Below are 72,089 nucleotides of genomic sequence, written 5' to 3'. Positions count from 1 at the left end.
ACTGGTCAGAAACCGGTGAAAGACAATTCTTTGGACCGGACATGATCCAGGAAGCAGAAGAGCAAGTTCGCATCATTCGTGAGAATTTGAAAACAGCCCGGTCTCGTCAAAAGAGCCAGTATGACCGTCGTCATAAGGAAGTGGCTTATGAAGTTGGCGACAAGGCTTACCTTCGGGTTACTCCTCTAAAGGGTACCCATCGATTCGGTATCAAGGGCAAGTTGGCTCCTCGTTACATTGGTCCTTTTCGCATTCTCGCTAAACGAGGAGAGGTTGCCTACCGGTTGGAACTACCCCCACATCTTTCTCGAGTCCATGATGTCTTCCACGTCTCTCAACTCACGCGTTGCTTCTCGGATCCCATCCGCGGAGTGGACCACGAAACGCTTGATCTCCAAGATAACCTCACATATTGAGAGTACCCTGTTCGCATCCTTGATCAAGCAGAGCGTGTTACCCGACGTCAGAACATCAAGTTTCTCAAGGTTCAGTGGTCTCATCATTCCGAGAGAGAAGCTACTTGGGAGCGAGAAGATCGTCTTCGACTGGAGTACCCCACCTTCTTTCCATCGACTCCTGAATGTCGGGACGAGATTCTTTCAAGTGGGGGCGAGTTGTCACATCCCTAGTTCTGGTATGACCTAGACTAGCTAGTCATGTGTGCATCATGTCTAAATTTCATTTAAATTTGAATTGGGGATCTGTGAAACCCTCAGAATCATTTCTGGAAATGACCCAGATAAAAATTGCTCCAAAAGGGTCCAAGAAAATGTTCATGTTGCTCTCTGAAAATATTGGACAGAGATAAAAATCAAACCAATATTTTCAGGAGCTCATAAATATCTATTTTGGGCATTTGGAATTAAAGGAGTAATTATTTGCTTTGGATATATATTGTTATATATATAGAATATTGTCCAAAAATTATGCTAGTTGATGAGGAGCTCTGGAATAATACCACTAGCTCCTGCAAAAATTGGCATAAGAAAATAAAATGATTTAGTATTCTACTAAATCAGAACAAATGTCAGAAAATTAGAAAACAGAAATAAAAGAGAGAGAGAAGGACTACCTGGCCCACCTACCTGTGGCCGGCCCAGCTAGCCCCCCCTGTCGTCTTCCTCCCTGGACAGAAGGACGAGCGCGTGCCTGCCGCACGCTGGCCACGCGCCGGCCACCTCCTGCTTGCCACTCTCCCTCGACGCCCTGGCCTTCTCTGGTGACGCCACGCAGTCGCTTGGACCCCTCTCACTCTCCCTGTGCTCCTCCCCCCTCTGTTTCTTTCTCCTGCGAACGCCCGAGCGCGCCGTCGCCACCGACGAGCACCACCGCGCCCAAAGCCACTGCCTCGCCTCGTAGATATGCTCCGAAGCTTCGCCTCGACCCCCTCTTCCTCCCCACCGAGTCACGCCCCACCAAACGCCCCGAAGCGTCGCCCCCGACCTCGTCTCCGCCGTTCGGCCGCCGAGATCGCCGGCGACTTCCCGTGTTCATCAGCTCCTCCCCGACCTCGCCGACCCGCTCGTCGTGACCGTGGTGAGCTGCTGGCCGTTTCCCCCCTCTCCGTTCTCTTCCTCGCATGCCGTAGCGACCGCACCAAGCTCGACCGCACCCGCCGCCATTTGCGCCCGCCGCCGACGCGGCCCCGGCAACCAAACAGCCCGGGCATCGTGTCCAACATGCTCGCCGCCTCGTGTAGTTGCTGTAGGTCCCATGAACGCGTTGCCACGGCCACTGCAGCCCCGTAGCCACAAACACCCGAACGCCGGCGCCGCCCCGAGCTCGTTTCCGGCGAGCTCCGTCCGTCTCCGCTGCTGCCGCATGCCGCTCTGGATGCGGGCGAGCCCCAGCTCCCCGCGCGTGCCCTCCTCTGCTCGATTGGGCGCCGGAGGAGCGATTCCGAGCCCTCCCGCCGCGTCTGCTGCCACCGGCGGCTAAACGCCGGTGATTTAGCCCCGGTTGACCAGGGATTTGACCCCCCTGGGTCATTGACATGTGGGCCCCGGCCCCACTGACATTTTGGTTAGGTTTAACTTAAGGCTAGTTAACTATATTATTTAGCTGAGTCGATGACATATGGGTCCCACTGTCAGGTTTGACTCTGGTTAGGCGTCGTTGACCAGCTGACGTCACAGTGACGCAGTGCTGACGCAATAACTCATTATCTGGAATTAAGTTTATTCAGGAAATTCCAGAAAATAGTATAAACTTCTAAAAATCATATAAAATCAACCGTAGCTCAGAATGAAATAATTTATATATGAAAAATTATCAGAAAAAATGCAATCTATCCATCTGTACTAGTTTCATGCATGACAAACCAACTTATACCTACTGTATAAGTGAAAACATATAAATGGCATATATAAGGACTTAAATTAGAGTTGCATTTGAACCTTTGGTTCAAATGGATCTCTTCCAAGTTGAATGCTAAATGCATTGGCTCAAAATACATCACATATTCATGCCATATTCATGCATCATATTGCTGCATATGATGGTGTTTTTGACTGTCGACACCGTTCCCTCTCGATAGGTCCTGCTCCGGAGAGTGTTCCAGAGTACCTGTCTAAGGAGCAGTGCCACCCTGTTGATCTACCAGGCAAGCAAACCCCCTTTGTTCATTCCGATACAAACCTACTCTCTCGCTCCTGCTCTCTTTTACTGCATTAGGACAACAACGATTCAACTGCTACTTTATGCTGCGGTAGTTGAACCCATTCCTCTGCATGACCTGTCATTGCCACAGTAAATAGTTGAAACCCACTAGCATGTGTAGGAGTTGATTGAGCCATGTTGTGATGCTTCCATGCCATGCCTACTATTGCTTAGAGTTGTGTCAGGTCTGGTTCATTGGGAATGAATTGGAGTGTTACGATATGCTCTGGTGCTGAGAGTCAAGTGCGTGAACACGATTTGGTAAAGGTAGCGGTGAGAGGCCATGTAGGAGTACATGGTGGGTTGTCTCACTGGAACCGTCCTTAAGCACTGAGTTCTGTGTATGTTGTCCAATGACTAGCTACTACCACACATTGGAATGCTTAAGTGCCCCTCTCGACTTATTAACCAACTTGATCTCCGTCCAGGAGCTGCAATTAGTTTCTGGCGTTTGTAGGTAGTGTTAGTAGTCTACCAAGTGGCACCCGGCCAGGTGGGCTTGGGACAGACTAGGCACAAGTGGCACGGTGTACCAAGCGTAGATCCATCCGGCGAGGTGGGCTTGGGAACCCTGCGCACATCGTTTGGGGCCGTGAGCGACACCCCAGCCGGATCTCCTTGCGGATGGAACCCGAATAGGCGATAAACCTGGACTAGAGCCTTGTGTGGTTTGTCAGGTCGTGGCCGACACCCTCGCCAGGCTTCCGCTTGAAGGTTGCCGAGGTACATGACATGTACATGGCGGTAAGTGGCGAGAGCGTGTGTGACGCAGTACACCCCTGCAGGGTTATCATGATCTATTCGAATAGCCGTGTCCTCGGTTATGGACTTCTTGGATGCTTACGTGGTACATAGATAACTTGAAGTGGATACTCTAAAATGCTCAAGATAAGTGTGAGTGCTATGGATGGCTTCTCGTAGTGAGACGGGAATGAATCCATAGTGGTGTATTGAGGTGGTGATTAGTGGACTCGTGTGCGCCTTCTTACCTCAAAGAAGTTTCTCGTAGTCGTAGAACAGGATAGCCACTGAGTCAAAGCTGGCTTGCTGCAACTAAACCCACACTACCTTCTTGATAAAAATGCATGTAAGATAGGATCTGATGTAAGTCTTGCTGAGTACCTTTGTACTCATGTTGCTTTGTTTATGTTTTTGCAGCGGAGACTTCGGTCCTACTAGTAGTTCCGCTTGGACTTCGACGAGTAGCTTGTACCTCAGCTACGATCTTGCACCCTTGGGAGGGTCTTGTAGATAGTCAGGCTTCTCAGCCTTTTTCTTTTGTAGTTGTCTGTACTCAGACATGTAATGCTTCCGTTGCTTGTATGCTCTGAATGATGGGTCATGTGACCCCTGTTTGTACTTAATGCTATGTGGCTCTTCTGGGCCTTAAATCTATATGAGTTCGCGTTATGTTCTGATGCCATGTTGTACAGCACATACTTGCATGTTATGCGTACGTGTAACGTGTATTGCTATGTGTGGGATCCGACAATCTAGTTGTTTATCCTTGGCAGCCTCTCTTATGGGGAAATGTAGTCCAGTGCCTCCTTGAGCCATAGTAGTCCGCTACAACCCGGTTCACCGGAGTCCTGCTAGCCCAGCACTACTGCTCTGGACACTTGACTGGCCGGCATGTGTTTCACATCGTTCCGGTGTCTATCCCTTCAGGGAAATGTCACGCGGTGACATCCGGAGTCCTGCCTAGCCTGCTACAGCCCGGGTTCCCGGAGTCCTGTTAGCCCAGTGCTACAGCCCGGATTCACACGCTGCTGACCGACACGTTCGATGTTGATTCATGTATGCCTGTCCCCATACGTTAGTGCCGCATTGGGTTCATGACTAGCCATGTCGGCCCGGGTTCTCTGTCATATGGATGCTAGCGACATTGTCATATACATGAGCCAAAAGGCGCAAACGGTCCCGGGCCATGGTAAGGCGACACCCGTGGGAGTACCGTGCGTGAGGCCGCAAAGTGATATGAGGTGTTACAGGCTAGATCGGTGTGACTTAGAATCGGGGTCCCGACAACCAGCCACCACCGCCCCCACCGCCCGCGGCTGAGCGTCGCCTCCCGCCCCGAAACAACTCCCCACCGCCGGTCCGCCGCCGCCCCGGCCAGCCCTCTAGCCCCCGCCCCCCCCCCCCGCGCGCCGAGCTTTTTCTCCGATGATCCCCACGCCACCGCCCCACCACCACGCCCCCACCGCCGGTGACCACCGGCCCCACCCTGAACCCTAAGATAGATAGTGGGGTACCTCTCCAGAGAGCCCCCTCCTCGTTGCGGGTGGTTCTTCCTTAACTCCGGCGAGCCCCCCCTGAAAATCCACTGACCCAAAAGTCGATTCAGTCGACTGAAGTGTAGCTAAACCAGAGCAGCGCAGCAGCACGAGCGAGGGGGAGAGCAGCAGTAGCAGCGCGAGCGAGGGAGCGAGAGCCAGATCGGCAGTAGCAGATCTGGCTGGTATGGACGCCGCCGCTGAAGGGGCCTCACACTGGGGGAGAGCTGCCATGGAGATGTCGCCCATGGTGCCGACTTCGAGGTAGCCGCGCCATGGGGGTGTGGGATGGAGCACGTCGGCGCCGGGAGGTCGAGTTAAGGAGATGGTGCGATGCGATGCGTGTACAACCTCTTTGGTAGCGCCGAGTAGGCCTCGGCTTCGTCCGAGGAGTCGGTGAGGATGTTGTGGTTCTGGTGGAGTAGGTTAAAGCGGCGCTGTGGGGATGGAGCAGCCGCGATAGACGAGGCAATCGTCGGAGCAGCTCCTTGGAGGTGGAGGACGGGGCGGCTGAACCGGCGGGATGACGAGATGGACGACGGATCCTCATCTGGGGAGGTGGATGAGGGACGTCGAGCTGTTGCGGTGGACGATGTCGTCAGGGAAGAGGCTCCAACTGGGCAGTAGTGAGGTGGCGGGCAGAGGAGGGTGGGGTTTCGCGGCTGGAGCAGAGAGGTTATGGCGGCCTGGGATTTTGAATGGAGAAGATGAGGCGATGGGAGGGGGAACCATGACTTAGGGGCGCGCTTGTCCAAAATGTAGGGTGTGTTACAAAAGGACCCCCACTGATTTGAACTAGCGGACCTTTCGGCTCAGGGTTAGAAGGGGAATTTCGCATGTCGGGATTTGGCAGCTGGAGGGAGTTTTCGCGCGCATTGTAATTTCGGGATAGCAAGGCGCGGGTTGTGAAGGCGCAAGTTTTGGGAGCACGATATCTGAATTTTTGGGATATAACAAGGCGCAGGTTGAATTTTAGGGACAAGCCTAACGTTAATATTGTACTTGTATGTACCAAATAATTCGCACTTCCCTCAATGAAAAAAACGAAAAAATAAAACTATCCACACCACACAAAGAGAGAGTCTTGTCCCATTTTATATACAAGTGTTATTCAAAGCTATGAATCCATGTTATGTCCAATTAAATTTTTTCGCTGGCTGTATAATGCATGTAGCCTACTCATACCAACATTTCAGTGCATTCCAAATGTGTATACTACCGCTGCAATTCGAACTAAATTTGAATTTGTTTCTCTATTTGAATAAGAATCTACAATCATGATTGTTGCCAACTTCAACCATCATTCGTGTATTACCTTAACAACACACCACATGATTACTAGAGATAGATATGAACTATGTGTAGTATATGAACTGGATTTCAATTTTTTGAATACACTTGATGTTGATTCCAAATAATTGTACATTTGATGCTCTAACTAGATATTCATAATCTAAACCATGTTCCATACGTACACCGTGTTTATCGCACAAAGTATAGTGCCCCGCCCCCTACATCATGACAAGTATTTAGCCCTGAGCTGCAAAAGCCACACATTATACCAAATTATAATCAATGTTCTATATATTATGTGTAGTACTAGCAAGATGCTCATGCGTTGCACGGAACATCAAGATGATCGAGGGGAGGCCTTATTTGGAAATGTGGAGAGGGGTGTGGGTCTCTTTTTTCAAAATTGCCATAGTTTCCTTCCTATCCGTCAGATATAAATCGGATGGCCTATATTGCAGGATGGCAGGCACACCATCATCAACAACTCTGTTTTTTATAAGAGTAGAGATAAAATATATTATATGTAGTATAACATGTTCATAACCACACCATGTATCACCGTCATATATATTCACGCATGCGTCGGTTTAAAACACTATGAAAAATTCTTCAAATATCTGAATTCACTTTTTATAATGAATTATGATCTCTATTCGTCTTTTACACCCACACAATCCTCTTATCTTTGTAGCTAGCACTAAGTTTCTCTCATGCATGCACACGCCCGCATCCCTCTCACCCTCCCTCAGCATTCTCTAGCTCCATCGCACAAATTCTCTTTTCACTTTAGATCGTTCAACCACGGTGTGTGTAGGCCCCCAGCTCCTTCTTTACGGCACACATCGATCGATATGCGTCTCTAGCCAGGTGTGCCTACCACAAACACAAGCTTTCCCTCTTGTCTTCTCACCGTCCATTCCTCACTCCCACCCCTCTTTTCATCGATCTCGTACTCGCACACTCCTTCCCCCTCGATATAGCATGCCTCTCGCACCACCTCCTAGCTGCATCACTCTCTCTATCTCCTTGTCTCAGGGCCTTATTTGCTTCTAACACATACATGCATGTATACCGATCGATATCCCTACATATACCTAGGTCGAATTTAACTATTTTCCCCTACCCATCGATCGACGTACCTCACAAGTTATGTCTCTCCTTTCTCCGACAAAGGACGGTTGATCTTCCTATGTAGTTACGTCTGCTTACCACAGCCATATCGTCCACCTCAGCATTCATGCATGCCTCTTGACCTGTCTCTCACACGCACGTGCACAGACAGGCAGGCATCCCCTCTCTTATTGACATTGTAGGCATGCCCTCCGTTTGTCTAGCAGGCCTCTCCCACCATTTTTTAGAAGCAACTCCACCACCAACCCCTCCGACACTCTAGCTCTGTCTCTCTCCCAACCTTATTCCACTCCAACACATATGCATGGATGTGATCAATCTCCCTTAATACATAAGGTAGGTCTCTCTCCTCCTCCACACATATACCAGCCATTGTACCTCTATAGTTAATTAGGTCTCCCCCCACCCCCACCACACACCGATAGTCGAGCGCTGTAGGTAGGTACCCATGCTATAGAGACAAACTGCACCTATCCCCTCTCACGTTCTAGTAGGCCAACCACCCTATATCTTTGACGTGGGCACACACAAATTTGATGGCATTCTTTATCGATCACGCACACACACACAACATACCTCTCTTCGATTCTATGGATACCTCACGCCGATGATACCTCCACTCTCTTCTCGTGGATCACCCCCTCTATATATATGATATATCCAGGCCTCTATTTCACACACATTGCATATGTTACATTTTTTGATTCAAATATCATCGACACATATTCCCTGTCTATCTCTCACGCCCCCCCCCAAAACACTCACGAACCCACACACTATATCTCTCTATGTTTGTATCTCTCTCACACAACCCCACGTAGGTGGTGTACGTACACGAAGAGAATAGGTGCACGTACTAATGCTTCATTCCCAGCTACACCCGCGCGGGTACACGGTGGAGCTCATTTCTGTACGAAATGGCGGCCCACCTGCTAATTTGAGCGCGTGTAGCGGTTGTTTACCTATGGAGGTCGTGTACCACGCGTGCACGAAACAAAGTTCGACTTGATGTGCTGGCGCGTTATTTTTAAATAAAGTTATATCAGTCAATGGCATGTACACAGAATATAAAACAATTTTTAGGGAGAAAAAGGTAGTCCGCTCCACTATATAAAATGGAGCCTGCCTGCCGGGGTTTGTCTCTCTTCAGAGTGTCTCACACAAGGTGGCGGTGTCCTCTCTCTCTCACCATTGGTCACTGATCCGGCCGCATGCCATCCGCCGGCGGAAAGGGAGGATGTGCTTCGTTTCTCCGTTCGACGACGTCGAGGCAGCACATCCCGATCTACGGTACCCGCCGTTCTCTCTGACCAAACTCCGGCGCGGTAGGGCCTATGCCACTTGCTTGCTGCCGCAGTATGAACAGATCCCGCCTGCTGCCGCTCTCCTAGATACATCCCGACGACCCCCACGTATCCCCTCTGGCCTTGCTCCACTGCCCATCTTCCGACGTCGCTGCATGTGGGAAATCTTGCATGTGGATCTTCCATAGTTCTTTGCCCAAAACGTAGCTCGTCTGGCGTACTTTCCATATTGCAATCTCGTCCTCACTCTATTTTAGACAAACACAACCATGTTGTTATCTTCCCTTAGGACAAGTAATATGCTTCTTTTTTTCGCGGTATGTGTCATCAACTGTTATTGGCCAGTACAAGTACTATACTTCTTCTTTTCGTCGCATGTGTCATCAACTGTTATTGGCTAGTAATTGTATCCTTTCTACCTCTTCTTTGCAAACAAGGCTATCCATTTCACCTCGTTGCTATTGCGATCTTTTGGTGAACTGCACAAATCACTTTTTTTCTTAAGAGTGTTTTGTGCAGTTGTACTAAAATGTCACACGGGCAACGTCTCTACATTTCAGTGCGACTGCACAAAGGAGATTGGTTTTTCTCTATCCTCCTCATCCAACTCCGAGCCTAATCTTCTCCAACTATTTGCTTAATCTTCTCCAACTAGTTAGTCTTAAGAGAGACTGCAAAGGTGACCGGCTTCTATTTGTGTGTTTATTGTTTCATCAAGAGTCCTCTATTATTGTAATCACACTTAATATCTTTGGAACAGGGACGCTCAGCTCTATTTTAGTGGAACTGCACAAAATGATCAGACTGTTGCATGCTCATGACAGCTAATTTTTTCCCAACATGCCTTGTTGATTTAGACAGAGCTGGGGGCAAATTGCTGCCAATGAAAGCATGGGTCAATTTTAATTTAACACCTTCTCACAACTTTGTCTTCAGTTGTGATGTAAATATTAGCTCTGATATGCTAATCATTGAGATGCGTTAGCAAGGAAGTTAGTTTTTTATTTTTCCGAAAGAGCATGGACGGCAAGACAAACGAAACAAAAGCTGAAAGCTTAGAGCATTGTACAGTTTCATGTCACTGGAAAATTATTATTTGTATAGTATGTCAATTATGTAAACAAATGTTGGAAGCTTGATAGCATTGCCAAAAGCCTCTTCAGTATCCAGGTCCTTGTGCCATGCACAAAATTATACTCCCTCTGTTCCTAAATATTTATCTTTTTACAAATTTAAAATGGACATATTTTAGAGTGTAGATTCACTCATTTTGCTTCATATGTAGTCACTTGTTGAAATCTCTAGAAAGAGAAATACTCCGTAGTATATTTAAGAACGGAGGGAGTAGTGCACAACCGAAAGGGAGACTCAGCCCGGTCGTTGCGCCGCACTAATAGTGAGTAATGAGCAGTCAAATCATAAGCCCCACCTTTCCCACTGTAAGTTGCTCGGAAGAAGCAACCATCAATATGCTCTTCTTTGAATCCGCTCATACTACTCCCTCAGTCACCGTTTATAGAGCGCGCTTAAAAAAAACAATCTCCGGGACTAAGGCGACTAGCGACCGGCCTGAAAAATAGCATTGGTAGTTATAACACGGCGTCTATTACTAGAGGAAATAATGCGTACACACATGCATGCAGTGCTTCCACCCCGGGTACACACATGCATGCACTTACTCCACTCCGCGTACACACCTAGTACATCGAGAGAAAATTGTGGACTTGATTGCGATGACCATGCCCTAATTAATTGAGCATTAAACCACACGCGTCTAAAGTCTTTCTGGTGGTGGAAATGCATGGAGAGAAATGCATGAGAATGAAGCGTGCCCTGTAAACTATGATGGAGGGAGGAGTAGTATGAAGGTGCAAAACCAAGTACGCGTATGACCAGTCGGTCAACGCACTTACTCTTGGCATATCACTGACATGTGGGACCAGAGTGTGCGCAAACCGATCTCAATTCACGGCAAAATGGCCAACCCGCTGTTCGTTGAGAGAGACGAGGAGCGAGAACACACAGACGGGCTTGCACGGAGGCCAAGATGTATTCGAGCATGGTTGATCGATATCATCATTACATGTTCGATTTTTTTAATACTACTATTGTACTATCGTTTTCCGCACTTCTCCCGAATAAATGTGTACTTTATCAGAGATTAAAATAAAATAAGAGTACAGACGTTCCACCATGCGGTTCTAGTAGTAGTACTACTCGTAGTACTAAACCTTACGCTTGGCTCTTCGCCTCTTCGTGAAGTCGAACAATGATGGTACTGCAGTGTATGCCTCTGGCAATCTGACACCGAATGAACGGCTGCATGTCCACCGCCTGGGCGAGGGTAGGTTGCATTAGTCAAAAGCTTCTCCTTGTCCTGCAAGCCACCAGGCTTGAGGTAGACGGAGTGGGCGTAAGCGAGCTTCACCTTGTCCTGCAAGCTTCTCCTCGTTCTGCGAGTTGACGGGACACACCAAAAAGTAGTGCTAGTCCATACTCCCCCATTTCTGGTTAATATGGCTTAATCTTTTTTGCAGGTAAATGAGAGAGCTTTATTCATATATAAGCATTCTTAGGACGATCAGCCAAGAGACATGTCACTAGGAAGCAAGGTACCCCGCAAAAAAAGAAGAAGCAAGCGAGTTTTTCATCAAGCCAGCTCTCGGTCACATTTAAAGTGAAGCAAGCACAGTTCGCACAAAGATGCGTCGCAAGGTTTGCTGACCTGTTTACATGTTGAATAACAAAAAAAGAGGAAATATTACCGAGCACTCCTATTTGTAGCAGGATATGAGCCAGAATTAAGCGAGAATTGTGGCGAGTGTTCCATGCAATCAACTTCCATTATCACATGCGAGAACCCTCAAAGAGAACCAAATGTGTTGAAGATTGCTTTGTCACATTTTAAAATAAAATAAGAGTGCAGACGCTCCTCCATTTAGCACCTAGTAGTAGTATATACTACCTCTATAGTAGTATTACTAGTACTAGTAAACTTTGCGCTTGCCTGTTCGCCTCTTCGGGAAGTCGAACAATAATGGTACTAGTACAGTGTATGCTTCTAGCAATCTGACACTGAATTAACTGTTGCACGTCCACCGCCTGAGCGAGGGTGAGCTTGCATTAGTCAAAAGTTTCTCCTTGTCCTGCGAGCCACCGTGTGCAAGCTTCTCCCGTCCTGCAAGCTTCTCCTCATTCGGCAAGTTGATGGGACACAACAAAGTCATGCTAGTCCATACTGCTTCCTTTCCGTTTAATATGGCTTAATTTCAAACGAGATAAATACACTGTCTGTCACTGTATATTTGTAAAAATATGGTTAGTGGACTTCATAATACGCTCATTGTGCTCAATATATACATTTTTCGGTGTTTATACAGCCACTAGCTCACTCTGGCTGAGTATGTGTGTGCATGCACATGTAGGTTGAGCACTTGAGCGTGACCGTGTGTGTTCCTCGTGTGCTCGGACATGCATGCATTAGGGCGTCATGCGCGTTTTTGCGTCCATGTGTACGTGTGACTGTTGCATGTGTCGGATTGCGGGTTCCGGCAAAACCCTTGAGGTTCGAACTCTGGGGTGCGCATGAAGATCTCTCTCCCCCTAGCTCACGCTCTCAACACGATCTCAAAGATCATCTCGCCGAACCCGATGAACAAGGGACACAAGAGTTTATACTGGTTCGGGCCACCGATGTGGTGTAATACCCTACTCCAGTGTGGTGTGGTGGATTGCCTTGTAGGCTGGGGATGAACAAGTACAAGGGAAGAACTACCTCCTGAGGAGAGGTGTTTGTCGGATTTCGGGTTCCGGCAAAACCCTTGAGGTTCGAACATTGGGGTGCGCACGAAGATCTCTCCTCTCCCACGCTCTCACACTCCACGATCTCACAGACTAGCTCGCCGAACCCAAAGAACACGAGGACACAAGATTTATACTGGTTCGGGCCACCGTTGTGGTGTAATACTCTACTCCAGTGTGGTGTGGTGGATTGCCTCTCGGCTATAGGATGAACAGTACAAGGGGAAGAACAACCTCCTGAGGTGAGGTGTTCTTGTGCTTGGTGGGTGTTAGGATGAACTGAATGAGTTCGAGACCCGTCCCCTCCTACTATGGTGGCTAGCCCTATTAATAGAGGCCCTGGTCCTCTTCCCAAATATTGAGCGGGAAGGGATGCCACAAAGGCCAAGTTTGAAGGGGGGCAGTTAGTACAGCTTATCCTGAGAAAAGTAGTCTTCGCCTGCCAAAGGCTCTGGTGGTGACGCCGTCTTGGGCTCCACCGTGACCTCCGTTTGCCGTCCTGCTGGTCTTGGTTTCGTTGCACCGATATGGAAACCTTTGCTTGATGCCTCGGTACTCCTCGCCTACGCTTTCCTCCTTACCACCAAAGAGGAAGCGAGGACACTATGCGCGCTGGCGCCCGCCTGGTCTCGATCGTCATGGCTTGCGTCATTGGAACCTCTCGAGGTTTGCCTTGCCTTGATCTCTCCGCCCCTCGCGAGCCAGTCTAGTGAGGCCGCTCCCGAGGAGGTCTTGTGTCTTCCACCACGCGAGGCTTGGCCCCTCGCGAGGGTCTTGAGTACTTGCTAGTGAAGATGGGCCGTACGAGCGCGCTTGCAGAGCCACGCCGTGGGCCGCAGGCAGGCAAATCTGGGGACCGCCGTTCCCAGGACGCCGACAGTAGCCCCCGGGCCCAAGGCGTGCTCGGACTTGGCTTCGAGGCGAAGCCAAAGGGCAAGTGCAGAGCGCCGCGGGCCCCAATAGCCTGTGGCCTTGGTCGACATGTGGCGGTTGATTGGACGTGGGCGTCTCTGCTTCCCCACGCTGCCTCCGCAACTGCCCGACTTGACGAGTCCCTGCTGCATGCAAGGAAAAACCATCATTACCTGTGGTCGTGGGGGGTGTTGGTTGGCCTTCTACTGCTATAAATGGGGAGGGGGGCGGAGCCCCAGTTTCCCATCTCTTCCCATTCCGCTCGCTTCTCCCCCTCTCCTCCATTGCCAGTAGTGACACCAATGGAGCCCATCCGAAGGTTTTCCGATGCGGAGAAAGGAAAGACTCCCCGCGATGAGCCAGGGCCGCTTCCGCCGAAGAAGAGGCCGGTCCAGTGTCATGACATGGTGGTGATGCAGGAGGTGACAAGGCCTTAGTGCGAGCGACCTCCTCCTGGGTATCCATTACCCCTGTACACCCAAGGTGAAGGCTCAGGAGGAAGAGGCGGCGAGCGGCGCCGCGCGCGCCGCGGCCATGGTCGCCACACCGCGGTGGCACGCGTCGCCGCCCCCGGAGTCCACGCCGCGAACTCTTCGCGCGAACTCGTGCTGTGGGCGGCGATGCCTCCGCGCACTTGGATCCGCTTCCCTTCCTTCTTTTCTGCCGAGATGCCGCCGAGGGGGCCCCTCGAGCTTTGGCTGCAGCACGCCGACTGCGACGCGCCGGCGACTGGAGCGGAAGCTGAAGCCGTCCCCTCGGGCGAGATCTTCAAGACCCAAGGCTGGGGTGAGGTCGCTCGAGTGTGCCGTGTGGAAGGCGCCCCCGCGATCCACTTCGAGTACGACGGCGCCTCCACGCTGTCCTTCAAGGTCTTCGATGCGGAAGGCCGCCGCCTGGAGTGCTGCTCCGGAAGGGGCCGTCAGGACGGCGTCGCAGCAGGGGTAGGGCCTGTTGTCCGCGTCGCCCGCGGCTCCTCTGGAGGCAGCAGCGACGCTTGGGAGTCCAGCGATTCTCCCGAGCTCAACGAGACTCCGGAGACGAGCGACGACAGCTACGTGCCCCCAAGCTCTCGCCGCGCCCGGAGCAAGGCTGCAGCGTCCGGCTGTCGCCGCTGCTGATCTGGATGAGGGTGGCGCCAGCCTCCTGTGGCCCACTGTTGATGATGGCATCGGCCACTAGGGCGCGTATAGATAGGGCTCCTAGAAGTTCTTTCCTTTTGTTCCTTGCGAGGAACCAAGAAATACCCCGCGGGGGCGTGTAAAGGGTCCGCAATGTCCTTTGTTGATATTATCCTTATTATGAAATTGTGCGTGTGCGTGTCCCGTTCCGGCTCGGTTTCCCCTTTCCAACCTCGCGACGGCTTGGTGCTCTACGCTGACTGGTCCCGGTCCCCAGGCAGGCTTCAGTCGTTGCTGGTATGCCTAGTCGCGATGCCGTGGTCAAGGCCAGGAGGTGAGCGGCCTGAGGTCCAGTAGGAGCCCCTGAGACGCGATGGGAGGTCCCCTTTAGCGCGCAAGTGACCGCTGAGAGGTAGGAAAGGGAGATTATGTTGCCGTAGCGGGGCAACACCAATGAGAACTCTATGCCGTAGTGATTGGTTGACCCGAGCATGAAACTTATCTTGGCAGTCTAGGGTCGGTCCTTCGCGAGGCGCCAGACTCGTGCGCAGGCGGTCGTAGCATAGCCAGGTCAGGCCCGTACGAGTCTCCTCCTCCTCCCCACACTCTCCTTCATGCTCTACGTCCTCAGGTCCCGGCCCTCGAGCGAGCTCAGCCGCCGCTGGTATGCCAGGTCGTGATGCCGTGGTCAAGGCCAGGGGGTGAGGGAGGGAGAGCCAGTAAGAGCTCCTGAGTCGCGATGCTCAGAAGCCCCCATTTTAATGCGCAAGCGAATCACATGGGAGGAGAGGGAGCCCGTGGTACCGCCCGCTGTTATCCTCGGGAGGTTCCTGCAAGTCAACGCGAGGAGGGGCACAGATTGGCATTATAACTGCCGGCCGGCCACTGGTCGCTCCGTGAGAGAGTGAAGGCACTAAGGGCCTGGTGAGGTGACGTGCGCGGGGCATGCCGCGGGCCAGAACTCGACTGCTCAGATTTGTCGACGTTGTAGGGACGGACCCATGCACAAGCGCCGTGCCAGTGTGAGCGGCTGCCGTGGTTGGTGACAGTCAAGCAGGCGGTAATTGCAGATAGATCAAGCATGAGAAGCAAACTGGCTCAAATAAATGCATGAACGATTCATGCCACTGGGTAGGACTCGAGCGACTTGGGGATGATGCAGCCCGTGGGGCGCCCCCAGCAAGGTAAGCTGAAGATATAAAGGGATACATGCCACAGGGAAGCACCCACGCGGCCTGGGAATGATGCAGCCCGAGGGGCGCTCCCAGCTAAAAGAACTTGAAAGATGTCACCTGGTTCCATCGTGGAAGGGGTGTTGGGGCAGTTGAAGATGCGTGGTGTAGGAGTTGCTCCTCATGAGCCACTGGGATCCTGAGCCTCGGGAGGCCCTGGGGGTCCAGGTGGTTCCTTGAGGACCGTCTCCATCTCCGCCAGGACTGCGTGGTGGCTGGCCTCCTGAGCCGCCAAGATGCTCCGCAGGCCGCGCTGGAAGGCGTACGCCATGCTCGGCAGGCCAAAGGTCATGCGAACATAGCTCTGAGGTGGGCCCTCGCAGCGTCCCATGCGCGAAGGCTAGAAGAGCTCCTGAGATGCGGCCCAGCTGAGCCCTGGGACGTCAATGCAGATGCGCAGCCCGGCATCCTCGCCTGTATGGGGAGCTGCGCCCGGTGAGCAGCGATCGCCGCGCATGGCCCTTGCGTCCTGCAGTTCCTGAGTGGTCTTGGTAATGAACTCATGAGCGTTGGGCGCTCCTCGTCCGGTGTCCTCCGGAGGGAAACGTGCTGCAAAGCACGCCTCCATGTGGTGCCCGAGCGCCTCCCTCGTGAAGTTGGCAAGGTCTAAGGCCCTCCAGAAGAGAGCCCCCGAGCCCTGCCAGAGGAGGGCGCCGGGTGCGCCTTCCTATGTGAGGGAGGGAGGCGCCCCAGGCGCGGGCGCTGATCCTGACGAGGTACCACTCGTGGTGCCGCTCTCCCGAGGTCCGGGACGGAGTAGCTGCTTCTTCTTCTTCTTGGGGACGACCTCAGGAGGGTACAGAGCTGCATTTTTGTCTAGGTCTTCGATTGACGCAGCTTGGAAGGCGCGCTCGAGGGAGCACACCGCATCTCTTTCCTCACAGGGGACTGTGATGATCCCGCCGCTTCATGGCATCTTGAGGACGTTGTAGTCGTGGTGCGTCACTGCCATGAACTTGGCCAGGGCCGGGCACCCGAGGATGGCATTGTATGGCAGACGGATGTGAGCGACGTCGAAGTCGATGAGCTTGGTGCGGTAGTTGTTGCGTTCTCCGAAGGTGACGGGAAGGCGGACCTGCCGTAACGGTGTGGTGGAGCCGTCAGTCATTCCTGAGAAGGGCTTGGTAGGCTGAAGCTGATCGTATGGCACTTGAAGGCTGTCGAACGTCTTGATGGACGGGACGTTGAGCCCTGCGCCACCGTCGATGAGGGTCTTGGTGACTTGTACATTGCTGATGACGGGTGAACAAAGCATCGGGAGAGCGCCAGCGGTTGCCGCGCACTTGAGCTGATCTACCGAACTGAAGGTGATGGCGCACTTGGACCACCTGAGAGGGCGCGTGGCCTTGAGCCTGGGGAGGACTGCGTTCACCTCGCGAGCAAACTGCTTGAAGATGCGTTGAGAGGCTGGGGCTTGAGCTCCACCCAGGATGCGGGCGATCGCACGTGGCTCTTGGAAGCCCCCAACCCCCTCATCTTGATGGTGGTCGTTGTTCCTTCTCGGTGGTGGCGGCAGAGGAGGAAGACCGGCGTTGCCTTGAGGGCAGTCCTCGCGAGGCTGATCCCTCCAGGCGCCCTCGCGAGGCTGGTCCTGCCGACGGTCCTCGCTAGGCCGGTCACGCCACTCCTGGCGCGGGCCACATTCGTCCCAGCATCCTCCGCCATGTCCTCCTCCTCGGCCATAGCCTCGGTCGTTGCGCTCGGGGCGTCGACCGAAGCGTACGTCGCAAATGGCCCTAAGCTCTTGGCAGTCGTTGGTGTTGTGGTTGTGCACATTGTGGAAGGCGCAGAACGGTCGACTGCTCTTGGATGACTCAGGCTGGTCCCTGTCGCGCTTTGTGTCCCACTCCGCCATGAGCACGGCGATTCCCTTCCGCTTCATGTCCTTGACCTTGGCTTTCTTCTCCTCCGGGTTAGCAGCCGGGAGCTCGAGGAGGGAAATGCGTCCCTCCTCAGCTCTTGCGCACTTGGTCGCCAGGTTGAACAGCTCCAGAGACGTGCGCAGCTCCTCATGGATGGCGAGTTCCTCATTCATCTTGATGTCGCGGATGCCATCAGAAAATGCTGAGATGATGGCCTCGTCTGTCACCTTGGGGATCTTGAGGCGAACGTTGTTGAAGCGCTGGATGTACTTCTGGAGGGTCTCTCCTGGCTGCTGCTTGACGCGGCGCAGGTCACCCGCGGCCGGGGGGCGGTCGCGAGTGCCCTGGAAGTTGGCGATGAAGCGGTCGCGCATCTCATCCCAGGAGGAGATCGAGCCCGGAGGCAGGTTTAGGAGCTACGAACGAGCGCCGTCCTTTAGCGCCATGGGGAACTAGTTCGCCATGACTTTCTCGTCGCCATTAGCCGCCTCGATGCTCAGCTCGTAGAGCTACAAGAACTCTGCGGGGTCAGGGGTGCCGTCGTAGCGAGGAGGCAGATCCGGCTTGAACTTGCCAAGCCAGGCGACGCTACGCAGCTCAGGGGTGAAGGCGCAGCAGCCTGCCATGGTCACCGGGCCCGGCGTGGAGGTGGAGCTTGATCTTCGTGCCTGCGTGCCGCCATGGCAAGTGGTGCAAGGCCCTGCCACGACAAGCGATCCTGACGTGGCGGTGCGGGGAGCGGTGGAGCGTTCTCTTGCGGTCGAGGAACATCTTGATAGCTTCTTTCTTCGCGCGCGGGTTCTTGGCGTGGCGGGTCACGCCGCGGGGCTGCGTGCCTTGGCGCCAGGGCGCCGTCTTGGTGCACAGGTAGTGGAGGCGCTCCATGAGCCACGTCACCTGTAGCTGGCGGAGGGCGAGGCGGCGAGAGGGACGATGCAGGGGAGCCCCCTGCGGCGCTGACGAGCTCGGCGATGCAGTCCAACCAGTCCTCGTAGAGGTCGTCGACGGGGCGGTAGCGCGGGAGCTCGCGTGCCATGAGCAGCGCGGCATGCGCGTCCGTGGGAGCGCGACGAGCGTGGGACAACAACCCGGCCAGGGTCAGCGATGGAGTGGCGGTGCGGCCGTCCCGCCGTACCGAGGGGTGCAGCGAGGATGCTAGCTGCTCGTTCCCCGCCGGGCCGGTGGCGGCGTTGGCGGCAGGCGACGGGGAGCGACGGGGTGGCCCGCCGACAGGAGCCATCTGAGCAACGCGGGCGGCGAGGGCGGCCCGACGCTCAGCGCGAGCTCGGCGAGCGTCTGCCATGGAGATGACGGAACGCGGATCAACGGAAGGAGAGCTTCGGTGCACCCCTACCTGCCGCGCCAAATGTCGGATTTCGGGTTCCGGCAAAACGCTTGAGGTTCGAACACTGGGGTGCGCACGAAGATCTCTCCTCTCCCACGCTCTCACACTCCACGATCTCACGAACTAGCTCGCTGAACCCAAAGAACACGAGGACACAAGATTTATACTGGTTCGGGCCACCATTGTGGTGTAATACCCTACTCAAGTGTGGTGTGGTGAATTGCCTCTCGGGCAGAGGATGAACAGTACAAGGGGAAGAACAACCTCCTGAGGTGAGGTGTTCTTGTGCTTGGTGGGTGTGAGGATGAACTGAATGAGTTCGAGACCCGTCCCCTCCTACTATGGTGGCTAGCCCTATTTATAGAGGCCCTGGTCCTCTTCCCAAATATTGAGCGGGAAGGGATGCCACAACGGCCAAGTTTGAAGGGGGATAGTTAGTACAGCTTATCCTGACAAAAGTAGTCTTCGCCTGCCAAAGGCTCTGGTGGTGACGCCGTCTTGGGCTCCACGGTGGCCTTTGTTTGCCGTCCTGCTGGTCTTGGTCTCGTTGCACCGATATGGAAACCTTTGCTTGACACCTCGGTACTCCTCGCCTGTGCTTGCCTCCTTAGCACCAAAGAGGAAGCGAGGATACTGTGCGCGCTAGCGCCCGCCTGGTCTCGATCGTCATGGCTTGCGTCATTGGAACCTCGCGAGGTTTGCCTTGCCTTGATCTCTCCGCCCCTCGCGAGCCATCCTAATGAGGCCGCTCCCTAGGAGGTCTTGTGTCGTCCGCCTCGCGAGGCTTGGCCACTCGCGAGGGTCTTGAGTGCTTGCTGGTGAAGATGGGTCGTACGGGCCCGCTCGCAGAGCCACGCTATGGGCCGCAGGCACGCAAGTCTGGGGACCCCCGTTCCTAGAACGCCGACATTGTTCTTGAGCTCGGTGAGCTTGTGTGTGTGTGGATGGAATGGATCTGATCCCGGATCAGTTGGGGCCGAATCAGTTGCCTCCTACGGTGGTGGCTAGTCGTATTTATAGAGGCCTGGGTCCTCTTCCCAAATATCAGGCGGAAAGGGAGCCTACAACAACCAATTTGAAGGGGGACATCTAGTAAAAGCTATCCTGACAAAAGGTCGTCTTCGCCTGCCAAAGGCTCTGGTGGTGACGCCGTCGTGGGCTCCGTGATGACCTCCGTCCTGCTGGTCTTGGTCTCGTTGCACCGATATGGAAACCTTTGCCTGATGCCTCGAGACTCCTCGCCTGCGCCTGCTCCTTTAGCACCGAAGAGGAAACCAGTACTCTGTGCCCGCTGGCGCCCGCCTGGCCTTGGTCGTCATGGCTCACATCACGAGAACCTCACGAGGTGCCCCTCGCCTTGATCTCTCCGCTCCTCGCGAGCCAGCCTAGTGAGGCTGCCCCTGAGGAGGTCTTGTGTCGCCCGCCTCGCGAGGCTTGGCCCCTCGCGAGGGTCTTGAGTGTTTGCTGGTGAAAGTGGGCCGTACCAGGCCGCTTGTGGAGCCACGCCATGGGCCGCATCCAGCAAGTCTGGGGACCCCCATTCCCAAAACGCCGACAGTAGCCCCGGGGGCCAAGGCGCGCTCGGACTTGGCTTCGAGGCGAAGCCAAGGGGCAAGTGCGGAGCGCCGCGGGCCCCAACCGCCTGCGGCCTTGGTTGACGCGTGGCGACTGGCGGGACGTGGGCGTCTCCGCTTCCCCACGCTGCCTCGGCAACTGCCCGACTTGACGAGTCCCTGGTGCATGCAAAAAAGCCATCATTACCTGCGATCATGGGGGTCGACGGTTGGCCTCCTCCTGCTATAAAAGGGGAGGGGGACGGAGCCCCCGTCGCCCATCTCTTCCTCCGTTCCGCTTGCTTCTTCTTCCTTGCTCATTGTTTCACTCCTAGCAACGACACCCATGGCACCAACGAAGAGGTTCTCGGTCACGGAGAAAGGGAAGGCTCGACAAGAGGGGCCCGGCTCTCCTCCGCCCAAGAGGGGGCACGGTCGCCCTTGTAAGCACGCCGCGACCCCTGCTGTGGTTCCTCATGGGCGAGGACGAGTCTCTTCGGGGTCCGGTGCCGCTCCGGGCACCCGAGGCGGCGTTTCTCCTCCTGGTGGAAGCCGCTTGGGGCATGGCGGTCCCGTCGACGAGGGGAGGCGCAACGTGGTTGCTAGGCCTCCCCGGCAACGCTTCCACTCAGTGGAGGTGCTGCTGGAGTTTGTTGTGTGGTCGGAGAACCCGATCAGCACCTGGCTCCAGCTTTCGCGCTCCTTCGCCGGTGAGCTGGCGACCACGGGTCCCGACGGCCTCTGGCTGCAGGCGGACGGCTGCTGCAGCAAGGCCTCGTGGGTCGCGGTGGAGAACTCCGTCGCGGGCAACGTAGCCGTGGCCCACGGCTGGCAGATGTTTGCCCGCGCTCGCAGCCTGAGCAGGCGGTGCACCCTCCACTTCAACTACGACGGCGCCGTGACCCTGCTCGTGAGGGTGTTCGGGGAAGACGGCCGCCGCACCGGGTGCTGCCCTGAAGACAGTGACGGCAACAAAGTGCTCGGCCTTGGCGACGGCCGCAACGAGGACGAGGGCGGGCTCGCCCTCGGTGATGGCCGCGGCTCGTCCATCAGCGGTGGTTCTTCCTCCGGCCAAAGCTCCAGCAGCGACTATGACCAGCCGTCCTGTCGCCGGGCTCGCTTCGAGGGCGGTTGCGGGTCGTCCCGTCGTCGTGCCCCAGTGAAGCACGAGGAGGGCTCCGGCTGAGTTTGGGGAAGCGTTGGGAGCTGATTCTCGGGAGTAGTCGCGGGTGTAGGGGCCGCTTTTGCCTGTTTTTTCTTTCTTTTCTTCCTGCATCTCAAGAAACAAGTATGGGGACCCGCAGGGGCGTATGATGAACCGTAACACTTTTTCTGCCTTATGCGGTGTTTATCGCTTCTGAGTTGTGTTGTGGTATCAGTGCTTTACGTAGGCATGTAATGATAACATAGCTTGATGCGTCTGGAGCAGTTTCCACCTCGTGAGGCGCGCAACACCCAGCACCTGACGAGACCTCCCTACTACGGACTTGGGAGGCATCGAGATACTGCAAAAATTTATTAAGAAACCCTTATTTTACGGACTTGGTATCAGTGCTCAGGACCCCCCGCGTGGCCGGTCATGGCCTGGCACACCACGTCGCGGTACCCGTGGGGCACGAACTTAAAAAGGGGGTGCACCGGTCACGAGCTCGAACGAGGGTGCCTCGTGAAGACCAAGGAAAGCACTTACGCGCGCACCTGTCCAGCCCCCTCGCGAGGCGTGCGAGGGAGAGTGTCGGGCAAAATAGAGAGCCGAGGGAAGAGACAGAGAGAAAAGGGGATCGAACCAAGCCAGCGAGAAACACCAGAATTCAAAATTTCCTTTAAAGAGAGGCAAGCCAACTACGGAAAGCAATTAACAGCCGCGTCGGACACCTAGTCTAGTCTTCTTACCAGCGCGGAGCTAAGTGCTGCCACTAGGATGTGGGAGGGAGCCCCCGAGGCCCGAGGGCGGCACTCCAGAGACTCCGGGGCGTGTACAGCCCTACTCATTATTACGTGAGAGTGTAATGAGCAGAGACCTTCACAGGCACTGGGCCTTGCTTCATGGGTAGAACTTCAGGAGGTGCTGGATGTTCCAGACATTTTGGATAGGGATCCTGTCCTGCGTCTCCAGGCACGTGGCGCCAGGCCTGGAGATGCGGGCGATCCTAAATGGGCCCTCCCACATGGGCGAGAGCTTGTGCAGCCCTTTCCTAGAGAGCACCAGCCTCAGGATGAGATCACCCACCTCGAGTGTCCTAGAGCGGACGCTGCGACAGTGGTACCGTCACACTGCCTGCTGGTATCTTACCGCTCGGAGCGAGGCTTCACGGCAGTGTTCCTCCCCCAGCACAAGGTCCATCCCCCGCATGGCGTCCTACTGCATCTTGTCAAACACCAGGACCCGCGCGGGGCGATGCCTGACCTCGTGAGGGAGAACCGCTTCTGCTCTATAGACGAGGAAGAACAGGGTCTCGCCTGGTGGCTTGGTGGCGGTGGTGCGGATGGACCACAACACGGACTGGAGCTCGTCGTGCCAGCCCCTGCCGCGGGCCTCGAGCTTCTTCTTGAAGGTCCTGATCTTGAGGCCCCTCAGGACCTCCGCGTTGGCGCGTTTGGGTTGGCCATTGCTCCTGGGGTGTGCCACCGAAGCATAGCAGATCTGCATTCCAAGGTTAGCACAATATGTCTTGAAGAGATTGCTAGTGAACTGCAAGCCGTTGTCGGTGATGATGCGGTTAGGGACCCCGAACCGGCTCACGAGGCCCTTGATGAACTTAACTGCCGACCCTGCTGGGATGGTGCGGACAGCTTCCACCTCGGCCCATTTGGTGAACTTGTCGATGGCGACGTAGAGGTAGCGGTAGCCCCCAGGCGCTCGCGGGAACAGACCCAGGATGTCCAGCCCCCAGACCGCGAATGTCCACGAGAGTGGGATAGTCTGGAGGCCCTGGGCTGGCTGGTGAATCTGCTTGGCATGGAATTGGCAGGCCTCGTAGGACCTCACCAGCTCGGTCGCGTCGTTGAGTGTCGTGGGCCAGTAGAACCTGCTGTGGAATGCCTTGCCGACCAGGATATGTGACGACGAGTGGTGCCCGCAGTCTCCGCCGTGTATGTCAGCTAGCAACTCGTTCCCCTACTCCCTGGAGATACATCGCAAGGAAACATCATTTGGTCATTTTCTGTATAGCTCACCATCCTGGATGCAGTATGGCGTAGCCTGCCGGGCCACGCGCTCCGCGTCCTCCTCTTTCTCCAGCAGCGTCCCTCATGTCAGGTACGCCTTGAACTCCTCTGTCCAGCACCCCTCCCGAGGCTCGAGCGCCAGGAGCAGGCGTGCTCCTGTGGTCGGGCAACAAGCGGGGGCTCCCGAGGCTGGTGGTTGGGGGAGCTCCTCCCGAGGTGACGCCAGCCCCGTAGATGGGGGTGCTACTGATGGATTGAAAAGCCGCTCTTCGAAGACGCCGGGCTCCTGGGGCAGGTGCTTCGATGCCCTTCTGGCGATGTCGTTGGCTTCCTTGTTCGTACCGCGAGGCACATGTTGTAGCTCCAGTCCAAAGAACTGCTTCTCCATCTCGCGCACCTCCGCGAGATACGCCTCCATGTGCTGGTCCTTCGGCTCGTACACCTTGTTGGAGAAGTTGACGAGGAGCTCTAAATCGCCCTTGATGGTGAGACGTTTTACCCCCAAGGCCATGGCGGCCTTGAGGCCAGCAATCAACCCCTCGTACTCTGCAATGTTTTTGGAGACCTTCTCGCCCTGCTGGAAGCAGAGCTGCACAGCGTAGTAGAGCTTGTCTTGGGTGGGAGAGATGAGCACGGCTCCAGCCCCCGCGCCTTGGCGTGCGAAGGCGCCGTCGAAGTACACGACCCAACCATCTGGTGCTTCACTTCCTGGCGAGAGAGATAGGCTCCTGCTATCTTCAGGTTCCGGGACGTCGGTCCATTCGGCCACAAAGTCGGCTAGGGCGGCACCCTTGATGACTCTGGTTGTGCTGAACTCGAGCTGAAATGCCTGAAGTTTGATGTTCCACTCGGCGACCCTTCCCGCGGCATTAGGGCTCTAGAGCACCCTCTCCAGTGGGTAAGCTAAGACGACTTTGATTGGGTGGCCTTGGAAGTAATAGCGCAGCTTGCGTGAGGCCACCAGGAGCGTGAGCAGAAGCTTCTGTGGCATGGGATATCGTGCCCTCACATCCCCCAGTACCGTGCTGACGAAGTACACTGGGTGCTGGACGAGGGCGGGAGTGTCGATGGAGCCTGCGTCTGCCAGAGGTTGGGGCATCTCCTGAGGTGATGGGTCCTCAGGAGCCTGGTCATCCATTCGGGCCTCTACAGGCCCGAGAACGCCGCCTTGCTGGGCCTGATCATTCGTTGGCGTTGTTGCAGCCTTTGCGGTATCCTCTTGGTGCTGTATCGCCCTGGCTGGAGGTGTGACACGGCGCGGCAGACTCTTGGCCTGGCGCTCTTCCCGGACCGCCACTAGCGCCGCGCTGGTGGAGTAGGGAGTGGCGGCAAGGTAAAGCACCAGGGGCTTGAGGGGACGAGGTGCCACCATCACTGGAGGGCTGGTCAGGTATGTCTTGAGGTCTTGAAACGCCAGGTCGGCCTCCGGGGTCCACTCGAACGGGCCCTTCTTCTTCATCAGCTTGAAGAATGGCAGGGCGCACTCCCCCAGTTTGGAGATGAAGCGCCCTAGCGAGGTCATGCAGCCCGGAAGCTTCTGCATTTCCTTGAGAGTTTGTGGTGGGCTCATGTCTTCTATCACCTTGACCTTCTCCGGGTTAGCCTCGATACCCCTGTGGGACACAAGGAAGCCTAGCAGCTTGCCGAAGGGAACACCAAACATGCACCTCTCTGGGTTAAGCCGCATGTCCACCTGGCGTAGGCTTGCGAAGGTCTCCTCCAGGTCCTGAATCAGAGTTCTCGCCTCCCGAGATTTTACTATGATGTCGTCGACGTAGGCTTCAGCGTTTCTCCCGAGCTGCTGACCCAAGCGATGTGCATCAGCCGTTGGAATGTCGCTCCCGCATTGCGCAGCCCGAACGGCATGCAAGTGTAGCAGTACACCCCGCACGGGGTCAGGAAAGCCGTATTCTCCACATCCTCCACCACCTTCTTGATCTGGTGGTAGCCCGAGAACGCGTCCAGGAAACACAGCAGGTCGCACTCAGTGGTGGAGTCGACAATCTGGTCGATGCGCGGAAGCGGGAACAGATCTTGGGGACATGCCTTGTTGAGGTTGGTGAAGTCGACACACATGCGCTCCTTCCCGCCCTTCTTTGGCACGACGACGGGGTTCGCCAGCCACTCCGGGTATCGGACCTCGCGAATGACAGCTGCTGCCTCCAGCTTGAGGGTTTCCTGGACGATGAAGGACTGCTTCTCCGTGGACTGTTGCCGCGCCTTCTGCTTCACAGGGCACACATTGGGCCACACACTTAAGTGATGCTCGGCCACCCCCTCAGGACCCCTACCAGCTGCTTGGGTTCCCAGGCGAATACCTCCTTGTTCGCGCGCAAGAACTTCACTAATGCCTCCTCTTGATCTGGGTCAAGGTTGGCGCCTATGGTGAAGGTGGCTCCTGAGGGTCCACCTTCCTCAACCGGCACTTGCTTCGTTTCAACCCGATCTTGAGTGAACAACTGCTTCTTCTTTGCTGGCGCGGCCTCCTTAGCTCCGGGGGTGGCCTCGTCGGCCGGGCGTGGCGGCGGCCTTGAAGGCAAGCTTGAGCACCGTCAAAGTCTCCTTGGTGTCCCCCGCCACGGTTAGGGCGCCGGTGCTCCCAGGCATCTTCATAAGGTTGTAGGCTAGATGGGTTGCCACCATAAACTGAGCTAGGGCCGGGTACCCAAGGATGGCATTGTATGGGAGGCTGATGCAGGCGATGTCGAAGTCGACCAGCTCGGTGCAGTAGTAGTCGTGAGTGCCGAAGGTCACAGGAAGGCGGATCTGCCATAGGGGGCTTGTGGAGCCGCTGCCGACTCCGGAGAAGGGCCTAGTGGGGCGGAGCCGTTCATGCGGCACGTGGAGCAAGCCGAAAGCTTCCACGGAGAGCATGTTAAGGCTGGCCCCGCCGTTCACGAGGGTCTTGGTGACGACTATGTTGTAGATGGTGGGCATGCAAAGCATTGGGAGCACGGCCGAGCTGGCAGTGGTGACGGGGTGATCCTCTGAGTCAAAGGTGAGGTCAGCCTTGCGCGCCGCCATCCTGGAGGAGCTCCTTGCTGCACAGAGGCGGCGCCAATCTGGCGAAAGAACTGCTTGGTGTGACGGTCCGAGGGTGGTGCTTGCAAGCCGCCGACGAGGGCCACGACGGCGACAGGCACCGGTGCCGCGAAGCGCACGACAAAAAGGCCGAGCGGCTCCTTCCAAGAGGCCACAGAGGATCCTGGGAGGGTGAGCAGCCAGGCGCGTGGTGCGCCAGCGAGGGCCATGGGAAACCAGTTGGCCATGACCTTGTCGTCGCCTCCAGCTTCCAGGACGGCCTCCTCGTACACTAGCAGGAAGGCCGACGGATCCGCCGCGCCATCGTAGCGCGGCGGCATCTCCGGCTTAAACTTGGGCGGTCACTGCACCACCCACAAGGCGGGGGTAAAAGCTCTGAACCCCCTGGCGCCGTCGTGGGCATCCGTTGACCCAGTCGGAGGAGCAGCGCCGGCCATGGAGACAGGACTGGGAGGCGGTGTCAGCGGAGAGGCGAACTTCGGCGCACCCCTACCTGGCGCGCCAAATGTCGGATTGTGGGTTCCGGCAAAACCCTTGAGGTTCGAACTCTGGGGTGCGCACAAAGATATCTCTCCCCCTAGCTCACACTCTCACCACGATCTCAAAGCTCAGCTCGCCGAACCCGATGAACAAGGGACACAAGAGTTTATACTGGTTCGGGCCACCGATGTGGTGTAATACCCTACTCAAGTGTGGTGGATTGCCTTGTAGGCTGGGGATGAATAAGTACAAGGGGAGAACTACCTCCTGAGGAAAGGTGTTCTTGAGCTCAGTGAGCTTGTGTGTGTGGATCGAATGGACCTGATCCCGGATCAGTTGGGGCTGAATCAGTTGCCTCCTGCGGTGGTGGCTAGTCCTATTTATAGAGGCCCGGGTCCTCTTCCCAAATATCAGGCGGGAAGGGATCCCACAACGGCTAATTTGAAGGGGGACAGCTAGTACGAGCTATCCTGACAAAAGGTGGTCTTCGCCTGCCAAAGGCTCTGGTGGTGACGCTGTCGTGGGCTCCATGATAACCTGTGTCCTGCCGTCCTGCTGGTCTTGGTCTCGTTTCACCGATATGGAAACCTTTGCCTGATGCCTCGGGACTCCTCGACTGCGCCTGCTCCTTTATCACCGAAGAGGAAACCAGTACTCTGCGCCCGCTGGCGCCCGCCTGGCCTTGGTCGTCATGGCTCACGTCACAGGAACCTCACGAGGTGCCCCTCTCCTTGATCTCTCCGCTACTCGCGAGCCAGCCTAGTGAGGCTGCCCCTGAGGAGGTCTTGTGTCGCCCGCCTCGCGAGGCTTGGCATCTCGCGAGGGTCTTGAGTGTTTGCTGGTGAAGATGGGCCATACCAGGCCGCTAGTGGAGCCACACCATGGGCCGCAGGCAGGCAAGTCTGGGGATCCCCGTGCCCAGAACACCGACAGCATGCATGCACGAGGTTGTAGTCCCTCACATTCACATGTTCATAAGTTAATGCTTTGTCAAAAATGTTGCATGCAAGGTTTAATCATTCGTTGTTCAGGCATGTGATACGTCTCCAACGTATCTATAATTTTTGATTGTTCCATGCTATTATATTATCTGTTTTGGATGTTTAATGGGATTTAATATGCTCTTTTATATTATTTTTGGGACTAACCTATTAACCGGAGGCCCAGTGCCAGTTTCTGTTTTTTTGCCTATTTTAGTGTTTCGCAGAAAAGGAATATCAAACGGAATCCAAACGGAATGAAACCTTCGCGATGATCTTTCTTGGACCGAAAGCAAACCAGAAGACTTGGAGTTGAAGTCTGGAATGCCACGAGGCGGCCACGAGGCAGGAGGGCGCGCCCAGGGGGTAGGCGCGCCCCCACCCTCATGGGCCCCTCGTAGCTCCACCGACGTACTTCTTTCGCCTATATATACTCTTATACCCTAAAAACATCAGGGGAGCCCCGAAACCACTTTTCCACCTCCGCAACCTTCTGTACACGTGAGATCCCATCTTGGGGCCTTTTCCAGCATCCGCCTGAGGGGAAATCAATCACAGAGGGCTTCTACATCAACACCATAGCCTCTTCGATGAAGCGTGAGTAGTTTACCACAGACCTTTGGGTCCATAGTCATTAGCTAGATGGCTTCTTCCCTCTCTTTGATTCTCAATACAAAGTACTTGGAGATCTATTCGATGTAATACTCTTTTGCGGTGTGCTTGCCAAGATCCGATGAATTGTGGATTTATGAACTTGATTATCTATGAATATTATTTGGTTCTTCTCTGAATTCTTATATGCATGATTTGATATCTTTGCAAGTCTCTTTGAATTATCGGTTTAGTTTGGCCTACTAGATTGATCTTTCTTGCAATGGGAGAAGTGCTTAGCTTTGGGTTCAATCTTGCGGTGTCCTTTCCCTGTGATAGTAGGGGCAGCAAGGCACGTATTGTATTGTTGACATCGAGGATAAAAAGATGGGGTTTATATCATATTGTTTGAGTTTATCCCTCTACATCATGTCATCTTGCCTAATGCGTTACTCTGTTCTTATGAACTTAATACTCTAGATGCATGCTGGATAGCGGTCGATGTGTGGAGTAATAGTAGTAGATGCAGAATCGTTTTGGTCTACTTGACATGGACGTGATGCCTATATTCATGATCATTGCCTTAGATAACTTCATAACTATGCGCACTTCTATCAATTGCTCGGCAGTAATTTGTTCACCCACCACAATACATGCTATCTTGAGAGAAGCCACTAGTGAAACCTATGGCCCCCGGGTCTCTTTCTTATTATATTGCATCTCCTTTATTTGCATCGCATCTCGTTTACTATTTTGCAATCTTTACTTTCCAATCTATACAACAAAAATACCAAAAATATTTACTTTACTATCTTTATTAGATCTCACTTTTGCGAGTGGCCGTGAAGGGATTGACAACCCCTTTATCCTGTTGGTTGCACGGTTCTTGAATGTTTGTGCAGGTACTAGGTGACTTGTGCGTTGTCTCCTACTGGATTGATACCTTGGTTCTCAAAAACTGAGGGAAATACTTACGCTACTTTGCTGCATCACCCTTTCCTCTTTAAGGGAAAACCAACGCATGCTCAAGAGGTAGCAAGAAGGATTTCTGGCACCATCGCCGGGGAGATCTACGCCAAGTCAAGACATACCAAGTACCCATCATAAACTCTTCTCCCTCGCATTACAATTTTTGCCATTCGGATCTTGTTTTCCTCTACCCCACTTCTAAAATGATTTTCGGAAACCTTTGCCTTTTCTTCGCCCTTTTCCGTTCGTCTCTTTTCACTTGCTTCTTGTGTGCTTGTGTGTTGGATTGGTTGTTGGTCACGATGGCTCAAGATAATACTAAATTGTGTGACTTTTCCAATACCAACAATAATGATTTTATTAGCACTCCGATTGCTCCTACTACTGATGTTGAATCTTGTGAAATTAATATCGCTTTGTTGAATCTTGTTATGAAAGATCAATTTTCTGGCCTTCCTAGTGAAGATGCCGCAACCCATCTAAACAACTTTGTTGATTTGTGTGATATGCAAAAGAAGAAAGATGTGGATAATGATATTGTTAAATTGAAGCTATTTCTGTTTTCGCTTAGAGATCGTGCTAAAACTTGGTTCTCTTCTTTGCCTAAAAATAGTATTGATTCATGGAATAAGTGCAAACATGCTTTTATCTCTAAGTATTTTCCTCCCGCTAAGATAACCTCTCTTAGAAATTTTGAGCAACTTGATCATGAGCATGTTGCACAAGCTTGGGAGAGAATGAAATTAATGATACGTAATTGCCCTACACATGTTTGAATTTGTGGATGATTATAATTTTTTTATGCCGGATTAAATTTTGCTTCTAGAAATCTTTTAGATTCGGCCGCGGGAGGCACTTTTATGGAAATCAATTTGGGAGAAGCTACTAAACTCCTAGACAATATTATGGTTAATTATTCGCAATGGCAGACCGAAAGATCGACTAGTAAAAAAGTTCATGCTATTGAGGAGATTAATGTTTTGAGTGGAAAGATGGATGAACTTATGAAATTGTTTGCTAATAAAAGAGTTTCTTCTGATCTTAATGATATGCCTTTGTCCACTTTGATTGAGAATAATAATGAATCTATGGATGTGAATTTTGTTGGTAGGAACAACTTTGGTAACAACGCGTATAGAGGAAACTTTAATTCTAGGCCATTCCCTAGTAATTCCTCTAATAATTATGGTAATTCCTACAACAACTCTTATGGAAATTTCAATAAGATTCCCTCTGATTTTGATACTAGTGTTAAAGAATTTAGTAATTGACAAAATAATTTTAATGCTTTGCTTGAAGAAAAATTGCCTAAGATTGATGAGTTGGCTAGGAACGTGGATAGAATTTCTCTTGATGTTGATTCTTTGAAACTCAGATCTATTCCACCTAAGCATGACATCAATGAGTCTCTCAAATCCATGAGAATTTCCATTTATGAGTGAAAAGATAGAACTGCTAGGATGCGTGCTAAAAATGATTGCTTTGTGAAAGTGTGTTCTTCTAGTTTTCATGATAATAATGATGAAGATCTAAAAGTGATTGATGTGTCTCCTATTAAATCTTTGTTTTCCAATATCAATTTTGATAAGGATGGGACTAGAGATGAGTCAACTTTAGTTAAAAGGCATCCCAATGATTCAGAGTTTTTATATCTTGATGAAAAAATTGATAAAAGTGGGATTGAAGAGGTCAAAACTTTACATAGCAATAAACCCACTATTTTGGATTTCAAGGAATTTAATTATGATAATTGCTCTTTGATAGATTGTATTTCCTTGTTGCCATCCGTGTTAAATTCTCCTCATGCTTACAATCAAAATAAAGCTTTTACTAAACATATCGTTAATGCTTTAATGCAATCCCATGAAGAAAAGCTTGAGCTAGAAGTTTCTATCCCAAGAAAAATTTATGATGAGTGGGAACCTACTATTAAAATTAATATTAAAGATTATGAATGCTATGCTTTATGTGATTTGGGTGCTAGTGTTTCCACGATCCCAAAAACTTTGTGTGATGTGCTAGGTTTCCGTGAATTTGATGATTGTTCTTTAAATTTGCATCTTGCGGATTCCACCATTAAGAAACCTATGGGATGGATTAATGATGTCTTATTTTTGCAAATAGGAATTATGTGCCCGTAGATTTCATTGTTCTTGATATAGATTGCAATCCTACATGTCCTATTATTCTTGGTAGACCTTTCCTTAGAACGATTTGTGCAATTATTGACATGAAAGAAGGAAATATTAGATTCCAATTTCCCTTAAGGAAAGACATGGAACACTTTCCTAGGAAGAAAATTAAATTGCCTTATGAATCTATTATGAGAGCCACTTATGGATTGCATGCCAAAGATGACAATACATAGATCTATTCTTGCTTTTATGCCTAGCTAGGGGCGTTAAACGTTAGCGCTTGTTGGGAGGCAACCCAATTTTATTTTTGTTCTTTACTTTTTGTTCCTTTTTAGTAATAAATAATTCATCTAGCCTCTGTTTAGATGTGTTTTTATGTTTTAATTAGTGTTTGTGACAAGTAGAACCTTTGGGAAGACTTGGGTGAAGTCTTTGCGATCTTGCTGTAAAAAACAGAAACTTTTGCGCTCACGAGATTAGCTGCCATTTTTTCTGGAGAGTGCTTTTAGGTTGATTATTTTTTCATATGATTAATAGACAAATTCCTCACGTCCACCAATTTATTTCAGCATTTTTTGAGTTCTAGAAGTATTCTATTTAGTCAGATTGCTACAGACTGTTCTGTTTTGACAGATTTTGTTTTTCGTGTGTTGTTTGCTTATTTTGATGAATCTATGAGTAGTATCGGGGGGTATGAACCATAGAGAAGTTGTAATAAAGTAGGTTTAACAACAATATAAATAAATAATGAGTTCATTACAGTACATTAAAGTGGTGGTTTATTTTCTTATGCTAACGGAGCTAATGAGATTTTCTGTTAAGTTTTGTGTTGTGAAGTTTTCATGTTTTTGGGTAAAGATTTGATGGATTTTGGAATAAGGAGTGGCAAGAGCCTAAGATTGGGGATGCCCAAGGCACCCCAAGGTAAAATTCAAGGACAACCAAAAGCCTAAGCTTGGGGATGCCCCGGAAGGCATCCCCTCTTTCGTCTTCGTCTATCGATAACTTTACTTGATGCTATATTTTAATTCACCACATGATATGTGTTTTGCTTGGAGCGTCTTGTATGATTTGAGTCTTTGCTTTTTAGTTTACCACAATCATCCTTGCTGTACACACCTTTTGGGAGAGACACGCATGAATCGTTATTTATTAGAATACTCTATGTGCTTCACTTATATCTTTTGAGCTAGATAATTTTGGTCTAGTGCTTCACTTATATCTTTTTAGAGCACGGTGGTGGCTTTATTTTATAGAAATTATTGATCTCTCATGCTTCACTTATATTATTTTGAGAGTCTTTTAAAACAGCATGGTAATTTTCTTTGGCTATAAAATTAGTCCTAATATGATGGGCATCCAAGATGGGTATAATAAAAACTTACATAAAATGTGCATTGAATGCTATGAGAAGTTTGATGCTTGATGATTGTTTTGAGACATGAGGATGGTGATATTAGAGTCATGCTAGTGAATTAATTGTGAATTTGAGAAATCTTGTGTTCAGGTTTGCAAGTCCCGTAGCATGCACGTATGGTAACCGTTGTGTAACGAATTTCAAGCATGAGTTGTTTCTTTGATTGTATTCCTTATGAGTGGCGGTCGGGGACGAGCGATGGTATTTTCCTACGAATCTATCCCCCTAGGATCATGCGCGTAGTGCTTGGTTTTTGATGACTTGTAGATTTTTGCAATAAGTATGTGAGTTCTTTATGACTAATGTTGAGCCATGGATTATACGCACTCTCACCCTTCCACCATTGCTAGCCTTTCTAGTACCGCGCAATTTTCGCCGGTACCATAAACCCACCATTTACCTTCCTCAAAACAGCCACCATACATACGTATTATGGCATTTCCATAGCCATTCCGAGATATATTGCCATGCAACTTTCCACCGTTCCGTTTATTATGACACGCTCCATCATTGTCATGTTGCCTTGCATGATCATGTAGTTGACATCGTATTTGTGGCAAAGCCACCATTCTTAATGTTTTCATACATGTCACTCTTGATTCACTGCACATCCCGGTACACCGTCGGAGGCACGCATATAGAGTCATATTTTGTTCTAGTATCAAGTTGTAATTTTTTGAGTTGTAAGTAAATAGAAGTGTGATGATCTTCATTATTAGAGCATTGTCCCATGTGAGGAAATAAAAAAAAAGAGAAAGGCCAAGAAAAGAGAAGGCCCAAAAAAAGAGAAAAAAAATGAGAGAAAAAGAGAGAAGGGACAATGCTACTATCCTTTTTTTCCACACTTGTGCTTCAAAGTAGCACCATGATCTTCATGATAGAGAGTCTCCTATGTTGTCACTTTCATATACTAGTGGGAATTTTTCATTATAGAAATTGGCTTGTATATTCCAACGATGGGCTTCCTCAAAATGCCCTAGGTCTTCGTGAGCAAGCAAGTTGAATGCACACCCACTTAGTTTCTTTTGTTGAACTTTCATATATTTATAGCTCTAGTGCATCCATTGCATGGCAATCCTTACTCACTCACATTGATATCTATTGATGGGCATCTCCATAGCCCATTGATACGCCTAGTTGATGTGAGACCATCTTCCTCCTTTTGTCTTCTCCACAACCACCATTCTATTCCACCTATAGTGCTATGTCCATGGCTCGCGCTCATGTATTGCGTACAGTTGAAAAAGCTTGAGAATACTAAAGTATGAAACAATTGCTTGGCTTGTCATCGGGGTTGTGCATGATTTGAGCATTTTTTGTGACGAAGATGGAGCATAGCCAAACTATATGATTTTGTAGGGATGAACTTTCTTTGGCCATGTTATTTTGAGAAGACATGATTACTTTGTTAGTATGCTTGAAGTATTATTATTGTTATGTCAATATTAAACTTTTGTCTTGAATCTTTCGGATCTAAACATTCATGCCACAATAAACAAAATTACATTGATAATTATGTTAGGTAGCATTCCACATCAAAAATTCTGTTTTTATCATTTACCTACTCGAGGACGAGCAGGAATTAAACTTGGGGATGCTTGATACATCTCCAACGTATCTATAATTTTTGATTGTTCCATGCTATTATATTATCTGTTTTGGATGTTTAATGGACTTTAATATTCTCTTTTATATTATTTTTGGGACTAACCTATTAGCTGGAGGCCCAGTGCCAGTTTCTGTTTTTTTTCCTATTTTAGTGTTTCGCAGAAAAGGAATATCAAGCGGAATCCAAACGGGATGAAACCTTCGCGATGATCTTTCTTGGACCGAAAGCAAACCAGAAGACTTGGAGTTGATGTCTGGAACGCCACGAGGCAGGAGGGCGTGCCTAGGGGGGTAGGTGCGCCCCTCACCCTCGTGGGCCCCTCGTAGCTCCACCGACGTACTTCTTTCGCCTATATATACTCTTATACCCTAAAAATCAGGGGGAGCCACGAAACCACTTTTCCACCGCCTCAACCTTCTGTACCCGTGACACTATATATGGAGAGAAAAATAAAACCACTATATATACACTAGCAGGAGCCTAAGCTACAAGCCTGCTTTCTTGGGTTGCTCTCTTCACAAGCATAGAACGGCGGCGGCCACACCATTGGTGACAGATCTGTCCTGATCCCACTGCTACGGGAAGGGGATGATGTTCTGCATAGACGCAGTCGACATCAGCGAGGGAGAAAACCCACTATCGGTGCGTCCCAATCAGGGGTCCCCGCGGTATGGGCTGATGCCGCCTCCCAACCGCCCTTCTAGCTACAGCCCGACGTCCCAGGTACAACTACATTTTGGAGCTGGCTTGCTCCACTGCCGCAGCTCCCCACGTAGCTCTATCTCCATGTCGATCTTTCTCTACTTCTATCGGCTTCTATTTGTGATGAGTTTATGTCTCATGAACTAGTGCTAGTATTATTATTCTAATCACACTTCTTCAATATGTTTGCCATCAGGAATGCTAAGCTCGATTTTAGTGGAACTACACAAAAGCATCATATGATCCGAGGGTGCCAGCCGTCTTTCCATCGACGGGTTCTACCTAGCCAGGAAATTAAATCCTGTTTAGGGTTTAGGGTTTAAGTCGTAGTGACCCCATCAGTAGTTTTTCTTTTGTACACACTCTCACAACTGTTGTCTTTAGTTGTGAAGTAAATATTGGCTACGATCTGTGAATCATTGAGATGCATCAGCATGCGTGTTAGTTTTCCTTTGTATTTGATGGAATGTTGTAACGGGGCAACCTTGGAGTAGGAATGAAAATGGAGTGGAAAGTTTCCGTTTTTCCGGAGAAAAAATGGAAACGGAGAGAAACCAACGTTTTGTTGGATCGCGCCATCGAGCAAAACCAACGTTTAAATCACGTATGTCACGTTTGTGTCTCACCCTCCTCCAGGGCTCCACCCCGCACGGTCGCTCGGCATGCCACTCACCGCAAACCGAGTATACGATAACTTTCTCGCCTGCTTGTCGATGGATCGCCCCATGGAGTACTAGCACTACTGGAAGAGATTGACGAGGAGGGGGAGGACAGCTGTTGTAGCACGGGCTCCCAAGAACTTCTTACATGCATGTTGTGGCCGGCTATTGCGACCTTTGAACGTGGAGCAGTCGCATGCACCAGGAAGCGGCGCTGGTAATGCTCTCTCGGCCGGTGCGCCGCTTCAATGCCAGCGCCAGTGAGAGGTCGCATCGCTCTGGCCGAGCATGAATGCGGCACTAACCGTTTTGGGCGAGAAGCGCGCGCGGTGATGAAGAGGGTTCGGGTTGGTCAGGAGCGGGCGTGGCAGCGGTCTGGACGCCCGCAAACAAGAGATGTTGTACGTTAATATTGCGGCATATATAATTAACAACGTAAATAATGTGCCAGTTGGACAAATATGATTGGAGATGGAGATGGAATTTTACCTAAACACGGATATGCATGTCTATGTCTATGTGTGTGTGCCCGACGACTCTCGCGACCTGGAAGCGAGGGCGTGTTTTTGATCGAGTTTTCTTTCTTGGTACGTTAAAAAAAATTGTCCGCCAGTTTTCGTTTCTTTTTTCCGGGAACACGCGTATTCTATTTAAAACCACTTCTATGGAGATATTTTTTACTCCATTGTATATATAGCCTCTTGTTTGATAGGGTTTCTCGCGTCTCGCTCTCCCACCCTCTCCATATCAAAACAAGATGACAGTGTCCACTCTATCTCTCTCCTCACCGATAGTCATAGATCTGACCGAATCCCGTCCGCTGTGGGAGGTGAGGAGGTGCAGCGTTGATGTTGTTGTCGTGGCGATGGAGGAAGCCGATACGCACCGTCCTCTCGAAGCCGGCGCTGGCGCGGACGAAGGTCCTCCGTGCCCTTGTTCGTTGTCGTCGTGTGGGTAGATCCCGCCCGCTCGCCTAAGCGACATCTCGCCCACCTGAGGTATAACTTCTTGTACTGGTCCAGCTCCCCAGGTTGCTGCATGCGGGTTTTCTTCTATGCCACTACTCCCCAACTCCCCATCTACAGTAGCTACGGTTTGTCGGCTGGTCCAACATCACCTATTTTTACTATTATAGAGGAAATGCCACTCGAAAAGTTTTCCTGGTTTATGCCTCGGTGGAGGTATACATGTTGTTTCGACAAAAAGTACATGGTGGTTGTGCGGTCATTGTCCATATGCTCCTATTGCTGCTGCTAATCTAATACTATCACCGGTTGAATAAAGAAATGCTTTTTTTCTCGAGTATCCTGGTTTAGTTCCCATCAAGATAATCATGATGCTTCTGTTCGTTGGTGTACTTTTCATTAATTCTTATTGACAATTGAGATGTTGTTGTTAATCTTGTACCACTGCCAAAACAAAGTAACAACACTATATCCTTTTTTTATATTTTTGCAAACAGCGATGCATATCTCCATACCCGGGCATGTCTTCCTCAATTTTAGTGGAACTGCACAAAATTGGATGGCCATTGTTGTTCCGACTCACTGTCCTCTGCCACATGGTTTTTCCTTCCTCGAGCTTGATTACCAAGAAGAAACAGACCATAGTGAGGATTTGTCGAACTTCATTGGTGCCTCACCCAAACTTGATGCCAAATGGATGATGCATCACCACGATGACCTATCGATGCTCATGGTTGCGCCTCATGGTTGCATCGGCTGGTGAAGCTAATCGATTTTCAACGAAAAACAAGCTGTCTTCCATCAGTGCTCTTTGCTTGTTACCCACAAAGATGATATCCTTCATCAGTTCACCTTGGTTGCGTTGGAGACACAGTCGTCTGTCACGTTGTGCAATTATATCACACAATTGGCTATGAACCAAATGTTTCCTCGAAGAAGGATCGACGTTGGTACTCACAGCATAAGTTTTGTATTGATTTCTAAACCTTCTCACAACTTTGTCTTCAGCTCCCCTATAATTTTATTTCTCCAGCTATTAACTAAGTATGTGGTCAGACTTTGATTAAAAAAATGTTGTGGACTAAATGAACATAGTAGCCCTCTATTTTTATTTATTTTGCATATTAGATTTGACTGAAGTCAAACTTTGTAAAGTTTGACCAAGTTTAGGCTGAACACAACAAACCATAATTATTGAGAGAGGGCAAACTGTACATACTCTCAAACCTTTCCGATAATTGAAATTAAAATTCTTTATTTTTACACTCTCACACGTTTCCAATAATTTGGCGCATGTGTGGTTGTTCACTTAACGGAAGGTAGTGTACCGCACGTGAAGGACAGGAAGTGCGACCAGGACGCATGGATCGTTAGTTCATCGTAAGTAGTAGTTTTCTTCACTGGTACGTTAAATAAAGAGTTTCGTTTCGCACTTACACAATTTAAAATGATTGTTATGGAGAGAATAATAAAACCACTCAACTATATATTAGTCGTATACACGAGTACTATATGGACGCAGCTTCATTGACTTACTGCACCTGCCTTTGGGTGTATGACAGGTGGGCCCAATAGGTGGCTGGCCCACCTGTCATACAGCCAAAGGCAGGTGCAGTTAAGGCACTGGAGCTCAGTCCGTACTATATATGTACTACTATATAATCTGGAGCCTCGGCGCTTGTTCGCTAGGGTTTGGACTCTCCACACTCTCGCCGCACTAATATATATAATTATATATATATATATATACACGCTCGAGGCTCAGTGTTCCTTTGCTAGGGTTTGTTATATTGACAGTCTGTCATCCTCTTCACCATATCTAAACAAGACTGTGTTGGCCTCTATCTCTCTCTCCCCCCTCATAGCTGGTGAAGGAGCCGTCTGGATCCCGTCGCACCGGGAAGGGGAGGAGGTGCATCGTTCACTCTATCGCCTTCGGCAAGGGAGGCAATCCACTACCGACTGTGCTATTCCATTTCACCCAGCACCTGTGCAGGAGGGCGATGAACCTCTTCTTCCTCGCTGCTGTACATAGTGTGGGCATATCCGGCCTCCCACCGCATGCCTAGCCACATCTCGATGACCCTAAGGTATAACTTTCTTTGAAACCGTCATTGCTCCAGCTGCATGGGGATCTTTTTCGATTTTGTAGTCGAATCTGTGTCTTGGTTCAAAGAGGAAAGAAGGGTACGGTGGGGTGGAGCATGAATCTAGGATGTGGTTCAATGAGGAAAGGAGGGAGGGAAAGTAGTATAGAATGGCTATCTAGCCGCTTTTTTGGTCGAAAAGGGAAAAGGGGGGGTAACCTAGTGAAAGTGCAACTATCCCTGGGTGGTTTTGGTAATTATTAACAACATATAGCTCATTGAGCTAATGCTATTTCAAGATGAATATTTCAGGAAAGTTCAATGATTGGCATGGCATGGATTAGAAATGTGGACCCCTCAAAATGCTAAGGACAAAAGATTGGCTCAAGCTCTAAAGCTCAAGACTCTACATTTTACTTTTAGTGATCCAAGATCACATGGAGTCCACAGGAAAAGCCAATACTATTAAAAGGGGATTAGGTGTTGCTTAATGGGTTTCTTGCTCAAAATTCTTAGTGATATGCTCCAAAGCCCTCAACCACTTTCTCACATCCACACATGTCCCAAACCAAAAGTCAAACTCGGCCCCACCGAAACTTTCTATCCGGCGCCACCGAGTTCAATTGACATAGCCACTGCCACAAACCCTAGTCACTTTGGTTTCACCGATAGGGATCTCGTTCTCACCGAGATGGGATTGCAAACTCTCTGTTTCCCTTCGTAACGTTTCGGTCCAACCAAGATGAGTGATCGGTCCCACCGAGTTAGCAATGCAAACTCTCTGTTTCCCCTTCGTAATGTTTCGCTCCAACCGAGATGAGCGAATCGGTCCCACCGAGTTTGCCAGAACAACTCTCTGTTAGCCTGTTATCAAAATCGGTCTCACCGAGTTTGTGTAATCGGTCTCACCGAGATTACGTTATGCCCTAACCCTAATGAAATCGGTCATACCAAGTTGACATGTCGGTCCCACCGAAAACCCTAACGTTCACATTTTGAACTAAATCGGTCTGTCCGAGTTACATTATTCGGTCCCACCGAGTTTGGTGATTTGTGTGTAACGGTTAGATTTTCTGTGGAGGCTAGATATACCCCTCCACCAACTCTTCATTCGTGGAGAGAGCCATCATAACATGCCTACACTTCCAACATATATTTTCTAAGAGAGAACCACCTACACTTGTGTTGAGGTCAAGATATGCCAATCCAACCACGTAAATCTTGATCTCTAGCCTTCCCCAAGTTGCTTTCCACTAAATCATCTTTCCACCAAATCCAATCCTATGAGAGAGAATTGAGTGTTGGGGAGACTATCATTTGAAGCACAAGAGCAAGGAGTTCATCATCAACACACCATCTATTACCTTTTGGAGAGTGGTGTCTCCTAGATTGGTTAGGTGTCACTTGGGAGCCTCCGTCAAGATTGTGGAGTTGAACCAAGGAGTTTGTACGGGCAAGGAGATTGCCTACTTCGTGAAGATCTACCCTAGTGAGGCAAGTCCTTCATGGGCGACGACCATGGTGGGATAGACAAGGTTGCTTCTTCGTGGAACCTTCGTCGGTGGAGCCCTCAATGTCAAAAATTAGTTCAGCCCAAAATGTCATGGATGTGTCTTTTTTTTGTAGCGTTCACAATGTGTTGCTCTATATGTGCAATTATTTACTGTGCAATACATTTCATCAATCCAGTTTTAAACATACCGATAGGAATATATATATTTGCTAGTTGTTAAGCCTGTTATAGCTAGCATATGCCTCTTTTAATGTTTTTTGATTGTTCGATTGTTTGTAGTTAGCATATGTCCAGTTTCAAATGCTATCTTTGGTTGTTCGTAGTATGCCTTGTTTATTCCAGTTATTCAAAATGTGATGTTCTATATGTGCAAGTATGAACTGTGCAGTTCAATTTCATCAGTACCAGTTTCAACAATACCACTATGAATGACTAGATTTGGTTGTTGCATCTTGTATTTAACACACCTTTCATTTTTTATTTAACAATAACCAGTGTAGTTAGACCGGCACAATACCAGTTTGAATGACTATGTTTTCATGTTGTTAAATGTTAGGCATGTTGTAGTTAACACACCTTTCCACTTGTTTTGCTTTACTAGCATGCTCAAAACTGCACACTGAAGCTATCTTTTGGAGATTATTTTGTCTGCCATGGATAATTTTGGTTGATGTTTAGCCTCTTGTGCTTAACATGCCTCTCGATGTACCTACACAAGACACTTTTGGGAACGACTGCTATTTTCCGTCGAGGTTAGTTTGATCCCATGGCTTATATATACTCACTATTCAGGATATCGGTCACTGGTACCATATAGTCCAGGGACTGATAAGGGACTAATCGGTGAACCAGACTTTAAATGAATATATCTGTAACCAATTTATCGTTAGGTTAACTAGGGCCATATGTAATATATGTGAGGCTACATAGCAACATGGACTGTACTTAATGTCTAAATATGCAATCCTAGGCTACATAGCAACAAGGAAGAGTGTTACCTTAATGTTCTGATGATTTCTAGATTTATGTAGAAGAGCAGCAGCAACAACAACAACAACAACACAACCCTGTTTGAATATTCAACTTAGTTAGAGGTTAGAGTTAGTTTCTAGCTCATGGCTAACCCTGAACTAACTCCATCCAAAGAGGTGTTTGGATGACAAGGTTAGATTGACAATAAATGCACTAGGAGAACTAGCTCCAATTAGCACCTCTTGGGTTGGATATTTTTTTGGGCGGGTTAGATGCAACAAGCTCAAACTATCCCTCATGTTTGGATATACTTTAGGGCTATTTGAGCCCGAACTAGCTCAAACTAACTCTAACCCATGGATACAGCAGCAGTTAATCAGTCAATAATTTGTAAGAATGCAATAAACTCCTTCCGGCCCATAATATAAGATGTTAATTCATCTAATATGTGAGTATATTGGATGTTATAAGATATTATAAAGAGTGTTGTACTACATCATTGTGCAATTGTTGTTTAGCTTCTAATATTAACTTGGTGCTTTTAGTACATATGTCATTGGTAAAGATCCGCGCTTTGACCCTTTCTGTGTATGGGGCAATGAGATATCGATGAACCAACATCAAGTAAGGAAGCTGATAAAGATTGTTAGTAAAATGGGTCAAAAGATGGCAATTAAACTATTTGTTTACACTTTATCCAAGACAACACTGAACTGCAGGATGGTAAGTAAGAACTCTGCAACTTTCTTTTTACTGCCCATAATGAGTTGTGTTAGATGACAATGTCTGAATCTTTTTCCTTTGTAGTGGTTGCCAAAGCAGTTTACTCAAGATTACCTTTCAAACTACATGATTGGTCGGCATGCAAAGTTTAAAGTATTTCTACCAGAACACGATGATTATCTAGATGTTTTCATGAAGACCATGAAGGAGGGGCGGTCGGTCATCACAAAGGGTTGGACTAGAGTCGTGTGTGCCTTCTTCATGGAGGAGGGCACAATATGGGCCTTCCGCTTCACCTTGTTCAGCAACCAGAATGTATTTTGCCTCTTTCTTTACCGTCTTTAATAGTACGAGTATACCATCGTGGTTCATCATTCTTTATTTGGTTCTTATGTAATTCTTGAACATATGTACCTATGAATGGAATAATGCATTGGTTGTTTGAACCTGATGGATATGAATAATGCTACAGCATACATTCAAATTCAAATTCAAATCCAAACCCAAATCCGGTACAATTTGAAATAGCAGCAATTAAATTACGGTGAAATTACGCCCTCCAGGTCGTTACGGCACACACAGTTGGTAAAACACAAACGTTTGCGATATACACCATAATCCGACACGGTTCACAGGGAGGAAACGAGTGCAAGCATGCACATAGTTGCCGTTTGCAAAGCGTGTGCGATGTCAGACAATATCACAAACGGTGCGGGCAAACTAAACGTTTTTTTAGTTGCCTTATCGTACACGATTCGCAACCATGAACTGTTTCTGATGAAGTATGCATCATAAACGTTGCAGCACATAATAGCGTGCGCGATAGTTGTCGTGTACGACAATGTTACGACGGTTTGATGTTTTGTAATCCTGTCCGACACTCGTGCGACGATTAGCTAATCTTCTTAATTAGTAATCGCATACGGTTTGGGAAAAGCGAATGTGTGTGATTGTATGCTTATCATACACGTTCTATAATAGTGAACCATTTGTGATGGGCCGCACATCATAAATGTAGCACCACAGAATACCGACTGCGATGGCAATGCGAGCACAAACGAGTAGGAGTAATGTATATGCATCTTGGCTCCCTATCCCCGACGGTTTCTAGGTCGTGTGGGAAGGACCCCCTATCGCCCACACTCACTTGGCGACGGTTCCAAATGCCATCGTGGAAAGGGGTTAAAAACTGTTTGTATAGCACCGACGCGTACTAGTGTACTTTCGATGAAGAAGATGAACCAAGGGCCCACTCTGACCGAGTACCCACCGCATTAGTCCTCGCGCCCTATAGTGGATGGCTTTGGACTAACCAACATACTTATGGACGAAGGCAGCGATTTAAACCTTATTTACGAGGATACCCTTGATAAAATGCAGTTCAACAGATCTCGAATCGAGCAAAGCCAAACCACCTTTTACGGAGTTATCCCCGGCAGAGAGGCGCGTTGCTCTGGACGAGTCACCCTGGACGTAGTATTCAACACTCTAGAGAACTTCAGGTCTGAAGAGTTACCAGATACCACGCCCTATTAGGACGTGAGGCATTCTCAAGGTTTCAGGCTGTACCACATTACGGGTACATGAAACTAAAAATGCCAGGTGATGTCTACTACACAACCTTCTTCTTGTAGACGTTGTTGGGCCACCAAGTGCAGAGGTTTGTAGGACAGTAGCAAATTTCCCTCAAGTGGATGACCTAAGGTTTATCAATCCGTGGGAGGCGTAGGATGAAGAAGGTCTCTCTCAAACAACCCTGCAACCAAATAGCCAAGAGTCTCCTGTGTCCCCAACACACCCAATACAATGGTAAATTGTATAGGTGCACTAGTTTGGTGAAGAGATGGTGATACAAGTGCAATATGGATGGTAGATATAGGTTTTTTTAATTTGAAAATATAAAAACAGCAAGGTAACTAATGATAAAAGTGAGCACAAACGGTATTGCAATGCTTCGAAACAAGGCCTAGGGTTCATACTCTCACTAGTTCAAGTTCTCTCAACAAGGATAACATAATTGGATCATATAACAATCCCTCACCGTGCAACAAAGAGTCACTAATAGCGGAGAACAAACGAAGAGATTATTGTAGGGTATGAAACCACCTCAAAGTTATTCTTTCCGATCAATCCATTGGGCTATTCCTATAAGTGTCACAAACAGCCCTAGAGTTCGTGGTAAAATAACACCTTAAGACACAAATCAACCAAAACCCTAATGTCACCTAGATACTCCAATGTCACGTCAAGTATCCGCGGGTATGATTATACGAAATGCATCACACAATCTCAGATTCATCTATTCAACCAACACCAAGAACTTCAAAGAGTGCCCCAAAGTTTCTACCCAAGAGTCAAGACAAAAACGTGTGCCAACCTCTATGCATAAGTTCACAAGGTCACAGAAATCGCAAGTTGATCACCAAAACATGCATCAAGTGGATCACATGAATATCCCATTGTCACCACAGATAAGCACATGCTAGGCATACAACAAGTTTTCTCAAATCCTTAAAGACTCAATTCGATAAGGTAACTTCAAAGGGAAACTCAGTCCATCACAAGGAGATAGAGGGGGGAAACATCATAAGACCCAACTATAATAGCAAAGCTCGCGATACATCAAGATCGTGCCACATCAAGAACACGAGAGAGGGAGAGAGATCAAACACATAGCGACTGGTACATACGCTCAGCCCCGAGGGTGAACTACTCGCTCCTCGTCACAGAGAGCGCCGGGATGATGAAGATGGCCATCGGTGATGATTCCCCCTCTGGCAGGGTGCCCGAACAGGGTCCCAATTGGTTTTTTGTGGCTACAGAGGCTTGCGGCGGCGGAACTCCTGATCTGGGTTATTTTCTGGAGGTTTGGGGATTTATAGGAGAGGTTGGCGTTGAGAACAAGTTAGGGGGCCCCACAGAGAGTCCACGAGGCACAGCGGCGCGCCCCAGGGGGTTGGGCGCACCCTCCACCCTCGTGGGGCCTACGGGACTCCCCTCCGTTAACTCTTTGTTCCAGTATTTTTTTATATTTTCCAGAAAAAATCTCAGTTGAATTTCAGCGCATTCCGAGAACTTTTATTTCTGCACAAAAACAACACCACGGTAGTTCTGCTGAAAACAGCATCAGTCCGGGTTAGTTCTAACAAAATCATACCAAAATCATGAAAAAATATTATAAACATGGCATGAATACATCAAAAATTATAGATACGTTGGAGATGTATCAGCATCCCCAAGCTTAATTCATGCTCGTCCTCAAGTAGGTAAATGATAAAAACAGAATTTTTGATGTTGAATGCTACTTAACATATTTATCAATGTAATCTTCTCTATTGTGGCAAGAATATTCAGATCCATAAGATTCAAAACAAAAGTTTAATATTGACATAAAAATAATAATACTTCAAGCATACTAACAAAGCAATCATGTCTTCTCAAAATAACATGGCCAAAGAAAGTTCATCCCTAAAAAATCATATAGTCTGGCTATGCTCCATCTTCATCACACAAAATATTCAGATCATGCACAACCCCGATCTCAAAATTGTTTCATACTTTAGTATTCTCAAACTTTTTCAACTTTCACGGAATACATGAGCGTGAGCCATGGACATAGCACTATAAGTGGAATAGAATATGGTGGTTGTGGAGAAGACAAAAAGAGGAAGATGATATTCTCACATTAACTAGGCGTATCAACGGGCTATGCAGATGCCCATCAATAGATATCAATGTGAGTGAGTAGGGATTGCCATGCAACGGATGCACTAGAGCTATAAGTGTATGAAAGCTCAAAAGGAAACTAAGTGGGTGTGCATCCAACTTGCTTGCTCACGAAAACCTAGGGCACTTTGAGGAAGCCCATCATTGCAATATACAAGCCAAGTTCTATAATGAAATATTCCCACTAGTATATGAAAGTCACAACATAGAGACTCTCTATCATGAAGATCATGGTGCTACTTTGAAGCACAAGTGTGTTAAAAGGATAGTAGAATTGCCCCTTCTCTCTTTTTCTCTCATATTTTTTTTGTTTTTTGGGCCTTCTCTTTTTTTATGGCCTCTTTTTTCTGTTTTTTTATTTTTCGTATGGAGTCTCATCCCGACTTGTGGGGGAATCATAGTCTCCATCATCCTTTCCTCACTGGGACAATGCTCTATAATGAAGATCATCACACTTTTATTTACTTACAACTCAAGAATTACAACTCAATACTTAGAACAAAATATGACTCTATGTGAATGCCTCCGGCGGTGTACCGGGATGTGCAATGAATCAAGAGTGACATGTATGAAAAATTTATGAAGGTGACCTTGCCACAAATACAATGTCAACCACATGATCATGCAAAGCAATATGATAATGATGAAGCGTGTCATAATAAACGGAACGGTGGAAAGTTGCATGGCAATATATCTCGGAATGGCTATGGAAATGCCATAATAGGTAGGTATGGTGGCTGTTTTGAGGAAGGTAAATGGTGGGTTTATGGTAGCGGCGAAAGTTGCACGGTACTAGAGAGGCTAGCAACGGTGGAAGGGTGAGAGTGCGTATAATCCATGGACTCAACATTAGTCATAAAGAACTCACATACTTATTGCAAAAATCTATTAGTTATCAAAATGAAGTACTACGCGCATGCTCCTAGGGGGATAGATTGGCAGGAAAATACCATCGCTCGTCCCCGACCGCCACTCATAAGGAAGACAATCAAAAAATAAATCATGCTCCAACTTCATTACATAACGGTTCACCATACGTGCATGCTACGGGAATCACAAATTTTAACACAAGTATCGCTCAAATTCACAACTACTCCACTAGCATGACTCTAATATCACCATCTTCATATCTCAAAACAATCATAAGGAATCAAACTTCTCATAGTATTCAATGCACTTTATATGAATGTTTTTATTATATCCCTCTTGGATGCCCATCATATTAGGACTAAATTCATAACCAAAGCAAATTACCATGCTGTTTAAGACTCTCAAAATAATATAAGTGAAGCATGAGAGTTCATCTATTTCTTCAAAATAAAACCACCGCCGTGCTCTAAAAAGATATAAGTGAAGCACTAGAGCAAACGACAAACTACTCCAAAAGATATAGGTGAAGATCAATGAGTAGTTGAATAATTATGTAACCATCTGAAGACTCTCTAAGCTTTAAGAATTTCAGATCTTAAGTACTTTATTCAAACATCAAGCAAAACAAAATAAAATAAAATGACGCTCCAAGCAGAACACATATCATGTGGTGAATAAAAATATAGCTCCAAGTAAGGTTACCGATGAACGAAGACGAAAGAGGGGATGCCTTCTGGGGCATCCCCAAGCTTAGGCTCTAGGTTGTCCTTGAATATTACCTTGGGGAGCCTTGGGCATCCCCAAGCTTAGGCTCTTGCCACTCTTTATTCCATAGTCCATCGAATCTTTACCCAAAACATGAAAACTTCACAACACAAAGCTCAACAGAAAACTCGTAAGCTCCGTTAGTATAAGGAAATAAAATCACCACTTAGGTACTGTTGTGAACTCATTCTAAATTCATATTGGTGTAATATCTACTGAATTCTAACTTCTCTATGATTCATACCCTCCGATACTACTCATAGATTCATCAAAATAAGCAAACAACACATAGAAAACAGAATCTGTCAGAAACAGAACAGTCTGTAGCAATATGTTTTGTTCGAATACTTCTGGAACTCCGAAAATTCTGAAAAACTAGGACAACCTGGTAATATGTATATTGATCTTCTGCAAAAAGAATTAGCATTTTATCACGTTCTGGTGAATTTTAACAATTATTTTCGTGAGCACAAAGTTTCTGTTTTTTACAGCAAGATCACATTAACTTTCATCCAAGTCTTCCCAAAGGTTCTACTTGGCACTTTATTGAAACAAAAGTTATAAAACATGATTAGGACAGTAGCTTAATCATGTCGACGCACAAAAACAGTAGGGGTAAATATTGGGTTGTCTCCCAACAAGCGCTTTTCTTTAATGCCTTTTTAGCTAGGCATGATGATTTCAATGATGCTCACATAAAAGATAAGAATTGAAACATAAAGAGAGCATCATGAAGATTATGACTAACACATTTAAGCCTAACCCACTTCCTATGCATAGGGATTTTGTGAGCAAAAAACTTATGGGAACAAGAATCAACTAGCATCGGAAAGCAAAACAAGCATAGTTTCAAGATCTTCAACACATAGAGAGGAAACTTGATATTATTGCAATTCCTACAAGCATTTATTCCTCCCTCATAATAATTTTCAGTAGAATCATGAATGAATTCAACAATATAACCATCACATAAAGCATTCTTTTCATGATCTACAAGCATAGAATTTTGATTACTCTCCACATAAGCAAATTTCTTCTCATGAATAGTAGTGGGAGCAAACTCAACAAAATAACTATCATGTGAGGCATAATCCAATTGAAAATTAAAATCAAGATGAGAAGTTTCATGGTTATCATTGATATTTCTAGCATACATGTCATCACAATCATCATAGATAGCAACTTTGTTCTCATAATTAATTGGAACCTCTTTCGAAATAGTGGATTCATCACTAAATAAAGTCATAACCTCTCCAAAACCACTTTTATCAACATAATCATCATAAAAAGGAGGCATGCTATCATCATAATAAATTTGCTCATCAAAACTTGGGGGATTAAAAATATCATCTTCATAAAACATAGCATCCCCAAGCTTGGGACAAACATTAATTCCAGCAAATAAATTCTCAAACATGTCATTCTCATCAAACATAGCATCCCCAAGCTTGGGGCTTTGCATATCATTATCATCATGGATATTCAAGGAATTCATACTAACAACATTGCAATCATGCTCATCATGCAAAGATTTAGTGCCAAACATTTTATTGCATTCTTCCTCTAGCAATTAAGCACAATTATCGAAATCCTTATTTTCATGAAAGACATTGAAAAGATGAAGCATATGAGGCAACCTCAATTCTAGTTTTTTGTAGTTTTCTTTTATAGACTAAACTAGTGATAAAACAAGAAACTAAAAGATTCGATTGCAAGATCTAAAGATATACCTTCAAGCACTCACCTCCCTGGCAACGGCGCCAGAAAAGAGCTTGATGTCTACTACACAACCTTCTTCTTGTAGACGTTGTTGGGCCTCCAAGTGCAGAGGTTTGTAGGACAGTAGCAAATTTCTCTCAAGTGGACGACCTAAGTTTTATCAATCCGTGGGAGGCGTAGGATGAAGATGGTCTCTCTCAAACAACCCTGCAACCAAATAGCAAAGATTCTCTTGTGTCCCCAACACACCCAATACAATGGTACATTGTATAGGTGCACTAGTTCAGCGAAGAGATGGTGATACAAGTGCAATATGGATGGTAGATATAGGTTTTTGTAATCTGAAAATATAAAAATAGCAAGTTATAAAAGTGAGCACAAACGGTATTGCAATGCTTCGAAACAAGGCCTAGGGTTCATACTTTCATTAGTGCAAGTTCTCTCAACAAGGATAACATAATTGGATCATGTAACAATCCCTCAACGTGCAACAAAGAGTCACTCCAAAGTCACTAATAGCAGAGAACAAACGAAGAGATTATTGTAGGGTACGAAACCACCTCAAAGTTATTCTCTCCGATCAATCCATTGGGCTATTCCTATAAGTTTCACAAACAGCCCTCTAGTTCGTAGTAAAATAACACCTTAAGACACAAATCAACCAAAACCCTAATGTCACCTAGATACTCCAATGTCACCTCAAGTATCCGCGGGTATGATTATACGATATGCAGCACACAATCTCAGATTCATCTATTCAACCAACACAAAGAACTTCAAAGAGTGCCCCAAAGTTTCTACCGGAGAGTCAAGACGAAAATGTGTGCCAACCCCAATGCATAAGTTCACAAGGTCACAGAACTCGCGAGTTGATCACCAAAACATACATCAAGTGGATCACATGAATATCCCATTGTCACCACAGATAAGCACAAGCAAGACGTACATCAAGTGTTCTCAAATCCTTAAAGACTCAATCCGATAAGATAACTTCAAAGGGAAAACTCAATCCATCACGAGGAGATAGAGGGGGAGAAACATCATAAGATCCAACTATAATAGCAAAGCTCGCGATACATCAAGATCGTGCCACATCAAGAACACGAGAGAGAGAGAAATCAAACACATAGCTACTGGTACATACCCTCAGCCCTGAGGGTGAACTACTCCCTCCTCATCATGGAGAGTGTCGGGATGATGAAGATGGCCACCGTTGATGATTCCCCCCTCCGGCAGGGTGCCGGAACAGGGTCCCGATTAGTTTTTGGTGGCTACAGAGGCTTGCGGCGGCGGAGCTCCCGATCTAGGTTATTTTCTGAAGGTTTGGAGATTTATAGGAGAGGTTGGCGTCAAGAAAAAGTCAGGGGGCCCCACGGAGAGTCCACGAGGCACAGGGGCCCGCCCTAGGGGGTGGGCGCGCCCTCCACCCTCATGGGGCCCACGAGACTCCCCTACGGTAACTCTTCGTTCTAGTATTTTTTTATATTTTCCAGAAAAAATCTCCGTTGATTTTCAGAGCATTCCAAGAACTTTTATTTCTGCACAAAAACAACACCACGGTTGTTCTGCTGAAAACAGCGTCAGTCTGGGTTAGTTCTAACCAAATCATACCAAAATCATGAAAACATATTATAAATATGGCATGAGTACATCAAAAATTATAGATACGTTGGAGACGTATCACCAGGGCCCAATGGCGTGATTACAATCACGAGCAATCCGAATAGAGCGCCTTGGGCCGAAAACAAAACAACATCTCTCGCCCTTGAAACATTATCTGAGGTTCTGGCAGCTGAGGAACTAACCACACTCCGCACAATTATGGATAGGGATTATGTCACCCTGAGCAAGAGGCCCAAGTTCACATCCTTTAAACCAGCTGACGAAACCATCAAATTCCAAGTGCATCCAACGGACCCCAGCAAAACAGCGACCATTGGAGCCTAGCTGGCCCCTGCAGTCGATGAAGCGTTATGCCCATTCCTACGCGAGAATTGAAACATATTTGCCTGGCATCCTTCATATATGTCGGGAATCCCACGAATACTCGCGGAGCACAGTCTAAGCATAATTAAGGGCTTCAAGCCCGTCAAATAGGCACTTCGACGATTCTCCGAACCCAAGCGTCAAGCCATGGGGGAAAAGGTAGCCAAATTACTTAAAGCATGATTCATCAGAGAAATACAACACCCCAAGTGGTTGGCAAACTTGTTCATGGTGCCCAAAAAGGACAAATCTTGGCGGCTATGCGTCGACTTTAAAGACCTCAATAAAGCTTGTCCGAAGGATCCTTCCCCTTGCCCCACATAGACCTGATTATCGACGCCACCACCGGACATAACTCACAGTGCTTCCTTGGTGCCTACTCTGGATACCATCAAATCAAGATGAAGAACTCCGACCAGGCAACAACAGCTTTCATCACCCCCTACAGGCCCTTCTGGTTCAACACAATGCCTTTCAGATTGAAAAACGCAGGCACCACATACCAACGCATGATTCAAACATGCCTAGAAAACCAAATCGGGAAAACAATTGAAGCATACATCGACGATGTGGTCATCAAAACCAAACACGTCAGCCAGCTGGTAGACGACCTCCGCCAGACCTTCGATAACTTGCGAGCCTATGATATACGGCTCAACTCGGATAAATGTGTCTTCAAAGTTCCCGCCGGTAAACTACTCGTATTCATTGTCTTCGATAGAGGGATAGAGGCCAATCCGGCTAAAATCCGAGCCTTATCCCAGCTGGCAATACCCACGGAGCTTAAACACGTCCAGAAGCTGGCAGGTTGCATTGCGGCTTTGAGCCGCTTCATCTCCCGTCTCGGAGAAAAAGCCCTGCCGCTCTACAAATTGCTCATAAAGACCAACAAATTAGAATATCTGCACCGCTGAACTTGAATATCGATAAACGATCGAGTTTGGTATCCGCGAGCTCGCAGGGTTCGGAACTCGATATCAGAGACGAGTCCGGGGTTCTGTTGATGCAGGTATCATATGAAGTGGGATCTGCGCGCGGCTCCGACGCCGCAGACTCGGTATCCCCCATGATGGGGTTTAGTCTCCCATCTTCAGACATCTTGATCTACTCCGGATCTAAGGCCGGAGTTGTTACAGGAGCTATCTCCTGGATGCGGCCGGATGACAGGTTTAAGCCCTGTTCAACGGGGGGAAGGGGAGCGATTGCCGCGGTCTCAAATCCGCCAAAGATCAAGTCCCCACAGATGTCCGCGACGTAGTTCAAACTTACGAATCTGACCTGATGGCCTGGGGCGTAGCTATTGATCTGCTCCAGATGGCCGAGCGAGTTGGCCCGCAGTACGAAGCTGCCGAACATAAAGATTTGTCCGGGGAGAAAGGTTTCTCCCTAAACACCGCCACGACCGACGATTGAAGGGGCCATCGAGCCTTATGTCGACGGCATAGTGGAACTCTCAATGAAAGCACCAATGTCGGTGTCAAAACCAGGGATCTTGGGTAGGGGGTCCTGAACTGTGCGTCTAGGATCAATGGTAACAGGAGACGGGGGACACAATGTTTACCCAGGTTCGGGCCCTCTCTATGGAGGTAATACCCTACTTCATGCTGGATTGATCTTGATGAATATGAGTGTTACGAGAGTTGATCTACCACGAGATCATAATGGCTAAACCCTAGAAGTCTAGCCTATGTGAATATGGTAATGAATCTGTCCTATCCGGACTATGCTCTCCGGTTTATATAGACACCGAAGAGATCTAGGGTTACATGAGGTCGGTTACATTTGAGGAAATCTTCATAATAGGTCGCCTAGCTTGCCTTCCACGCCAAGTAGAGTCCAATCCGGACACGGGTATTGTCTTCGGCCTTCGTACCTTCACAGCCCATCGGTCCGGCCCATGGATAACAGGCCGGACGCCCGAGGACCACTTAGTCCAGGACTCCGTCAGTAACCCCTGAACCTGGCATCAATGACGAGGAGTCCGGCGCGCAGATTATCTTCGGCATTGCAAGGCGGGTTCCCCTTCTTCCGAACCCCAAGGTAGTCTTCGGATGTGACGATTGTATCCGGACCTGTGTATATAATTTGCAGAAAATACAATACTCCACGAGTCCAATCTGCTGACAACTGTTTATGACATTGTATCACGCCTGCCCGGTTATTATTTCCAACCGTTGGCTAGCCCGTCGCCCCACGTCTCGGGAAGCGGTTTTATTGGCACGTCTTGTCAAAGCAGAGATCGTGTCCCCTTATTTGCGGGATTTTCAACAATGCAGGTATGGGTAACCCAACCGTCCCCTGGGTACAACTCTTTGGGGACAGGTAAGTTTCAAGACCCAGGAGGGGACGCTCGATATTCTGGGCCTTCATATAGGGACCCAGACTTGTCTTCTTCTTCCGTGCTTGCTTCTTCCTCAACCCCAGCCACCTCGAGTTCTAGCCCTCGAGTTCCAATCACCACCAGCCCCAATCATGTCCGGGTCCAGCCGTTCAGGCCGGTGGGTGGCCTCTTCCGTCACGGAGGAGGATATTGCGAAGCTCCGCGTAGCGAGGTACCTGACCCCAGAAATCCTTCATCGGCTTCCTGCCGAGGAGCAGATTATTCGCACCCCCAAATCCGGCGACAGGGTAGTATTTGTGTCCCACTTCCTCCATGGGTTAGGGTTTGCGCTTAACCCCTTCGTCCGGGGGCTCATGTTCTACTATGGGCTAGATTTTCACGATCTGGCCCCGGACTCTATTCTTCTCATCTCGGCATTCATCGTCACGTGTGAGGCCTTCCTCCGGACTCCTCCGCACTTTGATTTGTGGCTCAAGACCTTTGATGTGAGGCCGCGGGTGATAGAGGGGGAGCAGGCAGAGTGCGGCAGCGTTGTAATAAACAAGCTTGCCAGCGCGGTTTGGTTTGAAGGATCCTTCGCCGAGTCTTCCGAACTATGGCAGCAGGGGTGGTTTTATGTCAACGAGCCGCGGGGCTCCAAGTGGGTGGCTACGCCTGCGTTCCGACCCGGCCCTCCGACTCAGCTTGCTTCATGGATCAACAAGGGGTTGGACTGGGGATCCGCTAATGAGGTGCAGACTCTGCAAGGTCGCATCCGAAGCCTTATCGAGAAGGGCATCGATCTTGTGAACGTCGTTCAGGTAATGCTGGTCCGCCGGATCCTGCCGTGTCAACGGCGGCCTCTCCGTATGTGGGAGTTCAATCCAGAAGGGCGGCGGACTCTTCAGCACTTCTTCGGTACTACGCACGAAGGAATGTGGAAGTTATATTTCGGGGAGCAAGAGCAATGGCCGGACACCACCGAAGACGTCGGCCTCGACTGCAATCATCCGGACACTCCGGTAAGTATTCAATCTCCTCACACCTTTCATTCAAGCATCTCTTGACAAGGCACTAAACAACCTGCCCTTATACAGGACTGGATAAAGAAAGCGGTGTTAATCTGGTGTCCGGCGCCCCTTCCCGAAGACCCTGCGTCCGCCCTACTGACGCGGATGTTGATCCCGACACCGTACCTTGTGTCTATAGAGGGAGGTGAGAGCGGGGAGCCCAGAGGAGATGCCCATCCTATGGGCGATTTAGGCGCTGTGTTCGGGGAAACCAAAACCCTTTTGCCCTGGGGCAAACGCGTGGAGGGGGCACTTTACGGCAAGAAGAGGGCCGCCTCTGGAGGTCTGGAGGGGAAGCCTTCCAAGAAAGGGAAAATGCTATCGTCGGGTGGCTTGGGCCGGGCAAGCGATGTCGTCGTTGAGCTTGATGATGAGGACGAACCTCCGGCCAGACCATAAGTGGAGAAGGGCACTTTAACCATACCTCATTCTTATTACCGAAATAACCCTCCAACATATGTGCGTCCTCGCAGGTTAACGCCTGGTGTTTCTCAATCGTCCTCCTCCTCGGGAGACCTTCTTTCGGAGATGATGGAGAGTGACACGCCTTCTCCGACCTCCTCTCCTAACAGGGCGGATGATCTCGAGGCGTCGTCCCGGAGGGCTCCTCCCAACCGGCAAGTAGCGCAGGAAACGAGGAAGGAGCTACTCGAAGGTGGTGCCTTTGTCACTCAGGGTTCGGGGACCAAGAATGACGGCCCGGAACTGTCCGGTTTAGAGCCGGAGACAATGCTGGAGGCGGGTAAGCGGATTCCTTCAAAGGAATGTCGTGCTCCGGCAGCGGTGTCCGAAGACCCAGGTGTGCCGGAGACGCTGACGGACATGCTGCGACGAGCGTCCGTTTCAGTGGAGCACCGTGCCTTAATGGTTACAGTGGTCGAAAAAGTTGTATCCGCGAAGAGCGGGTTAAACGAGGCCTTTACGAGCCTTCTGAGAGGTTTTGAGGTTTGTGATGTAATGTTGCCAATTGAATAATATTGACAGAATGCACCTGTTGTGTATGCAGTAGCCCCTGAGACTCGGATCGCCTTCCAAAGGAAGTGATCGGAGGATCGAAAAGATATTTTCAGGTACTAACCTTGGTTTAATTTGGAATGCAGGCTGTCTCCCCTCCTGCCACTGCCCGAAATTCGGAGGTAACCGAACTGCAGCGAAAGCTGGATATTGCGGAGGATGACATTGCTTTGATCAACAGGCGTCTTGACGACTCGCAAGGTATATATTTCGAGCATTCCTTACACCAATATGCTTGTAATGTAAGCCTGACTCTGAAGAGAGTTTGATATGAAATGTGCATCAATGCAGATGGTGCTGCCGCCGTGGAAGCCCTTCGGGCGGAGCTAGCCCGGGCCAAGGAGCAGGCCCGGTTTAGTAATGCGGCTGCCGAAAAGGCATCGGCTGAATTGAAGGCCGAACAAGCCGCGCGGCGCCAGGACAAGGAGGCAATGTCCACCATGGCGCGCGAGTTAGAGAATGCGGCTGGCCGCTGTAAACTTCTTGAGAAGGAAAATGAAGCCAAAACGGCTGAACTTGACAAGGCCTTACGAGAGGCGAGGGAAGCGCGGTCTGAATCCAGAGCAGCCCGTGAGGAGATCCGGCAAGCTGGGGAGATTGTGGCTGGCAAGCCCTTTTTGCTACAGGCTAAGTTCGGCGACCCGAACTATGCTCAGCTTAACCAAGTATGGAGTTCTCCGGACAATTTTTTAGACTTGCCGAAGAGTTCTTCCGATGCGGCGCAGTTTTATCAGGCGCAAGAGGGGTATGCAACGGAGAAGCTTTTCTGGTCGCAATTTGGCGCGTCGAAGCGCCCTCTGTTGCTGAATGAACAGATGTCCCAGTGGGCCGAGCTGCATAGGATATCCGGCGCTGCCATGAAGAACGTCTTAGTCCGTTTGTGGCCGACTGAACCTGTTCCGAGTAGTTACTTCGGCCTGGTGCAGCGGCTTGCTGACGCGGTGCCGCGTATCGACGCTGTGAAGCGGTCGGCGTGCATTGAAGGTGCACGGATGGCCTTCGCCCGAGTCAAGACATTCTGGGGGAAGATGAAGGCCATCGATGTTGCGACGAAGAGTCCACCCAAAGGCAAGGACCGTCCGGAACCGGAGCATCATTTTGGAGACGTCCTAGAGGCCGCCCGCTTGATAGAGGGTCAATGCTCGAAAGACATAATATTCGAGTGATGTGTACAAGGGTTGTAACAGACAACTTTATAGTTAATCTATTTTTTGCTCGAAAGCTTGTATTCCTCCTGTGCGGCCGTTTTAATGTAATTTGAAAGTTTTCCAGTCGTCGGCTTCAGCCCCCTCGTAGGAAATACGGGGGTGTTCGGAAAAGCATTGAATCACTCTTTATCCAACGTCTTGGTCCATAAAGGATGTGATAATGCGGCGAACCAGGCAATCGGACTATAGGGCGTTAACACTTTCACTTAGCCATAGGAGTTTTCTGGTGGGGCTATGACATAGCCCCTGGTATGTATGCGGCGTATCGTAATATTGTGCCTTACATGTTTTGATCTAAAAAAGATCCTTCGTGTAACACGGAGAATCGCTAAAGATTCGAATAAGTCGTCAAGTGGCTGACCAGCTCTCGCCGCATCATGACAGTCAGTTTTTGGCTTTCTCTACTTAGGTACTCATCCATTCAAAGCCAGGGCACAATCGCAGTAGTTCTGCCTCTACTACCCTAGCCGATAGAGCGGAACGTAGGGTAGCATGCAAAGGAGCCGAGCAACCCAACTATTGACCAAAGACAATGATTTGGAGCTGATGCATATAAGGCCAAACTTGCAACGCCGAAGTACGCTATAGAGTTGTTCGGACTTTTATTGGCGACTCATTTGCTCCCATACCGGGCCTCTGGCATGTTATGCCTAGACACGTCTTGTGACACAGCCGTTGCGGCCGTACTCATTGTAGCAAGAGTATTTTAAGATTAGCTCAGATAAAATTTACTAGGAGTGGAGCAATATGCCAATGATAGATTCATATATAAAAAAGAAAAACCACAGCCCGGCTATTTGACATGCATGGGGTCGGGAACGGAGGAAAGAGGGCATAGTACAGGCTCAAAATAAAGTGTGCGGTCTACAAAAAGCTATTTTGGACCTCCTGTCGCACGTGTGCGCCGCCCGTCCTCTGGGAGGGGAATCCTTAACAGAAGTAGCCCCTTAGGTGAGTGTATGGATCCAAACTTCGATAGAGTCCGTTGTAGGTGCTGTCCTATTGATCACCTGTTTATAATAAAGAAAAGTGAAGAAAACGGATAAAAAACGTTACGAGAATGTTTGCAGGGGTGCCCGTATTGTGCCGCCGCCGATGCCCATGGTATCTTGAGCACGTAGTGATGTACGCGTGGTGTAGATCTTGCCACCATAGTGGGTGGGTGGCGGAAGCCGAACTGCTATTTCCGCTCCGGTAGGGTCGAACGTTGGAGGGAAACTGTTTCTGGCCCCTGGTGTTCGGCTGGCGAGCCGCTCCGTCGTCTTTATCGCTTGGTGGCCTCCTCCCCTTGTATTCGGCATTAAGTTTTCCTGCCTGCTTAAAGACCCAAAAGTTTCTGTTGGTGTGATTGGCCGACTTATCATGGTGACCGTGAATCTGACAAGGTCGGTCCAGTATCCTGTCGAGGGCGGATGGTCCATCCTGGCTGGCCTTAAATGGCTTCTTCCGTTGACCGTGCTTCGGATTGTGAAATCCGGCGTTGACTGCAATGTCGCGTAATCTTTCATTATTGTTGCGGCTGTTCTAATCGGTTAGTCGTGGCTTGCCGTTGCCGCCTCGGATTTTGGAAGTGCCCGGGTCGCTGGCGCTGTTGCTTTTACGAGCGAGCCAGTTGTCTTCTCCTGCACAGAAGCGAGTCACTAGAGCAGTAAGGGTGGTCATGGATTTAGGTCCTTCCTAGCCGAGGTGGCGTGCTAGCCATTCATCCCGGACGCTATGTTTGAAGACCGCGAGGGCTTCCGCGTCCGGACAGTCGACAATTTGGTTCTTTTTTACTAAGAACTTGGTCCAGAGCTCCCTGGCTGACTCACCGGGCTGTTGGACAATATGACTTAAGTCATCGGCATCTGTTGGCCGGACATATATTCCTTGGAAGTTGTCACAAAAGGCGTCTTCCAAATCTTCCCAGCTGCCAATAGAATTTTCGGACAAACTGTTTAGCTAGTACCGTGCTGGCCCCTTAAGCTTGAGAGGTAGGTATTTAATGGCATGAAGGTCGTCTCCGTGAGCCAGGTGGATATGGAGGAGATAGTCCTCAATCCATACTACGGGATCTGTTGTTCCATCACATGATTCGATGTTGATGGGTTTGATCCCGTCTGGAAATTCGTGCTCCATTACCTCGTTGGTGAAGCAAAGCGGGTGCGTGGCTCCTCTATGTTGGGCCACACTGTGAAGCACCTCCTTTGGATGCTGTTGGCGGTTTCGGGCGTGGTTGGCTTGGTTGAGTCCGGCTGATTGACCATCATAACCGGTCGGGGCATATCCCCGCGATCTATACGTCGATCTTGTCTGTCCTGCTCCGCCCACTAAACTTTGGCGGATGTCGCCATTGTTTTCCTGAACCGTCTTGTTCTTGTTCTTACGGCCGGATTGGTTGGTATGGTATTCTACTTGGGCTGTTGCTTTATCCGGACCGAACTGTGGTCGACCTGCCGCATTATTCGATGGTGGAACGGGCTCCAGCGCCTTGCCATCATGTGGAGGGAGCCACCTGCATTTGGGGTGGCTTTTGTCCGGGCCACTAGGGCCGTATTCTATGGCGGCTAGGACCTCGGTCCATTTATCATTGAGCAGATCTTGGCTTGCTTGAAGCTGCAGCTGCTTTATTCTTAGATTCCTTGATGTGGCTATTATCCGGCGTTTAAAGCGCTCCTGCTCGAGAGGTTCCTCCGGCACGATGAATTTTTCGTTGTCGAGGCTCTCCTCTTCCTCGGAGAGGGGAAGATAATTGCTATCCTCCGAGTCTCCGTACATGACCTGTTCATCGGGGCTATCTTGCCCGCTTTCCTGGTCCTCCTGTTCGGATCCTGCCTCAACAGGGTCTTTGTTGTCCGGAGTAGTATCACCTCCGTTGCTAGTATTGTTTTCTCTTGGGCGACGTGACCTAGAGCGGCGCCGGGGGCGCCGGTGTTCGGATTGTGTACCAGGAGGTTTATCCTCAACTGGATCCTCCTTGTCATCGTCGATATCGTCGTTGGGTGTGTCTACCATACACACGTCATACCAGGAAGTGGTCGTCCTGCGTCTAGCGGATAGTAAGCTCTGGCCTTGCCCCTCATCGTCGTCCATACCGTCGATGTCTTCGGGGCGGAGGTCAAGCATGTTGGTTGGGTCTTCGACAGTGGCTATGAAGTGGGTGGCGGGTGGGAAGCAAAATTCTCCGTCATCCGCCGTAAGGTCGAACCGGACATAGTTCGGCGACGAGCCATCTGCCAGGGATAGGTTTTTTAGTGAGCTTAGTAGATCGCCCATAGGCGAGTGCTGAAAGACATCTGCGGCGCTGAACTTGAATATCGATAAACGATCGAGTTCGGTATCCGCGAGCTCGCAGGGTTCGGAACTCGATATCGGAGACGAGTCCGAGGTTCCGTTGATGCAGGTATCGTATGAAGTGGGATCTTCGCGCGGCTCCAACGCCACAGACTCGGTAGCCCCCGTGATGGGGTTGAGTCTCCCATCTTCGGACGTCTTGATCTGCTCCGGATCTAAGGCCGGAGTTGTTACAGGAGCTATCTCCTGGATGCGGCCCGATGACAGGTTTAAGCCATGTTCAACGGGGCGAAGGGGAGCGATTGCCACGGTCTCAAAACCTTCGAAGATCAAGTCCCCACGGATGTCTGCGACGTAGTTCAAACTTCCGAATCTGACCTGATGGCCAGGGGCGTAGCTATCGATTTGCTCCAGATGGCTGAGCGAGTTGGCCCGTAGTACGAAGCCGCCGAACACAAAGATTTGTCCGGGGAGAAAGGTTTCTCCCTGAACAGCGCCACGACCGACGATTGAAGGGGCCATCGAGCCTTATGTCGACGGCACAGTGGAACTCTCAATGAAAGCACCAATGTCGGTGTCAAAACCAGGGATCTCGGGTAGGGGGTCCCGAACTGTGCGTCTAGGATCGATGGTAACAGGAGACGGGGGACAAAATGTTTACCCAGGTTCGGGCCCTCTCTATGGAGGTAATACCCTACATCCTGCTTGATTGATCTTGATGAATATGAGTGTTACAAGAGTTGATCTACCACGAGATCGTAATGGCTAAACCCTAGAAGTCTAGCCTATGTGAATATGGTGATGAATCTGTCCTATCCAGACTATGCTCTCCGGTTTATATAGACACCGGAGAGATCTAGAGTTACATGAGGTCGGTTACATAGGAGGAAATATTCATAATAGGTCGCCTAGCTTGCCTTCCACGCCAAATAGAGTCCAATCCGGACACGGTTATTGTCTTCGGCCTTCGTATCTTCACAGCCCATCGGTCCGGCCCATGGATAACAGGCCGGACGCCCAAGGACCCTTTAGTCCAGGACTCCCTCAGGCTCCATCAGTCATCTACAACAATGCTGCCCTGGGGGAGGTTTTCCTCCCCGGTCAGATCTTTGTCTTCGGCGGCTTCGCACTGCGGGCCAACTCGCTTGGCCATCTAGAGCAGATCGACGGCTACGCCCCAGGTCACCAGATTAGTTTTGGAAATCTGGATTATGTCGCTGACATTCGAGGAGACTTGATCTTCCAAGGGTTCACGACCCCAACCTCTGCTCTGGCCTTAGATCCGGAGCACATCGCCAATTCCGAGGACGAGATTATTGAGCCCGCCGGACTATCTGCGGCCATTAGGCACAATACAGGAGAGCCGGAGGAAGTAGTGTCGCTGGCAACCGTCATGGAGCCGGACTCTTCTCCAGACACTGGCCCCGAACCCTCGGAGTCAGCATCGTGTGAGCTCGACCAAGGAGTTTTCCTCCCGCCGTACTCCACGGAGTTTCTTCTCCCTGACCAAACCTCGCCTTTAAGCGAGGCTCTGGACTTGATGCGATCCCTCGTCATTACAGAGGAGCGATGTGCGAACTATGCCTAACCCGGACTAGGGGCTGAGAGTGGGTACTTTTACGTCCCACCCACCACCCATTTCATAGCCATTGTCGAGGACTTAACTGACATGCTCGACTACGGCTCCGAAGACATCGACGGTATCGATGACGATGCCGGAGAGGAGCAGGCCGAAAACCCGCCATTTACCGGACGCTAGATGGCCACCTCTTCATATGACGTGTACATGGTGGACATACCCAAAGAGGATAACGGCGATGATAAAGAAGATCCAGTTGAGGATAAACCTCCTGAGACACAGCACAAGCGCCGACGTCAGCGGCACCGCTCTAAATCACGCCGTGGAAAAGACAGCAATACCAGCACCAGAGACAACAATACTCCGGACGATGCCATAGACAAAGAAGACCCCGTCGAGCCGATAGATGAATGGGATGACCGGGAAGATGGCCAAGTTAGCCCCGATGAACAGGCTGAAAAGGAAGACTCGGAGGACAGCAATTATCTTCCTCTCTCCGAGGATGAGCTGAGCCTCGGCAACGAGGATTTTATTGTGCCTGAGGAACCTCTCGAGTAGGAGCGCTTTAAGCGTCGGCTAATCGCCACTGCAAGGAGCCTGAAAAAGAAACAACAGCAGCTTCAAGCTGATCAAGATCTGCTCAACGATAGGTGGACTAATGTCTTGGCAGCCGAGGAATAGGGCCTCGAGCGCCCAACTAAAAGTTACCCGAAGCGCAAACTGCTACCCCAATTCGACGACGAGGCCCTCAAGCCCGTACCATCAGCACATAATGCGGCTGACCGACCACCTCGTGGCCAGGACAAAATGGCAACTCAAGCCGACCACCAGCCCATACTACCTCGCAGTAAAGGTAGAGATATAACAGCTCGGGGATATACATATGACCTTCGTCAGGACCTGGAAATTAGAGAAGGTCAGACCAGATCGATCTACGGGTCGCGGGGGCGTGCTCCGACGCGCGGCAACGGCTATCTAGCCGGACGTGACAAGCATAATCACATCCGGGCCGAAAACCGCAGATAGACTCCATCTGAGCTACATCGCGACTTGGCCCGATATAGAGGCGCCGCACACCCCCTCTGCTTCACTGATGAAGTAATGGAGCACGAATTCCTAGAAGGGTTTAAACCCGTGAATATCGAATCGTATGATGGAACAACAGATCCCGTGGTATGGATCGAGGACTTTCTTCTCCATATTCACATGGCTCGCGGTGATGATCTTCATGCCATGAAATACCTCTCGGTCAATCTCAAGGGACCAGCTCGGCACTGGTTGAACAGGTTGCCTGAAAACTCAATTGGCAGCTGGGAGCACTTGGACGACGCCTTCCGTGACAACTTCCAGGGTACATACGTCCGACCTCTGGATGCCGATGACTTAAGTCACATAGTTCAGTAGCTCGGAGAGTCAGCCAGGAAATTCTGGACTAGGTTTTTAACTAAAAAGGACCAGATCGTTGACTTTCCGAATGCCGAAGCCCTAGTGGCCTTTAAGCAGAGCATCCGCGTTGAATGGCTCGCCCGACACCTCGGCCAGGAAAAGCCGAAGTCCATGGCAACCCTCACGACACTCATGGCCCGCTTTTGCATGGGCGAAGATAGCTGGCTAGCCCGTAGCAATAATAATGCAAGTGAACCTGGCACCTCTGAAGCCAAGAATAGCAACGGCAAGCCCCGACACAACAGGCATAAGCGTCGAAACAATGGTGACAATACGGATGACATGGCGGTCAACGCTGGATTCAGTGGCTCCAAGTCCGGTCAGCGGAAGAAGCCATACAAAAGGAACAATCCAGGCTCTTCCAGCTTGGACCGCATACTCGATCGTCCATGTCAGATCCACGGCACCCCTGACAAACCAGCCAATCATACCCACCGGAGTTGTTGGGTCTTTAAATAGGCCGGCAAGTTAAATGCCGAGGATAAGGAGAACGGGTCGCAAAGTGAGAACGACAACAAGGAGCCCCGTCCGCCGAACACAGTGGGACAGAAGAAGTTTCCTCCCGAGGTTAAAACGGTGAACATGATATATGTTACCCACATCCCCAAGATGGAGCGCAAATGTGCGCACAGGGACGTCTATGCGATAGAGCCAGGCACCCCAAAATTCAACCCATGGTCGTCTTGCCCGATCACCTTCGATCGCAGGGACCATCCGACCAGTATCCGTCATGGCGTTTCGGCCGCACTGGTCCTTGACCCAATCATTGATGGATTCCACCTCACGCGAGTCCTCATGGATGGTGGCAGCAGCCTCAACCTGCTCTATCAGGATACAGTTCGCAAAATGGGCATCGATCCATCAAGGATCAAGCCCACAAAAACTACCTTTAAAGGGGTAATACCAGGTGTCGAGGCCCGCTGCACGGGTTCAATCACATTGGAAGTTGTCTTCGGATCTCTGGACAACTTCTGAAGCGAAGAATTGATCTTCGACATCGTCCCCTTCCGCAGTGGCTATCATGCACTGCTCGGATGAACCGCATTTGCTCGATTCAATGCGGTACCACACTATGCTTATCTCAAACTTAAGATGCCCAGACCATGCGGTATCATAACAGTCAATGGAAACATGGAGCGCTCCCTCCGTACTGAGGAGCACACCGCGGCCCTGGCAGCAGAAGTACAGAGCGGCCTCAAGAAGAACCTTAATTCGGCGGCCAAGCTCCCGGACACTGTCAAACGAGTCCGGACTATTCTGCAGCAGGATAGTCCAGCTCGTCAGGAGCTCGACTAGCATTTCGGCCTCCGTCTAAGTCTCGGCCAAATGGCGGCGTACGTACCTCGCGTACATAACTACGCACTCAAAATACCATGGGCATAGATGGAGGCGTAACTTGATTGTGGTCCATCATACGGCTCCCACACATACTTTACCTTTTCCTATTTACCATTTTTTAGTCTTTTCTTTCACAGGCCCCTCCCGACGGCCTGATCATCGGTCCTTTCGAAGGATAGATATACCAAGGCGGCAAGCAGTACAGACGTGCGGGGGAATCTCTAAATGTTCTTCTTGATGATCATTCTACCTATTTTCGGGACCAGCACGCAGCTCCCCGTTGGCCTTGGCATGTTAAATAGCCAGGTTGCTTATCGCACTATTTGTACAAATACGCTTTGACGTATTAATCAAATTATAATGGAAACAGTTTGCGGCCCAACTTACGCGGCACTAGCTTACTACTTTGTTTTATTATTCTTATCGATTGCACCTGTACACTTGGTACGCTTTAATTCGCCAGGGGCTTCATTGTGCTCCATACTACGGCAACAAAGTCCGAACACTTTTTACAGTACAGTTCGGCACCCCAAATTTCAGCATTATATGTATCGGCTCCAAATCATGTCTTTGGTCAATAGTTGGGTTGCCCGACGATTGTGCTTGCTACCTTACGTTCCATCCTATCGGCTAGGGTAGTAAAGGGAGAACTACTATGATTGTGTTTCTGGTTTATCCGAGAAAACACCTCAGTAGAGAAAGCCGAAAACTGACTGTCATGATACGGCGAGAGCTGGTCAGCTATTCGGAGGTCACAAATCTCTTGCAATTTTTTCCGCATTATGCGACGAATCGGCCTTTACCCGATCAGGTGTCTACAACACCTAGTCAGGATTAAATACTAACTAGGGGCTGCGCCTACATTTCTATTGTCAAACTCATATGGCTAAGTGAGAGTGATAAAGCCAGATAGTCCGAGTGCCTGTTTCATTGCTTGGCGGCGGCTCCGTCTCGTGGATCGCGATAATTCTTTCTCTCTGGTTTTTTTCTGGAAATATGTGATTTTATAGTATCAGGGGGTCATCTGCGGGGCCACCAGGTGGGTACAACCCACCTGGGCGTGCCAGGAGAGGGGGGCGCGCCCTGGTGGGTTGTGCCCACCCAGGTGCCCCTCTCCGGCAGGTCTTGGCTCCAGAAATTCTTATTATTGATATAAAAAATCGTCGCGAAGTTTTGTTTCATTCCGAGAACTTTTATTTCTGCACAAAAACAACACCATGGTAGTTCTGCTGAAAACAACGTCAGTCCGGGGCTAGTTTCATTCAAATCATGAAAATTAGAGTCAAAAACAAGTGGAAAAGCATGAGAAAAAGTAGGTATGTTGGAGATGTATCAACTCCCCCAAGCTTAAACCTTTGTTTGTCCTCAAGCAATTCAGTTGATAAACTGAAAGTGAGAAAGAAAAACATTTACGAGCTCTTTTGCTCTTGTTTGCATAAATAAGCTTAAACAGCACCCAGGTTTTTAGCTAGCATTATAACTAACCATGTCGACAATAACACTTAAAGATTATATTAACTCATATCAATGACTTAATTAGCTAGCGAGCAATAATAAGATATCTCAAACAGCAACACGTTGTCAAAACAACCATGATATAATATGACAATAATGGTATCTCGCTAGCCCTTTCTGAGACTCCAAAACATAAATGCAGAGCACCTCCAAAGTTCAAGCAGCAACTAAACATTGTAATTCATGGTAGAAAAGATCCAGTCATGATGCACCCAACATTAGCTATACATAATGCATAAGTCATGATAGATGCGCTCTACTCAGTTTCTGGCACTTGTTTTTAGAAGGTGATGACACAACATAAAAGTAAATAGAAAGTCCCTTCGCAGATGGAAGCAGTGATTTGCAGAGGTGCCAGAACTCAGTTTTCAAAACAGAGATAAATGATATTTTGAGACATGCACCCTTCTTATTCACTTCACGACCATCTGTTATCAACATCTTCCGTGCTAAGCACGCTAGTGGCGTTTCCCAAGCGATAAAGTGAAGGTTTAGACCCCCTCCACCGACAATCACTTTCCACGGGCTTGTCCGAAACAACGGGTGTCGTCCATACCAACAAACAGTCCGGGGGAGTTTTGTTTAATTATTTGCATTTTTTAGTTCGGGACTAGGAATCCCTACTACCGCCCTTTTCTCGTGCGATGGCGAGTGAATAAACACTCGACCTGAGAATAACCCGCTTAGAATGGAAGATACCGACCACCTCATGTCGTTCCATGAACGATCCAAGCACACAAAAAAGGATATTTTTTAGAAGTTTTTAGAGGTGGCACATGCAAATTTACTTAGGAAAGCAGGGTAATACCGTACATAGGTAGGTATGGTGGACTCATCTGAGATAACTTTGGGTTCAAGGTTTTTGATGTACAAGCAGAGTTCCCACTTAGTACAGGCGAAGGCTAGAAATTAAGATTCACTACTACAGGATGCTACTAACGCGACACTACGATCAGAGACCCTTCGAGAAACTGTGTGCGATGCAATAATCGCAAATGATGTTGTATGAAAACCGTCAGAAATGTATAAAATGTTTGCGATGACGGATGCATCAAGCACAGTTCAGGTTTTAGTTGCGTGTGCGATGAAGGGCATACGGTTTAGTTCAATTAACTGTTTGCTATGAGGAGGAACAAAAGAAACGGGCAGCCAGATGAAGGCGTGTGCAATACACAGCATACGGTTCACTCGAATGAACTGTTTGTGATTAGGCAATACAAAAGAAACGATCAGCCAGATGAAGGTGTGTGTGATATACAGCAAACGGTTCACTCGGATGAACTGTTTGTGATTAGGCAACACAAAAGAAACGGTCAACCAGATCAAGGTGTGTGCGATATACACATGCGGTTCACTCGGCCCTTGTCGTCAGTGTGTGACCTCTGTGACCGTTCGCTCCCCAGGCGCCTTTTCGTGTACCGTGGCAACTGTCCACCACCTCTGCGACTTTCCCTCTCGATTTGGAACTACTGTCGCACGCTCTTCCTCCCTCCTCCATTCGCCTTCACCCTTCCTTCTGCCATTGTTCGATCATCTTCTCCATGGAGGGAACAGGCTGGAAACGACCCCGTTATTCTTGCCCCGATCTGAATGATGACGTGATGGAGGAACTCATTGATCGGTGCGACGTCATCACCTCGGCTAGCATGGCAGGTTTGTTCAAGACCATTCTCGACTCAACTAATAACATCATTACAAGGAACCCAAGGGTCCAGGAGCGGTTTGATCTCCCCTATCTTCTACGCCGTGACCCTGCTGACTGGCGCGGGGACGAGGGAAGCCTCGCCTTGTGCAAGTTGATGCCGCTTGATAATGATACGTATGATGTTAAGATGCCATCGCTTGAGGGCAAGGCTTGGGCAGGCGCAAATGGAAATTGGGTTGTTTACATTCGGTACAACTGCGAGTGGGAACTTGTGAATGTGTACACTCGTCACCGGGTTCCACTTCCAAAAATCTCAGACAACTGCCCAGAGGTTGAGTACACCGGTATTCTAAGTGAGTTCAAATACGATCATGGTGACTGTCATCTACGGAAGATAGCAATTTGTCGAGTTCCCAGCCGCTCTTGGGATTACTCGAACTATGAAGTTACTGCTATCTTCGACAAGCTTGTTGCCTTCCTTACTTCCACGCCTCGATGGATATTGCTCAAAAATCAATTTATGTACACGGATGAGTAGTGTGATGCAATTCAATACGAGGGTCTTGTGTTTGCTCCCACCACTCATGGCACTGTTTTTGCATGGAATCATCATGCTTTCGGTATGTTTGTCTTCCACTGTAATTATAATTGTTTCATCTACATGCATGCGGGTTAGCTAGTTTCCCTATACTAATTAATTAACCTTCTTGTGTTTCCAAGATCCTGTGAACATTCCACCACCTGTACTTTTAAATTTTTATAACCAAGGGGGAGATGACGATGCTGATGATCACGAGCATGAGGACGAGCTGGACCCATATACTCAGTGGCGCCTGGCAACTCATTCCGATGGATCACCTCTTCTTCTTGTCTGTATACACGGCACTGCTGATGTTACTGAGGAAGCAGGTGTTGTCTCGCATGGTCGCACTCTCCGGACCTATTCCAACATCCATTGCAGGGTACTCGGGATGGATACTAGTGTAATAGCGCCAACACCTTCTCCCTGGTTCATTATTGAAAGTCTTGGAGGAAACTCGCTCTTCCTTGGACAAAACTATCCAATGATGGTGGAAGGCGATCCAGCTGCTGTTGACACAACGTTACTACCATTTATGAGAAGCAACTGTATCTATACCTCGGACATTGCTATGCTCCCCTATCGTCCCAATATGGGTCCTGACATAGGCCTCTTCAGCCTGGATGATTAGTCCTGCGTTGGTCTCAAGATTGACAGTAGCTGGCCCTTCCCAGAGAATCACTTTTGGTTCAAAGCAAGCGTTTCCAACGCCGACGAGTGGTTGAGCTGAAGTTCATTTCATCGCTTTGTTATTTGTTGTGTGAGAATTTTTTTACTAGAATGTTTTGTTGGAAATGATCTATAATCCACGTGTATCCTCATTGTCGTTGTGGGCAAATGACTTGTTGTGTGTAATCAATGGTACATTTGCATATGCGTCCATCAACTCACGCCTGCTAGTGGTGTCCATATGAACAGTGCTAGTGATTTTAGTTGCAAAAATTAGATAGTGCTAGTGATTTTTAGCTGCATATTTTGACAAATCGCAGTGTTACAAGGTTGACAAATGGCAATGTTACTAGATAAACAAATGTCAATCTTTCGAGTTTGACAAATGCCAACATACCCAAAATGACATATATGCAAATCTTACCCAATTGTTTGTACGTGGTTTCAAACGGGTCATCCAAAACAACCGTTTGCGTTGAAGGGATGCAGAAATCCTGCTCGGCACATTTTCCCTTGGCTTCGTGGGGAAGCTATCGGTTTGCATCCGGGTGTTCTAACTAAAACGTTTGCGATGAGTGTTTTATATTTAAAAATCATTGACGTTTTTTTCAAAAGAAAATCATTTGATAAGTCTGTACATTAAGAGAGAAAAATGCAAGTTCATTCAAACCATATCGTACATTCAGTCACACTGCAAATTTATATTCAGATGATCGAGAATTCGAGATACAGTATTAAACCCCAAAAAAACTATTTCCGGTGGCGGCGGAGGCGGCGTGCTGTGCCATCGTTGTCGTTGTCGTCCTCCGGGACGCCGTTGTTGAAGTCTTCAAGGCAGCACAAAATGTGCTTCACTTGTAAATCAAACATCATGTCGTCGCGCGACCGACGGGGGGGGGGGGGGGGGGCGGGAGGACGGAAACTGGCACCGCTAAGAGGCAGCGTCCCATGCCGCTGAGGGGGGCGCGCACACAGGCACGGGCGCGGCGGGTGCAGCCAAACGTACGTGGGCCGGCGCCACGGTGGGTGGAGGGGCGCGCACGGGCACGGGCGCTGACGCTGGCATGTACACGAGCTCACGCGGGTCCGCGGAGACCTTGCTGACGCCCGCGGCTTCCAGCTCTGCGATAGTGCTCGGCGACCAGCCCGTCAATGCTACGGGGATGGTCGCTGGCGCGGGCGCGGGGATGGGAGCGGGGGCAGCAACCGCCGCGGCCAGCTCGTTCTGGGCCATGTCCATGAGGCCCCATTCCTCCTTATTTTCTATCTCCTCCGGCTCGGAGTCGACTTCACCAAACTTGAAGACTAGTGGCAGATCATTGTTCTGCGGCATGGCGTTGGTGGAGGTCTGTGGCTGCGGGAGGGAGGGGAATGGGAGGCGAACATTAAGGCCACCCGTATTAAACAGCGGTTCGGACGCCATTAATGGAGAGGAAGGTGGGCGGCCATGGAAGTCAAAGGGCTCGCTTCCTAGTGAGCCCGCGCAACGTACAGCTCGCACGCTTCCCGGTGAGCCCGCGCATTGGAGGACAGCTTGCACGCCTATCAGTCAGCCTGCGCACCGGACTGCGCTCGCACGCCTCCCGTTTAGTCAAGGTCAAGTAGCTATCCGCACGGCACCTCCTACAGCCATTAAAACCAAGACACATGGCGTCATGTGAATGGTTAAAAGAACGCACACGGTTTGAATTCTGCAAACGTTTGAGATATTAAAGTGGCAGCTATTTTTTCAAAATGCCTTTGTTGGCTGTCATCATTCGAGTGCGCCTTCTCTCATAATGGACACGAAAAATGCCACAGCATGTCGGGTGCCATTCCATGATAGCATGCCAAGTTTCTTGAATTTCAGACGAGTTTTGGATTTACTAGAATTTAAAAACCAGGCATCTCAATGTTTTGCCGGCAATCAACGGTGCTCTAGTGTCTGAAATTCATTCCCATTTCTTGCATGGGACCTAAGCATGCACCCAAGGACACAAATTTGATTTCTCAACCAATTTATATGCACTAGAGCATGTGCATGTAGTTCAAATTTTAATTATGCACATAAATGCATTGAAAACTCAGTTAATGCATAAAAATATCCAAACAAACCGCGAAAAATTCCAAAAAGGGACAGAATACTCCTGTTGTTCTATCTTGACACGAGAAAATTGATGAAAGCAAGAAGAGGCAATGGATATCGATTCTCACCCAAAGGTGAGATGTTCCCTACGGAAACCATCATGCTAGTTGTGAGAAGCTCTGGTTTGTGAGAAGCATATACCCGAACCTGCCCCGAATGGGACAATTTTTTTACCACGGCATGTGGATGCCGCTCCATGATAGCATGCCAAGTTTCATGAATTTCAGACGAATTATGGATTTACTAGAATTTAAAAACCAGGCATCTCAACGTTTTGCCGGCAATCAACAGTGCCCTGGTGTTTGAATTTCATTTCCATCTCTTGCATGGGACCTAGAAATTCACCCTAGGACACACATGTGATTTTTCAACCAACTTTGGTGCATTGGAGCATGTGCTTGTAGTTCAAATTTGAATTATGCACATAAAATGCCTAGAAAACCCAGTTAATGTATAAAATAGGCCAAACAAACCCCGAAGAATTCATTCCCATTTCTTCCATGGGACCTAAGCATGCACTGAAGGACACGGATTTGATTTTTCAACCAATTTGTATGCACCGGAGCATGTGCATGTAGTTTAATTTTGAATTGTGCACGTGAAATGGCTAGAAAACCAGTTTATTATATAAAATGTCCAAACGAACCCCGAATAATTCCAATTCTTTTACGACACACATATAGTTGCATGTTCACTGCGGATAAATGGTCTAGCAATTCAAACAGCGTCCATTGCCGCTGTGAC

This window comes from Triticum aestivum, chromosome 2D, assembly GCF_018294505.1.
Source record: "Triticum aestivum cultivar Chinese Spring chromosome 2D, IWGSC CS RefSeq v2.1, whole genome shotgun sequence".
NCBI classification, from domain to species: Eukaryota; Viridiplantae; Streptophyta; class Magnoliopsida; order Poales; family Poaceae; genus Triticum; species Triticum aestivum.
This window is presented reverse-complemented; position numbering follows the sequence as displayed.